General features: G+C 37.0%; 3 protein-coding genes and 2 non-coding genes across 5 annotated transcripts; 2 read left to right on the top strand and 3 right to left on the bottom strand.

Moving 5' to 3' along the window:
* Positions 1-6,619: 6,619 nt before the first annotated feature.
* On the bottom strand, positions 6,620-13,179 carry LOC133314724 (uncharacterized). Its single transcript, XM_061516237.1, has 9 exons — positions 12,931-13,179; positions 10,541-12,165; positions 10,226-10,452; positions 9,811-10,143; positions 8,962-9,208; positions 8,323-8,451; positions 8,010-8,225; positions 7,700-7,823; positions 6,620-7,323 (listed from the first exon to the last, which is right to left on the bottom strand). The coding sequence occupies exons 2-9, from the start codon at positions 12,071-12,073 to the stop codon at positions 7,085-7,087; spliced, it is 3,048 nt and encodes a 1,015-aa protein (XP_061372221.1). The 5' UTR covers positions 12,074-12,165; positions 12,931-13,179; the 3' UTR covers positions 6,620-7,084.
* A 1,822-nt stretch (positions 13,180-15,001) lies between these two features.
* On the bottom strand, positions 15,002-15,152 carry LOC133314768 (U4 spliceosomal RNA). The gene has a single exon (XR_009752000.1). It is a non-coding gene; the product is annotated as a U4 spliceosomal RNA (small nuclear RNA).
* A 7,139-nt stretch (positions 15,153-22,291) lies between these two features.
* LOC133314769 (U4 spliceosomal RNA) lies at positions 22,292-22,441 on the top strand. The gene has a single exon (XR_009752001.1). It is a non-coding gene; the product is annotated as a U4 spliceosomal RNA (small nuclear RNA).
* A 17,803-nt stretch (positions 22,442-40,244) lies between these two features.
* Positions 40,245-43,220, top strand: LOC133314732 (WUSCHEL-related homeobox 13-like). The gene is made up of 3 exons (XM_061516246.1): positions 40,245-40,557; positions 41,528-42,052; positions 42,469-43,220. The coding sequence occupies exons 1-3, from the start codon at positions 40,353-40,355 to the stop codon at positions 42,552-42,554; spliced, it is 816 nt and encodes a 271-aa protein (XP_061372230.1). The 5' UTR covers positions 40,245-40,352; the 3' UTR covers positions 42,555-43,220.
* An 8,296-nt stretch (positions 43,221-51,516) lies between these two features.
* LOC133314725 (WUSCHEL-related homeobox 13-like) lies at positions 51,517-52,767 on the bottom strand (the record flags this gene model as incomplete). The annotated part of the gene is made up of 2 exons (XM_061516238.1): positions 51,517-51,845; positions 52,517-52,767. Coding segments are annotated over 2 exons (580 nt in total), but the record flags the coding sequence as incomplete, so codon positions are not given.
* Positions 52,768-53,969: the final 1,202 nt, after the last annotated feature.

Raw genomic sequence — 53,969 nt, 5'->3', positions numbered from 1 at the left:
ATCCCATATATATATTGAAATTAGTATATTACAAAAGTACGGAAAAATTGGATTAGTGTAAGCGTGGCTTCTGATGCCAACGTTCCTTGTCTGGTGTTGTGTATCCTTGTTCCAAATTATTCTCATGAAAGAGGAGGGAATTGGATGTGGGTACAAGTTTTTCTTGTGTCCAAAGAATGACAGCTAAGGTTGATCAGAATTAGCAATATATATAGGGTTTTATAATTCTCATTCAACATGAGAATTGAAATTTTCCTACATATCTTTCGATTTCAGTGCTGACATGGATCTTACTTATAATTTTTTCTAACATATGGGTCTCACATAATTTTTGTCTCTACAACATAAGATTTTAATTTTCATTCAACATGAGAATTATAAAATTCATATATATATATATATATATGAGGAAGGTTATACTTACAACCCTTTTTTTTATAACCTTTTACAACCATATCTTAACACCGTTGATTTCCGCCAATCAACGGTGTTAAGATATGGTTGTAAGAGGTTGTAAAGAAAAAATGTTGTAAGTATAACATTTCTCTCTCTCTATATATATATAGAGGAAGGTTATAGTTACAATCTTTTTTTTTTACAACCTCTTACAACCATATATCATAACCGTTGATTTCCGTCAATCAACGGTTGTCATTTATTATGAATTAATAATTAATTAATGAGTTTAATTTGCGAAAATCATAACTGTTGATTGGCGGAAATCAACGGTTATGATATATGGTTGTAAAAAAAAGGTTGTAAGTATAACCTCTTCCATATATATATATATAGGCAAAATGATTTCTACAGCTGCTGTACCTACAACAAGCAAGGATACACGTCTGAATCCTAGGATACGGCAACGGATCCTAAGTTTTTTTTTTTAAAAGCCGTGGGGCCCACTTTTCTGTGTCAGCTGTAGATAACACTATCTACGGCTGCTGCAGAAATGTTAAGCCCATATATAATAGCCATATAAGGCCCACGACCCATTAGATAGAATAGGCCCATCAGCTCAAATGTCAACATGTATATATTAGTAGTCTATTGTAACAAGTCATATTACATTTTCAATATACAAAAGAATTATTCAGTTACATTTCTCTTCAAGATCTTTCATTCTCTCTCTTTGTTTCTCACATGGTATCACAGAGCTAAAAGATCCATGGACAAATCACGCGCTCAAACCTCTGTTCAATCTTTCTCCAACCCAGTCTCATTCAAACTCGATGAAGACAATTTCTTGCCCTGGAAACAACAGGCTCTTGCCGCCATCAGAGGCTACAATCTTGATCGCTTCATTGCTGGGGAACTTCCAATGAAACCTGCAGCAAAAGAAAGCTCATCAACAAGTTCAGAGAAAGAAAAAGAAAAGGAACCAATAGACAAAGACACTATTGCTGATCAAGAAACCTCAAGATCCATTGAAATTCAACAAGATCAACTGCTACTATCTTGGCTCCTATCTTCCATGTCCGAAACAGTCTACACAAGAATGGTGGGCTGCCAGACTTCCTTTCAAATCTGGACAAAACTAGAAGAATTCTTTACATCACACACTAGAGCCCGTGTCAAACAATTGAAAACTCAATTGAAAAACAACAGAAAAGAAGGACCAGCATCAACATACCTACTTCAGATCAAAAAGGTTATTGATTCTTTAGCAGCAACTGGATCACCTATCAGCACTGAAGATCACATTGAAGCTATCTTGGATGGCCTTAATGAAGACTATGACAATTTTGTCACCTCCATCACTTCAAGAACCGATGCCTACACAGTAGGAGAAATTGAGGCCCTCCTCATGGCTCAAGAACAACGTATTGAGCGACACAGAGTTCGTGAAACCACGACTCTACAAGCCAATATGGCCCAAATGCAATTTCGCAAACCTTACAACGCCTCTAATTTTAATAGAGGCAGCTTCCCTTCAAACAGAGGTGGAAGGTACACTAGAGGACGATTCTCAAGAGGAGCAGGAGGACGCACTCCCACCTATCGTCCCTCCTGTCAAGTCTGTGGCAAGCCAGGTCACCAAGCATGGGAATGCTTTCACCGGTACAATCAGAATTATCAAAATCCCTTCACTCAAACCAACAGTAACTCCAATCTTCAAGCCAACATGACTGTCACCAAATGCCCTGGCCCCGGACAACATGATGAAGACAACTCCTCTGATTTCTTCTCCACAACAGATTCCAATTGGTACCCAGATTCTGGTTCAACCAATCACTTTACTCCAGACTCCAACAATCTACTCAACAAGACTCCTTATTCTGGTCAAGATTCGGTGCAAGTTGGTAATGGTTCAAACCTGAAAATACAAAACACAGGTTATTCTTTTCTTCATTCAAATGTCAATTCATTAAGATTTACTCTTACTGACCTTCTTCATGTTCCTGGTTTGACAAAGAATCTATTAAGTGTGTCCCAATTTGCCAATGATCCTGATGTCTATTTTGAATTTCATGCTAATAATTGCTGCATCAAATCACAGGCTACTCAGGAGATCCTTCTCCAAGGCAGAATTGAAAATGGGCTCTATGTCTTTGATGGATCTAATCTGTCCAAGCAATCTAACATCTCCAATTTAGCTATTACACCTGCTCAATTAGATACACACAATACTATTACTTGTAATCACACTACCAGCACTATCAATTTAAATCTTTGGCACCAACGCTTAGCACATGCTGCCTTTCCTATTGTAAAATCTGTACTTAGAAAATGCAACATTCCTTTTATAAATAAAACAGAGTCCAATCTATGTTCAGCATGTTGCATGGCCAAAATGCATCAATTACATTTACCTGGTACTGCTACAATATATTCTTCTCCTTTAGAACTTGTTCTCTCAGATATATGGGGACCAGCTCCCATTGAAAGCACTTCAGGAGCACGCTACTACATTCTCTTTGTTGATGCATACTCCAACTACTCTTGGATCTATCCAATGACCAACAAATCACAGGCTTTCAACATCTTCTTACAATTTAAGACCATGGCAGAACTACAATTAAATACAAAAGTCAGAAACTTACAGACAGATAATGCCAAGGAATATCTCAAGTTTGGTCCTTACCTTAAAGAGCAAGGTATCATCCACAGACTGTCTTGCCCTTATACCCATCAACAAAATGGGAAACCTGAAAGGAAACACAGACATATAGTTGAAATAGGGTTAACTATTCTTGCTCACTCTCACCTTCCCACTAAATTTTGGGAGGATGCTTTTCTCACTGCTACTTTCACCATCAACCAACTACCTACCCCCACATTACAAAATCAATCACCCTATGAAACTCTCTTCCACAAATCACCTGACTACCATTTTCTCAAAACTTTTGGTTGTGTCTGCTACCCTTATCTACGACCATACAATAAAAATAAGATTGACTTCAGATCCACCAAATGTACTTTCATTGGCTACAGTACCAAACATAAAGGCTACAAATGCCTCTCCCCCACTAACCAACTCATCATAGCCAGACATGTCCTCTTTGATGAGGTTGACTTTCCTTACAGCAAAAATATCACATCTATCTCCACTAACCCACCTACTCAATCATCAACCCCTACTATACCCACTATTCCCATTCATATCACTCAACCTGCTAGTGCAACTCCTCCAACCTCCCCTCCTACTACACCAAACACTGCCCAACACAGATCCCCCAACACATCTTCTCCACAATCTAATCCCACCACTGTTTCAGTTTATCCCATGATTACAAGGGCCAAAGCAGGGATTTTCAAACATAAAGCCTACACAACTAACCTTGAACCCACCACTGCCACACAAGCCATGGCCCAACCCCATTGGCTCCAAGCTATGACAGATGAATATAATGCTCTTCTCAACAACAATACATGGAAACTTGTTCCCCTACCACCAGACAGAACTCTCATTGGCTGCAAATGGATTTTTCGCACCAAATACAATCCAGATGGTTCAATTCTTAAATACAAGGCTAGGTTAGTAGCCAAGGGGTTTCACCAACAAGAGGGTTTTGACTATCAGGAAACTTTCAGTCCTGTAGTCAAACCAGTTACCATTCGGATTATCATCTCTGTTGCCCTCTCCAAAGGATGGCCCATACACCAACTGGATGTCAACAACGCATTTCTCAATGGTGATTTACACGAAGAAGTCTTCATGCAACAACCACCAGGATTTGTTCACACGGACAAAACCCTGGTGTGTCACCTGACAAAGGCCCTATATGGACTCAAACAGGCACCAAGGACCTGGTTCCAGAAACTCAGTAACACCCTACACACTCTTGGCTTCACTACTGCCAAATGTGACTCTTCACTATTTATATCAATCACTAACACCAGTACTACTTTCATCTTGGTTTATGTCGATGACATACTTATAACAGGTTCATCCTCACAAGTGATTACAAATATCATTCAGTCTCTCCACACCACATTTGCCCTCAAAGACCTCGGTCAACTACACTACTTCCTCGGAATTGAGGCCACTAAAACCACTACAGGAGGATACCATCTTCATCAAACCAAATATATACAAGATCTTATACAGAGAGCAAAAATGGGAAACTGCAAACCTGTTCCTTCTCCCATGGCCTCCAGCATCAAACTCACCTCCACAGATGGATCCACACATCCTGACCCCACGGAGTATCACTCCATAGTAGGAGCCCTCCAATATGCCACCATAACCCGCCCCGATATCACCTTCAGCGTCAACAAGGTCTGTCAATACATGCACCACCCCCTGGACACTCACTGGAAGACTGTAAAACGTATTCTCCGATATCTCAACGGCACCACCTCGCATGGCCTCACCATTCATCCGTCAGAAAATTTTCACCTCACCGCATACTGTGACTCTGACTGGGCCTCCGATCTTGATGACAGACGATCAACAAGCGACATCTGTATTTTCTTCGGCTCCGATCTCGTCAACTGGTCCTCGAAAAAGCAAACGGTGGTCAGTCGATCCAGCACCGAAGCAGAATATCGCTCTCTAGCATCTACAATTGCAAAACTCTCATGGACAAAATCACTGCTTTCCGAAATTCAAGTTCCTCTTCCGCGATCCCCAACCATTTATTGCGATAATCTCTACACGGTTCAACTATCTGCCAACCCCGTGTTTCACTCACGCACGAAGCATTTTGACCTAGATCTACATTTCGTCCGTGAACAGGTGGTCAGCAAGGCAGTCTCGGTTCATCACATACCAGCGGTGGACCAAATAGCCGATGGGCTCACCAAGCCCTTGTCAAGGCCTAATTTTCTGGATTTCAAATTTAAGCTTCATGTGTTGGAGCCCCAATCCACACTTCAGCTTAAAGGGGGGGGGGGGTAATAGCCATATAAGGCCCACGACCCATTAGATAGAATAGGCCCATCAGCTCAAATGTCAACATATATATATATCAGTAGTCTATTGTAACAAGTCATATTACATTTTCAATATACAAAAGAATTATTCAGTTACATTTCTCTTCAAGATCTTTCATTCTCTCTCTTTGTTTCTCACAATATATATATAGAGACCAGGAAAAAACTCAACCCTGGGGTCATGTTGGGCTTTATTTATACATTAAAGCCCAAAGAATGTGTTACGTACAAGAGTATAATCTTATCAAAAAAACATCTTGTCTTATTATTATTTTTGATTAAAAATTACGTAAAATTGGAAAACAGATTCAACCTTTGTGTGTGTTATTTTTTTTCTTCTTAATTTTAAATAATCGTGTTCATGTTGTGCCTATGTTTTGGAGCAACAATAAAGGACAAGTTATTAATGTGTTGTGTTAGATGCGTACCAAAATGGTCCGTATTCCGTGCCTTACCGCGCGGAACAAATGAGAGGGAAGATTGTACTCTTTTTGTCTAGGGATTATATTTTCTTTTGCAATAGGAGATATGTTATCTATGTTGCATTCACAATTTTAGGTGAATCTCGTTGCACAGAAAAAGAAAAAAAGAAAATTAAAGTGAGACCCATTTGAGTGTGTTGGAGAGAGTTGATATCTCATATAACATGAGATTAATATTTTCCATTTGTTATGCGAACAAAATTCATATAACAACTCCGGTAAAGTCGAATGATCTTTCATGTCCAAACGTATAAAAGCCAGACCCGAGACACACATCATCAACATTTTAATTTTTAAATCAATGATTATATACAGCAGCAAAAACTTTGACTCTTTTTTCTTTATAATTATTAAGAAGTTAGACAATAATTAATATCATAAATTTGTGAAGCTCACAGGTTCTTTGGGTAACGAATAGTGACTTCAAATTAGTACAAGATGCCTCTCGCCCCTCAACCTGAAATACACAACCCTTTGATTAAGTAGCTGTTTGCATCATTGCACAAGTAATCTTTGATTACGAACTATTATCCGTTTTTACAATTTTGATATGTGAATTTAAAGATAAGATCATTTGACACCAGTGTTAAATTTAAAATTTAACACCTTATCTGAGAGCTGTTAGATTAAAAAAGATTAACGATTCTAATTTGTAATCATGTAACACTATTAATCTTTTTTTATCTAACAACTCTTAGATGAGATGTCAAACTTCAAATTTGATACTGATATCAAAAAATCCTATCGCGAATTTATTAGCTGTAAAGAAAGTCAATCCGAATCTTCACTTTATATTAGGGTCGTGACCAATTGAGTTTGCCTCAATTACAGCAAGTCTATTTAGTAGTTGCAGGTTTTTCATGTAGTAAATGCTAGCATAGGGAATGAATCATAATTTGTTGCCAGTTTGAATGAATTCTATACCTTGAGGTCTATATATTTCCTGCAATGTGTCCACTATCATGATGTCTGTTTTAAACTCTTCCCATCACCAACAGGCTTTGGGAAGAGGGAAGTATATATTTCCTAAGAGGTTCTAAGGTGTTCTATTTCTTACGGGTATTTATTGAATATGTACCCATTTAACTTATGTAAGTCATCAATATAACGGGGAAAAGCAAATATTATGAATCGTGTGAGCCAGAGCCACCCTCCAACAACTGCTCCATACGTGGATAAATCAAGTGCATCATCACTCTCAAAAGGAAGAATGTATATGGAAAGGCTCAATAAGGGAAGTTGATTGGTTCAGGTTGAATGGCTTTCTGAACAAGCTCAGCCTGCTCCTTTTGATGAACCTTGAGGAAACCAGTAGCTGTGGCTGCAGAGGGAGCACGACCAACATATTTGACATCTTCATAACCTCCCCTACCTAGAGCCTTCATGGAAGTTATAAGCCGGGGTAAAACATACGTGTATCCACCCATGTTCATTGGCTCTTCTTGACACCAAACAACCTCCGCATCTAGCACAAACACAACAGAGTAAAATGTAAAACAAATCAATACAACAGATTTCATATTATTAATACCTACCATTTTAAATTTATAATGCTTAACCCAAATTTCATCGAAGATAAAATCAAAATGTTTTACTAATTCGTTCACACACTGACAAACATCAAAGTTCAAACCATTCCTAGATTAAGAGAAACACATCAACTCCAGTTCAATAAGGATCTAATAAGTTGACTCATTTCGCTTCTAATCACATTTTTATGACAACTGGAAACCAATTAGCAGCAGCATTCAGTGTAATTCCAATCAGTACGTCTCATTCAAGTTTCAACATGCAATAAAATATCTGAATCCATTTCAAAATAGCATTTTGAAAATACATACTCGGATATCGTTTAAGCTCTCGTTGGACAAGGTCATAAGGAAAAGGACAAAGCTGTTCCACCCTACATATTGCAACATCCTTTGCATCTACCTTTGTTCGTTGCTCATCAAGTTCATAGTAAACCTGCAAGGAACATAAGATATTGGTAGTTATAAAAAGCATAGTTACAAAACAACGAAACTGAAACATATTATATGTAATCGAAACACCAGAAAAAATTCATAAATTTGGTTAATATAAAATACAAGAGATGAAAGAGCATAAAAACTAGACACATGAGAACATCTAGTTCCAATAAGTACCACAAACCTTTCCAGAGCAGAGTATTAGACGTCTGATACCCTCCTCAAGAATTGAGTGGTCATTTTGGTCTTTTATGATGCGCTTAAATCTGGTTCCCTGTTTGTCAAAACCTTGGTGTCCTTGGACATCATCAAACTCAGATAAATTTGATCTGCAAGCCTTACTACGAAGCAGGTTCTTAGGGGACATCACAATGAGAGGTTTACGAAATTCTCGATGTATCTGCAAGAAAATAAAAAGAAACAATGCGAGAAAATTAAGCAACACAACTCTGAGTGACAAAGCTAACATTAATCAAATCATTGTACCAACTACCAACCTGCCGCCGTAAAACATGGAAAAAATTTGCAGGAGTTGTAACATTCACAATCTGCCAATTGCACTCCTGAATTTGTTTCCGAAGAGTAGGATCCATCTCAGGAATAACATAAGGATTGTCATCAGCCATCTGCCAATAAATTAGTGAACACGTTATTTAAATACTACTATGAATAACATTGAATGATGAACACAACACATGCAAAAAGACTAAAAAGATAATCTAAAGCAGGCAGCAAGAGACAATTATTTAAATTAATTGTTTGTTTGCAGCAAAAACATGAGATCCCCCTTCTATTAACTAAAAAGTTTCCACACTTAAGGTGGCTAAATTCAAAGAGTCAGGTTTCATTTTCAGTGTTGTTCCATTAAACTATGCCCTTGGGGATCCCCAAATTACTCCAGTTATAATTAACCATTACTTACAACTGTCAAACAGTACTAGCAAGAAGCATATATTAAAAAAAAAAAAAGACACTCAACAACATTAACAAGTAAGTTGAATATAACAAAGCCCTTTAGTTTTAGGTGGCAAGTCAATCACAAAGTAGACCAAAGTTGACAAGCAGATTCATGCAGAAAGAATAAAAGCTTCAAAGTAGTTTCAAGGAAATTCGAACATAGATTCACAACAGAGCACCTGAAGAAAGCGTTCCAATCTTCCACTTGAATGCTCAGGGCCCTGACCATCATAACCATGAGGAAGTAACACAACAAGCCCAGTCTGACGGAGCCACTTAGACTCACCAGAACTCAAGAAATTGTCAAATATAACTTGAGCCCCATTAGCAAAATCGCCAAATTGAGCCTCCCAGATCACCAACGAATTAGGATTTTCCATTGAGTAACCCAATTCAAATCCAAGAACACCAAACTCAGAAAGTGAGCTGCATATTGTAGCAGATATTACTTAGGTAAGAGACTAAAAATATAAAATAATCTATCATTAGTATGACATAAGTGTCACGTTTTTTAAAGTATAAAGTGGATTACACTGAAATTTATAACATGAGAGATGAAATCCGGTAGTCTTCCAGATAAAGGCTCACAATATAGCAAGGAAGATGGGGTATAGGTCGAACAACAACCCTGATATTAGTACACTACTAAAGAGTAAAGATACAGGTTAGCTATTGATATTTAAATTGCACTTGATGCCTGGATGGTAATTATCTTATTTAAGAAAATAAAGATCCAATGAAACAGTCTAAATAACGATCTTTACGTAAGGGTTCAACTATAAATTTCATTAAGAAAATTGGCAAATACAATTCTGAATGGCCCATGCAGTTTTGACAAAGTATTACGAACACTGCAAATCATTACAAATCATGTGACAAATTTAAACTAAACTAGAAGAACAAATAAGCAAATATCGATGATCACTTGAGCAACATATGAATTCAAATTTCATAAGCTTAAGCAGCAAGAGTTAGTCATAATTAGAAAAATAACCCCGTGTGTGTGTGTCTATATATAAGCAGATTACCTATTGCTAACAGTAAACATCTCTTCATTTTGATTCAATTTCACATGATCAAGGGGGCAATATTTCTTCCCAGTTGTCTGATCATGAACTACAGCATGACGGTGACTAAAAGTTCCTCTTTCAACGTCTTGACCACTTAATCGAACATGGTTACCTTCAACTATCAATGTAGCAAAAGCTAGTGCCTCTGCAAATCCCCAATCAATATCTTCCCCTGTTTCAATCATTTGAGCACGCTGTTCATACATCCTCTTCACTGCTTTATGAGGAGTAAGATTTTCAGGTAAGACTGTGATTGCTTTCCCAACATTTTTCAAGATCTCTGGTTTCACACTGCACGGGATAGATCATACATTTCAGCTGTTACATAAACAACAGAAAATATTCAAGCAACATAAACATTAAATTATCATACCCAGTGTTCCGGATACGTGAAAGCTGTTCAGGTGACTTGAAACCAGACCAATATGCTGAAAGCCAATCTCTTCTTTTTGGAATATAATCTTTGCTAGCCAAAAATTCATCATTTAGAATTGATGTTACCTTCTTGTGTATCTTATCAATGTCTTCTTGTGTCACCTCCCCTAATTCCAAAAGTTTCTTCTGATAGATCTCAAGAGCTGATGGATGGTTTCGGATGACCTATACAAAATGTTGAAAACTTGATCAACTTGTAAAAAACCAATATGCATGTAAAAATAATAAGAGAATAATAACCAAAAGGACCAACCTTATACATTTTAGGCTGTGTGAAAGCAGGTTCATCAATCTCATTGTGGCCAAATCGACGGTAACACACTAAGTCAACAACCACATCAGAATGGAAAGTCTGGCGCCAGTCAGCTGCGAGTTCACATACATGAACAACTGCCTCCACGTCATCACCATTCACATGAAAGATGGGAGCATTTAAGGCTTTGGCAACATCAGTGCAATATTGTGAAGATCTTCCAGCCTTGGGATCAGTTGTAAAAGCAACTTGATTGTTCAAGACAATGTGTATAGTCCCACCAGTAGTGTAATTGGGAAGAGCACTAAGATGAAGGGTTTCATAGACCACACCTTGTCCAGCAAAACTACCATCTCCGTGAATCAATACACCCATGTTTTTCATCCTGTCCACATCATTTGTGTAATACTGCTTTGCTCGAGTTTTTCCAACAACAAGTGGGTTGACAGCTTCCAAGTGACTAGGATTAGCCACCAAAGACAGATGTATCCTCCTCCCACCCCTGGTTGGGCGATCATAAGATGTTCCCAAGTGATATTTAACATCACCAGTTCCTGTGTAGAGTCCAACTTCATCCTCAGGTTGACCACCACTAAACTCACAAAAAATCTGACGAAGTGGCTTCCTCACTACATTACCCAAAACATTCAATCTTCCCCTATGTGCCATTCCCATAACTATGCTCTCTACCCCGAGATCAGATGCTCGATCAAACATTTCTTTCATGCCAGGAATAAGAGTCTCTCCCCCTTCAAGCCCAAATCTCTTTGCTGATGTCCACTTGGTGGCCAAGAAGTTTTCAAAAAGTGTACTCCAAGCAAGCCTATCAAAGATAACCTCACGACGGTCTCGGTTAAATTGTGTAGGTGCAGGGGTTTCAATCTTGTCCCTAAGCCAATTACATTTGTCACGATCTGGTATGTGCATGTACTCATAACCAATGCTTCCACAGTAAGCTTGCTCAAGCCGTGTCAAAATGGATCTAAGGGTCTGCACTGGACGATTCTCAGACAAAAATCCAGACATTTTCCACACCCCCAAAAAGAATTCCCTGTCAAGATCAGCCTCAGAGAACCCATAAAGGGAAGGGTCTAACTCACCAGGGAGTTTTCTTTCTTCAAGACCCAAAGGATCTAGCTTGGCTTTCATGTGGCCATTAACCTGGTATGCTCTCACTAGCAACAGCAATCTCATACTCTCCTGTATTGTTTGACCAGAAATTCCTGGGGAAGTGGAAGCTTGACCCACAAAGTTCCTGAAGAAATTGTCCCAAGACTCATCCACACTGTTTGGATCAGCTTCCCAAGCTCTTTGAAGCTCCTCTAAATACACACTGCTTGTTCCATCTAAGAAGTTGTCAGTCAACCTAGAAAGTGGTACAGGGCGAGGCACAGGTGCAGTTTGTGCTTTGGATTTGAATACTGTGGTGTGAAAGTTTCTACTTCTTGTCGCATAAAATGATGATCCACCTCGATAGAGATTTCTCCTAATTGCATGTTTTGCTATGGTAGAACCAGCTCTAAACCATGCCATGGCTCTCACTCTGGACAACAAAAAATATCAACAATTTCTCAATGATCGTGTCTCCTCAAGGGCTTTCTTTATTCACTACACATCAGTCTTTCCTATCAATAACCAAACCAACAAAGAAAAAGAAGTTCAACAACAGATTGACAATAATTTCACTAGAGGGCTAAAACAAAACAGATATCCCTTAAATCTACTTGGAAAACAATCATGAAGACTGATAAACAGTGTTACAGAAGCTGGATTAAAAGACAGCGAGAGGAACAACCAAGATTAAATATAATGCACGTTCAAAGAATAGAGTTAAGTTATTGACACAACCATATAGCCATAAAACCAAATTTACCACTGAGAAATGAAAATATACATAGAATCAGCAGCCATATGCGATTTCAAATAAAAAGAGACACCACAGTAAAAAGAAATTCAACCTTTATAGCTTGATATCAAAATGCCACCAACAAACTTTGTTTAAGCATTCATCTGAGCGAATATTAAGGCACGAGTGAAATGTTCAAGTAGAATCAGCCACTAACAAAGGCATAAAACGAAGATTTAAACCCCAAACCCTACTAATAAAGGGTAAAGAGTTAAATGAATAAAGATAGATACAGCTTGAGTCATATTAATCTATCGAAATTTCGTTTGAGATCCTTAAACATGCATTTTATTAGTCATATTAGTATCGGAAAAATCCCTAACGTGAAAACTAATTTGATCAACAAAATATAAGTTCTGTAAGTGTCATCATTTAGAGAAGAATATAACCAACAATGTATGGTCTAATTTTAATATTTACTATAAAAGAAGAGATAGTCAAAGGTCAACTCAACTCCATCAAAGTATAAAAAAAAAATAGATACCAGAATTCATGGAAGCAACCAAGATGTTAGCTTGATCACGATACCAGCTCATAATTAGTATCCAAAGAGGGAGAAAGACATGGAAAACAGAGGGAGGTTGGTGGTGGAAAGAGGAACCTGAAAATGGGCCAGAAAATTGTGATGCGAGAGTTAAAAGCAAAGGCTAATGGTAGTGAACTGAAGAGAATGTGATAGAGTCGAAGCGTGTTTTCATGCGAATGGTTTCCAGAACATGCTGGTGTAAACCATAACCTATCCATGCAGTGTAGATTTTTTTCTCTGTTTTTCCCTTTTTCCCATTTTCGTGGGTCCCAAATCCAAAAAAACTAATTATTATACTATTATTTTTTATATTCTACCATCTTCTGGAGCTCGCTTCGAATGTAGCCACGTGGGGGCCGTAGTTGATAAGGTGATATTTTTTCTTTTTCTTCTTTTCAGTTTTTACAAAATATATATTTATATATATATATATATATAGCGCTTTGATTTTCTCAGGTTGCATTCATGTTATGACTCAACTTGTTCTGGGTCCCACACTTATTAAAAAAAAAAAAGCTTTGCTCATTAATCGAAAAGTCACGACATGAGAAAAACACTTCTCATGCAAACATGAAAAATGTTTTTCCCATATATATACGCTATGAAGTACCGACACTTCAAAATCTCTGACGTGTCAGTCTGACACTGACCGACATTCCGACACTCTCATTGCAAAGACTCAAAAAAAGTTCAAAAGTTACGTTGCGTTATATTTTGAGTTCTAACTATTAGATTCGTTGAATTACGATTAATATTTTATTGAGTTTAATATAAATATTTAGATATCTTATATTTCTTTGCAAAATTGATGTGTATTACAAGTTTAACTTTATTTTTTTGTTAAATTAATGAATATTAAATATAATATACACTACATAAATTAAAAATATTATATAATATCTAAACGTGTCAGAGTGTGGTATCGTGTCGTATTTCGTGTCCTGTGTCGGTGTCGGTGCAACATAGTATATAGGCTTTAACGTTTTTATGGTTAATGTAGATAGGTTATCAATATTCGCTTTCAAAACGACATCATTTTGGATTGAAAAATTTAAAATTTATAATGAAAAAAATTATTATAATCCTGAAATAAATTATAATCACAAAAATACCTTAATTTTTCTCTAAAACGATTTCATTTTGAGCTCAATGTAAATAAAATTGTAGAAAAAGAAAATTCACGTATATATTAATTAAAATTAAAATACCAAAGAAATATGTATAATCAATTTAAAATTATTGAAAATAATTTTTTTTGAAAAAGATATATTCTGAAAAATAAAAGTTTCTTATATTTTAATATATAAAAGTAAATTAAATAATTTATTTCAAAAAGTTACAAAAATTAAGATATAATTTCTTAATTATGTAAATGATTATTTTTCTGTAAAATGCAGTAACTGAAGAGTTAAAGTAATAATTGTACTAAAAAACTTTTCTTATATACAGCCAAACCTTTTATTTATGATTATTTTATGATGATTTTTAATTATCTACTTATGCATTAATTTAAAAGGTTAATAAAAAATGAAAAACTAATCATAATGAAGATTTGTGTTGCTGTGGCAAAACTCATTGTGTGAATTTAAGCATGTAGAGTTAACTTACCGCAGTAAAAAAGAGTGTTCTTGAATGTCCAGAAATTTAAAAATATCTACTTTTCGGACAATTTTTTTTCCATCTAGTATCCTTTTTTTTCAGACAAAAACTATTTCATGATGTTTTTTAATTATCTTGTTATGCATTAATTTGAAAAGTAAGAAAGATTAAAAAAAAAAACTATTTTTTGTTATGGCTATACATAGATAGCCATCAACGATATAACAAAAACATTCTAATCAATAATTAGAGCTGTAGAAACGATTCATTTTATTAAAAACGATAAAATTTCTAGCAATTAATATCAAATTTGACCCCAAAAAAAAACAAATAAATGACAAATAGAGTGGGTTTGCGCAGAATTAACCTCATCCTTGGTGGACAATAACTTCGCATTTTTAATTAACGAATTTGAAACTAAGAATTGCAGGGCTTTACCCCGAAGGGAGCCCTTCCAGAAATTCTCGAAGGCCTGGGCTTAACCCAGGCCTAAGAGGGGGTTTGGAAATAGTTTTCAACCAGCAATTGACGCGCCTCGGTTAGAACCTCACTAGCTGCGTCATTGCCCCAAGCGCAAAGATACTCTAAACTGTTGTCTGACACCTCGTTTAATAAGAGCTTGCACCAGTTTCATCTCTTACTTTAGCCAATGTGGGACTTTCCTCGAAACAAACGCTTCCAGCTATTCTTTTAAATCATGTTCCTATTATTCTTTTTCTATTTTTAATATGGGTTCATTAGAATCGCTTTGTAATGGAAAAAAGATTGTTTTGCGGGATAGTCTTCTATGTTGTTTCTAAATTTGAGTTTATATTAATCTCTGGTTTTTCTTAGATTGAATGCTATAATATGTTCAATCCTCTGAGGGAAGTCCCACTTGGTTTTTATGGAGTTTGATTTTAAACTGTAATAGGCCTTCTGTTTTTTTTTGGTTGGAGGTTGCTAAATTCTGGAGCTTGATTACTAGTTGTCCTTGGTTTGAGTTGGGATTAATATTATATGGGTTTAGTATAATTACTGACTATAGGAGCATTTCTCTAGTTTAGTTTTCTGTTGTCATAGTTGACAAGCGTAATGTCCTTTTACTTATCTGTTTTTCAATAACCTTCTGACTCAACTATTGTTGGTGTGGGGAAGAGTTGTCTGCTTTTCAGATTTTCTGATGATTCCTTCACATCCAGTTTTATCACCACTATTGGGTTAGTATCATTAGACTTTTTTAATCCCTTCTGAAAATGCTATAGCAGTTTTTGCCATGTGTTACTGTGGATATCAAGATGCTTACATCTATATTTCCTGTTTCTACTTAATATTGAGTATTGACTGTATTGTGTGCTAAGTAATCAATAAGGCTGCCTGAAATATTTTTCCTGTTTCTCTTTTTATATGCTTTCGAAACATACCAAGTTATGACTTAATACCTAGAGCTCATTTGGTATATAGTACTTAGTAAATCAAATATTTAATATAGATATTTCTCATTGTTTTGGGGTACCGGATTATCTGTATGTTTAGTTTCTGTGTACACATAAATAATTGTACACAACAAGACATATCTTTCTGTTGATGAAAATAAATCTTATTACAATAATGTATGGCAGCATTGATTTTAAGAAAATAAAACATTGAAATCGATGACACAGGCCTTAAAGTTACAAACTCTTGGATACTGCTGATCAGGAACGATTTCGAACTATTACTACACTCATCTGGGTGCTGAAGTTATTCTGATGAGTGATGACATTATAAGTGGGAGTATTTTTTCCTCTGTATTTGCACTCATCAGTCTAGCAATAACAATGCGTGATAATGTTGCACTATTTTCACCAACTGTGGAATGGTTTGATTCATAAGGTGGAACTGAAGTTTTTAAATTTGATAGTAAATAGGATGTGCAATGTGTAAAAATGTATTCTCCCCAATACTTTGGCCTGTCCAGTTTGGGGGGAAGAGGAAATTTTGCTCTATTGTCAAGGATGGATCTCTTTATAATCCTGAAATTGGGGACCGGCTTGAACACTTCCTCAAATGTTATTGGTTACTGATTTGAAAGTGCAGGCAAGAGTTTGAATTTTTCAATAGGGTGTTTTTGTATTCGAAGTCTGAGCGACCCTTAATCTGCCAAAACCTCAAGTTTTCCTCATGCTTTACTAGGGTAGTAGGCAGTGCTTGTTTTGAGAAATGTCCCACATTGGCTGAAGAAAGAGATGAAACTGGTGCAAGCTCCTATTAAAGTATGTGTCAGACAGAAGATTGCCTTCTTGGGTGAAGCCTTGTAATTTTTTGATTGAAACTTCAATCATTTACTTTATGGCAGTAGTGTCCTATTACAATTCTTATCTTGTCTGAGAGTAGTTCTCAAGGTTCGGTATCCAAATTATTATCGACTAACCAATTTTAAATTTTAATTATATATTTAACATACTATAAGTTATTGAGTAAAATGATTTTGATGATTGGTTGAAAAATACATAACCAAACAAAAAAAAAAGGCCTTTTGGCCGTAATTTAGATAAAAAAATTACGAATAAGTAGTCGATTTAAAATTAATAAAAAATTACGAATAAGTAGTCGATTTAAAATTAGTTACGAAAATACAGCAGTCAAACACCTTCCATAGGGACGTGACCGGTTGGAGAGAGATAGACACGCCCAATGTTGGGCGTGACCGAGGAGAGAGACACGCTCAATGTTGGGCGTGTTTCACCAGGTGCTGCCACGTGTCACAAAAGTCAATAATTTGACCGTAAAACTTTGGAAGTTCATAACTTTTGACTTGGGTATCCGAATTAGGTAATTTTTTTTTATTCCACATAACTTTTCGAGATCTACGTAATGGCACCTAATTTGACCTATTTTGTCTCTCACAAAAAAATTTGAATTTACAACAATGATACCATAATTATTAAAAATGACATGACTTTGTTACCTTATAATTATTACTAAAAATAATCTAACATTTGTATAATCATGAACAAAAACTTAAAAATCAAAATAAAACGAAAAGCACTCACTTAACTTTTTAATATAAATTATTCGATATTCTGTCACCGGCAGATGTTAACTTTTATTAATTATAAATTTCATAAAATTCTTCATTCAAAATTTTAATATATATCTCAATAACATACATAATTAACCTTATCATAACTTACCATAATCATAAAGATCTTTATTATGAATGTTTCTAATCATAACAGTGATTTTCTGTCCATTAATTTTTGGTTTAAACTTTCTTATGGTATCATTATTGTAAATTCAATTTTTTTTGTGAGAGACAAAATATGTCAAATGAGGTGTCATTACGTAGATCTCGAAAAGTTATGTGGATTCAAAAAAAAATTACCTAATTCGGATACCCGAGTCCAAAGTTATGAACTTCCAAAGTTTTACGGTCAAACTGTTGGCTTTTGTGCCACATGGCAGCACCTGGTGAAACACGCCCAACATTGGGTGTGTCTCTCTCCTCGGTCACGCCCTACGTTGGGCGTGTCTCTCCAATCGGTCACGCCCCTATGGGACGTGTTTAACTGCTATATTTTCGTAATTAATTTCAAAACGACTACTTATTCGTAATTTTTTATTAAAAAAGAAATATTAATTTTTTTCCAAAAAAAATATATTATCAAATTATAATGATTTCAAAATTAATTACAGAGTTATGATGTTCTGACAAGGCTATTTTTAGATAATAATTCATATTTAATAATTACATATAATATTAAAGTAATTATCATTCTTATTTTAAAAATTAAGAGTTTTTACAAAATTAAATTTATTGTACAAAATAAATATTTTTTTATTCAAGTTGGGTTAGAAATATAATATATAATTTATAATTGCTCATACGCTAGAATTAGTTAATAATTATGATATCTGGATATTAAGATTGCTTGATATAGAACATATGAAATGCCACTCAACATTTTCCATACACAAATATGATGAATTTTGATACACAAATGTGATTTCCCCGTGGCTAAAACAATTTTTGTGCTTGGGGCAATGACGCAACTAGTGAAGGCGTTGTTGAAAACTATTTCCAAGCACCTTGAATTTGGCCCAAGCCTTTGAGAATTTCTAGATGGGCTCCACTTGGGGCTAAAGCCCTACAATTCTTTATTTTATTTTTTTCGATACAAACCCTATTATGGCATTTGGTAGAGTAGAAATTTTTTTTTACCCAGAAACCTCAATTTTCAAAAATATGATTTTTACATTCAGTTTACGATAATATCCAAAAATTTAAAATTTAGAAAAATTCAGTTTCCCGGAAATCCTGCCAAATGTCGTCTATCAAACGCCCCTTAATAATTCATTGTTTCAATATTTACCTTATTGGTTGAAGGTTTTTTAAAAGTTAGTCATGCATCTCAATGTGTCATTTTTGGACTTACTTGTTTGGTCGAAGTTTTTAAAAAATTTATATTTTGCCTAGCCATCTACTTTTGTGTGAAAAAGTGGGGGAAAAAATACCGTTGAAAATACATCTTTCAAGATGGTATTTTCAAGTTGCCTAGGCTAATAGTATTTTCAAATTGTGTCGATGCCAAAAATACCGTCTTCTATTATATAATAGTATTTGCTACAAGGGTTATTTTATAATTTGAAGTTATTTCTTATTTATATTTTACCTCAAACCAAACATAGACTTTATAAATCTTATTTAATTTGCCCGATAAATTTTTTTAACCAAACAACATTTTTTACATTTTTCTATCAAACTCATTTTCTAACCATTTCCTTGTCAATTACATTTTCTTACTGTTCAAAAAATTTGTCGCAAAACAAAACGAAACGCATGATAGCATTTAAGCTACTGCTCTTACGGACTAGCTTTCATTTCAGTGCCCTGCTCCATTTCCTTTCTATATATCTATTCTCCTATGGCAAAGTACTGTTCTTTTTGTTAAATTTGAAATTAATTGCTACAAATTTCAATGTTTAATAGTATACATTATGTTTTTTTTATTTTATTTATTTATATTGGAGAGATTGGCACAAGTGTATTATTTTTAAAATTTTAGATTTGTGCGCCAAAAAATTATTTGTATTTAGAAATTTATACATAACTACCAAACATTTATTTGTAATTTTTTTTTTTATAAAAGATCAAACTATTTGTCTATATAAAAGATATAACAGTCATCACACATCGATCACAAAAAAGTTGTACAATTAATATTAAATTTCTAAAACAATATTTTTTTATATTTAAATCAATTTCATATCTTTAAAAAATATTATATGATTTGTATTAAAAATCGATGGAATGTAATATATAAATTGAGTTTTATGTTTATTATATTTTAAAGATAAAATTAAATTATACACTGAATTAAAAAATATTTTATAATTTCATTTTAAAAAATAAAATAAGATATAAAACAGAACTGAATTATTTCATTTTATTTGTCAACTAGATGCTGCCATAATGCTTGTTTGTTTTGCTGTGGGAATTGATAGTAATTAATAAGTTTAATTCCCAATAAATGATAACCGTTGATTGACAGAAATCAACGATAAAGATTTGGTGTCAAAAGATCCTGCCTCTATATATATATATATATATATATATATATATAATAATAATAATAATAATTTCAACGGTAAAATTATGTTTGGCTCTTTCCCACGGTCTTCAAAAGTGGAGTTGGATTGCGGGTGATTGATTTGTTAATATAAAATTTATAAATTTTTGAGGATATACTTAAATTCATATTTTAAAAAGAATTGTATTTTATTATTCAAATAAAATTAATTCTTTCAATTTTTTAAATAAAATTAATTCAAGGCGACTAACCATTTTCATTTGAGTATTTGAGGGGATCCTAGGTCAATATTGCGTTGTGGCTGTATTTTGCTGATGTTAGCTCATCATCCCATGTCATTTTATGTTTAAGAAAGCATGGTATAATGATAAAAAGAATTTATTACAGGGAACGAGAGAAAAGGGGATATTCCTAGGAATATGTGGAGAAGTAGAAGTATGAACACACAATGACACAGGACAAAACATGGACATCAGAACACACTAAATATGGACATATCATATATATATATATATATATATATATATATATATATATATTGAAATTAGTACATTACAAAAATAAGGAAAAATTGGATTAGTGGAAGCGTGGCTTGGGTTGCCAACGTTTCTTGTCTGGTGTTGTGTATCCTTGTACAACACCAGAGTCACTTGTAGCTGTATAGTTTCATTTCCTATGTAGACAAGTACGAACTTGCATTGAAATCCTTGACCGGTTTTGTGAATATAAACTTCATTTCTATAGTTTTCTATGGCTATCGTTCCATGCCTCTATTCTGAATCATCCTGCTAACAGTGTGGTGAATAGAATGACATAGACCAGAGAAGTTTTTACTTGGTAGTCAAATAGGATGTGCTATGTGAAAAACTGTCTTCTCTCCAATACTTTGGCCTGTCCAGTTTGTAGGGAAGAGGAAAATTTGGTCCGTGCTCTAGTGTCAATGATGTAAGTTCTAAACTTATTCTTGATGATCTAATCATGTTTATACACAATAGAAACAATTAGATCAAGTGCGGAAAAATTAAGATCATAAATACCTCCCGCCATTGCTTCTCTTGTTACTCAAAAGGTTGCTGTAAAACACTGATACAAAGTTCTTCAGTAAGACTTCCAAACTCTACTCATCCAACATAGATGGTGTGAAGCTCTTATGGAGAGTAAGCTCAGTAACTCAAGAAGCTGAAGATGCACCCTTTTTATAGACTTCTCCATCATAGAGTCTATTCAATAGTGCTCTGAAGATAAGCTCAATTGATAGCGGACAAGAACAGATGGTTGTAGACCAAATACAAAAGTTGGTTAACCACTACAATAAGTGAGCAATTAGTGGATCCATTATCATTAGCAGACAATGTAAGTGGACCAATAGACCACACCACCACTTTCATTATGGATGGTGGATAGCCACTATCACAGTGGATGGTGGACCACAAAAAGTTCTAACAAATGATGCATCTCTTTATATTCCTGAAATTGGGCACTGGCTTGAACACTTTATCAAATGTTATTGGTTACTACTGATTTGAAAGTGCAGGCAGAATTTGAATTTTTCAGTAGGGTGTTTTTGGATACTTGGGAAATACGGAATGAGTATATTTTCGAAAATCATCAAAGCCTCTGCACTATGCAATGGTTAAAAAAACGTATCCAGAGGGTGACTAAAAGCTGTTATGCACATCAACATAACTATCACTATCAGGAATAAGATGTGGGGGGCTTGGAATGCTCCTCCTGATCCACTATGTTAAGCTCAGAGGGTGACTTCGGGATCACCTGGGACGTTGGCTTCATGAGGTCTTATGCATTGTGCAGCACCAGGTTGCGCCAGTGAACATGCATGCTGAGTTATGGGCTGTGGGAGATGGGTTATGCCTAGCTTAGGATTGTGGTTTTTTGAAGTTTATGTGGAGATTGATTCCATGGAGGCTATCCACATAATTCATCTGATATGGACATATATCATTGTGGATATTCGTGTCATCCCTGTGTACCTTACAGTTTGATTCGATGTCTGAGTGAACTTAATCGGCCAAAAGCTCAACTTTTCCTCATTCTTTACAACGGTAGAAGGCAGCGTTTATTTTGAGAGAAGTCCCACATTGGCTAAAGAAAGAGCTGAAACTGGTGCAAGCTCTTATTAAACGAGGTGTCAGACAACAGGTTAGAGTATCTTTGCGCTTGGGGCAATGACGCAGCTAGTGAGGTTCTAACCGAGGCGCGTCAATTGCTGGTTGAAAACTATTTCCAAACCCCCTCTTAGGCCTGGGTTTGGCTCAGGCCTTCGAGAATTTCTGGAAGGGCTCCCTTCGGGTAAAGCCCTGCTATCCTCAGTTTTAAATTTTTTATTTTTTTGTGGGTTTGTGATGATGCTTGACAAACTTTGACCTGATTGCTGGAAAAATTACGGTTTAGATTTCACATTATATTAAATAGTGGATAATTAAGGTTTTGATTAGAATGATTCTGACGATTTGCAAGTTGTGTCACCAAACAAAAGAAATTCATCAAATTGGAAAAATGCCTTTAGCAGTAATTGAATTAAGAAAATATTATCACAGTATATTAATTTTAAAATTAATTATCTACTTAGGATGTTTTGACAAGGCTATTTTTAGATAATAATTAATATTTAATAATTGATGTTATTATTATTATTTTGTAAATTAATATTTAATTCATTGTGTTTTTACAAAATTAAATTTATTGTATAAAATAAATAATTTTTTTTCAAGTTAGGTTATAAATATCATATATAATTTATAGTAGCATACGCTTGAATTAGTGATAAATAATTATGATTTCTGGATATTAAGATTGTTTGAAATAGAACATATGAAATGACACCATTTTTCATACACAAAGATGATGATGATTTGTTATACCAACAATTTAAGTAAAAACATTCAGTTAAAAGGATAGAAAAATATTATAAAAATTGAATAATACAACTTTTAAAAAAAGATTTTAATTTAACAGAAAAAATAATTTTCTTTTTTAAAAGATGCTAAAGTGTGAAAATACTCTCCTAAAACGTTAAGACAGAGTCAACAATCCAGGTGCAGTCATCATATGCAATATTCAAATAATTATCTTCTCCGAGGATAAATATCTCGGCATCGGAGTTGGCAACCACCGCATGGTGCTTTTGTCTTCTTCTTTTTGAAATAATTTGATTCGGCTTTACAGTGCTGTTCTTCTCATCTTTCTGTAGGGTCCTGCAGTCCGTCTTCTTGTGACCGGGCTTCCCACAATAGAAACATTTCATCTCATATTTTGGCTTAGACCAGCCTTTGAACTTGTCACGACCCCGGCTCTTGCTACGACTCCGGGCGTCAGACCTTTCTTTATTCTCAGTCACGTTTGCCTTAGATGTGCTAGTTACACCTTGTTCCCTTCTCTTGGACTCTTCATTCAGGAGGCTGTCTGTCACGGCATCCATCTTCAAGTTTCCTTCTGTAGCCAAATTACTCAAGTCACCACCAGAGTATCCCAGCTTTCTAGTAGCGAGCTCAACAGCAGCAAAACCCGCATGTCGTCATTAATTTTCATCTCAGCTTTTGACAGCCGATTCACAATCCCTTTATAGGTGTTGAGGTGTTCAATCATACTCATGCCATCCTTGTATTCAAGCTTCACAAGTCGGTGAACCAGGTGTGCTTTGTTCCTGGGAGTCTTCTTCTGAATCATGGACTCCAATTTGTTCCATAATTCATACGCGTTCGTGAACTCAGACACGTGCTCAAAGAGGCTTTTGTGTAAGTATTTCCTAATTGTAGCTACCGTCTTACGTCTCAGGATCTCCCACTCCTTATCGGTTTTTTCTGCCGATCTCTTATCAAGGATAATGGGCTCATGTAAATCTTTGCAGTAGAGATGATCTTCCATCATCGATTTCCAATAAATGAAATTGTCTGCGATTAGCTTGAACATCACTCCATCATGAGTTATGCCATTGGTCTCCGTCTTGTCTCCTTTAAAACCCTTCGAACTCGGACTCTGATACCACTGTTGGGTTAAGTCAGACTCTCAAGTCAATTGCGGAAGCGAAATAGTAAAATGCAAGAGGAGAGAGATGGAGAAGAACACAGTCAATTTGTTTAACGTGGAAAAACCTTCTCCAATGTGAAGAAGTAAAAACCCACGGGACACTAGGTCAGAATCAAACTTCCACTATAAGAATAATGTGTTACAAGATTCAAATTTCCCTAGTCTCTCACTAGAGGTACAATCAAACTTCACCTACAATGATGATAATAAAGATCTCACTCAAACCTCTCTCTAGAGGTATTCAAATTCTTTTTCATATCTCTAAACCTCACACATTATAAGCTTATACAAGGGAGGGAGATGATTCTAGATATTGAACCACTCAAAGGATATGTCTCTTGAGTCTTGCACCAAAAATGAAGAGTTTCAACCTCTTTGGACTTAAGCCAAGCATTGAAGAATGAACAACTCCCAACAATTTTTTCATAGAAATTAATTCTTTTGGGCTAAAGATACATTTTTTGAAGGAATAATGATAAATCATTCAGTATTGTAACTCTTAAATCTATAGTACACACGGTCCTGTATTTTACTTTTATTGAAAGACACAGTTCTTTAGTCTAACAGGTTCGGTTCTTACTGTATTTTTTTTTATTTTATTTTTTGTATAAGTGTTCTTACTGTAATTTTAAATACTATAGATGGATCTCCAACTTTTATTGTAAGCTCCATTTCTTTTATGATAGGAAAACTTGTCTTACAATGTTTACATGTTGCAGCTTATTATGGTACCTTGCTAGTTTATGATGTTACTGATGAAGTATCTTTCAATAGTACTCTTCTTGCTGGTTTATGATGTTATTGATGAAGCATCTTTTAATAGTACTCTCCTTTCCCCCGGTCTTGATGGCGTTAATAGACATTTTAATGAATGACATTCTCTTGTAAATTTCATTTTAGCTTTGACTGACCAAGTTATTGTATTTCCTTTTTATTTTACCCATTTCTTGGATTCTATTTTTCTCTGATATACATTGAATTAGGTAGACAAAATTATCTATCTATTTGTGGTTAACATTCCTTTGTCTATTCTGCCCGCCTTTCTATTTTCTATGTAGCTTGTTTTTTTCTGTTCAGGTATTAGGAATTGGATTCGCAATATTGAACAATGGTGTTCCTTTTTCTCCTTTAGGCTTTGCCTACCTCCAAAGTCTTGCCGATGAGTATCGTATCAAGTTCTCATAAACTGAGTTAGAATATGCTGGACAATCACATTTTAATTAAACTCTCTGATTTTATTATATTTATATTTGTAAAGAAACTTGAGATACACTACTCCAAAAGCTAGCTCGAAGGGTGGGAGTGCCCAAGATCTTAGAAACTCCACATTAGTTGCACATACAACCAATATGGGACTATATATCTCAACACGCCCCCTCACACGAGAGCCCTTTGGGCTTGAAGCGTGGACAATGCAACAGGCTCAGCCTACCTGTGCTAAGAAACTCCACAAGAGAAAGTGGAGGACGACGAGGCTCTGATACCATGTAAAGAACCTTGAGATACACCACTCCAAAAGCTAGCTCTAAAAGCTAGCTCGAAGGGTGGGAGTGCCCAAGACCTTAGAAACTCCACATTAGTTGCACATACAACCAATATGGGACTATATATCTCAACAATATTAAAGCACACATGCAGAGTGCAAAGACAAATGTAAACTTGTCAGGACTTCATCCATCTCATAATTATTCAAAGTCAAACACACTTAAGTATGGAGTACTTAAAATATGAGTTATCGAACAGTAGATGTATTTTATTAGTATAGGTGGTACATATTATTTTCTTGAGAAAAGTTCACCAATGCCCCTGTGGTTTGCTTTCGAATCATTTATGCCCCTGTGGTTCTTTCCTATCACATATGCCTCTGTGCTTTGTAAAAAATAAGAAATCACAGGGGTATATGTGATAAAAAACATACCCTTTTACAAACCACAGGGGCATATGTGATAAGAAAAAAGTCACAAGGGCATAAGTGATTCTGAAGTAAACCACAGGGACATTGGTGAACTTTTCCCTATTTTCTTTAAGTTATCTTCAACTGTACAATCTCATACTTGCACAACCTCTGGATTCCTCTCGGTTAGTTGTTGATTCGATTCATTCATATACTCCTTAAACTGGAAGCAGTTAGATATCCAAAAAAAAAAACTTAAATATATATTTAATAGTGGATTTTGAAGGTATTGATTAAAATAATTCTGATGATTGGTTAAAACTTAAAAGTTATGTCACCAAACAAAAGAATACTAAAAAAGGCCTTTTGGCAGTAATTTAATTAAAAAATATTATCAAATTATATTAATTTTAAAATTAATTACCGACTTAGGATGTTCTGACAAGGCTATTTATAGATAATAATTAATATTTAATAAATAAATATATTATTAATGTAATTACTATTATTTATAAATTAATATTTAATTCGTTGCTTGTTTTTACAAAATTAAATTTATTGTATAAAATAAATAATTTTCGATTCAAGTTAGGTTATAAATATCATATATATTTTATAGTAGCATACGCTTGAATTAGTCATAAATAATTATGATTTATGGATATTAAGATTGTTTGATATTAATCTGATTCTTTGAAATAGAACATATGAAATGACACTCACCATTTTTCGTACACAAAGATGATGACGATTTTTTATACCAACAATTTAAATAAAAACATTCAGTTATACGGATGGAGAAATATTATAAAAATTGAATAATACATCTTTTAAAAAAAAGATTTTAATTTAACAGAAAAAAATAATTTTTTTTAAAAGATGCTAAAGTGTGAAAATTCATAATTATTTCCCCCTCCCCTAAAAGACTAAGACAGATCAAGGCATTTTTGTGCTTTGGTTGGGGCAATGACGCAGCTAGTGAGGGAGTCGGTTCAAAACTATTTCCAATGCCCTTGGATTTGGCCCAAACCTTCCAGAATTACTGGATGGGCTCCACTTGGGGGTAAAGCCCTACAGTTCTGTTTCAATATTTTACACTATTGCACTCTACGGACGAGCTTTCGTTTCAGTGCCCTGCTCCATTTCCTATCTATCTATCTCTTCTCTTGTGGCAAAGCACTGTTTTAATTTTGTTAAATTTGAAATTAATTGCTGCAAATTTCAATGTTTAATAGTATACATTGTGATTTTTTTATTTTTTTTATTTACATTGGAGAGATTGGCACAAGTGTATTATTTTTAAAATTTTAGATTTATGTATGCCAAAAAAAAATTATTATAAAAGATCAAACTATTTCTCTATATAAAAATAAGATAAGATAACAATCATCACACATCGATCACAAATAGTTGTACAATTAATACTAGATTTCTAAAACAATATTTTTTATATTTAAATCAATTTCATATCTTTAAAGAATATATTAAGATTTGTATTAATATATTTTTGCAGCTGCTATACGTGCAACAATTAAATACTTGCCATATATATACATAAAAGCATTAAATATGAAGAATTATAACCATACAAAAGATTAAAGCATTAAATATGAAGAATCGTAACCATACACCTGTCATTGCGGTACATAAAGCAGTTGAAGAAATGATTTTATCATATATATATATATATATATATATATATAGTTTTATGTTTAATATATAAAATTAAATTATACAATGAATTAAAAAATATTTTTTAATTTCATTTAAAAAAATATAATATAATATAAAACAGAATTATTTCATTTTATGTGTTCATTAAATGCTAGCACAATGCTTCTTTGATTTGATGCGGAAATCACGTTTCCTGTAAATAAAAAATAAATAAATAAATAAATAATAAATTCAACTAATGTAATTAAACTCGATTCGGACATTGATTTAGTCGGGGTACTGAGTTATTGTGTCATTGATTAGACCGGTTGACCCGGATATATAAAAATTTATATAAATATGAACATATAAGTTTAATTATTTTTTTCACATCTAAAATGAGTTAAACAAGGTTCACTAAATAGTTAAAAAAATTATCCAATCACACTTTTACAAGTTCATAAAGCATAAATAAATAAAAATGTACGTTATTACTATGTCAATTTAAATTGCAACTCTTTTTTTATCCAAAAAAAAAAATGCAACTCAGAATCCACATAGCATATCACATTCTCTTTCACAAATTGCTTTAGTATTTGAAGTTGAAATTTGAGGTCATTGGAGAAGAATATATAACTAGTAAATACAATTACAAAAAATTTTAACATGAGTTCTACATTTTTGTCTCATAAGATGAAATAATTTTGATTTTTTTTATTATTATAAAAGAGCATGACCTAATCGGGTCACAAGTTTTAGCCAGATTTTGACCCGATTTAACAGGATCAGATGCATAACTGATCCGATACTTAACTCAAATCGGTCTGATAATTGATATATCAAATTTCGGGTCGACCTAGCTAGATCGGGCCAAATTTCAGAATGCTGAGTTGAACAGTAAAAATAATGTTTGGCTTTTTCCCACGGTCTTCAAAAGTGGAGTTGGGTCGCGGGTGATAGATTTGTTTTCGAGGGAAACTAAATTTTTTGACTAGTATTAATTATGGGAAAAGTATTTGTCATTTTAAATGACATTAATGTTGGATCTATAGCTTTCTCTCTAGATACCTATGGATTAGGTATCTTGGGGATAATAAATCACTACACACAGTACAATGGCCTTAGCCTGAAGGGGTGTGTGTGTGCGCTGTCGTGTTTGAAAGAAATAGGGTTAGAGAGATAAGCCATACCTGTGGTCTTTAGCCCCTATTTATAGAGCTTACCTTTGAGCTTGTGTAGGTTGGGATTCTTGTTGTCGTGGGCCTTTCCCTGGTCCATAACAGTTGCCCCCCCAGCCCGGTAGACTGAGTCTTCAGGTTGCCGGGATGTCCAAGTCAAGCCGACTGTTGTGCTTTTAGCTCGGATGTTGGTCACCTGGCTGGTTTGTTATTTCGGCTTCCCCACTTGGCTTCGAGAGGGAAAGCTTTCCCTGGTTTTTACAAGCATATTTGCATCCGGGATGTTCTGCGAAAGTTTTCATCTGGGTTACGTTGCCGGGTTTTAGGGCATGCGACCCTCTTAGACTAGAAACTCGGTCACTCATTTCGGCAGCATAGAGAATGGTTGTATTTAACTACTACCTGATGATTGCTTTGAAGTGAGAAACGGTCTCCCTTCTCTCTAATGATTACTTTTCCACGTACTCCCTTCCAATAGGCTCAACGTGTGGCTTCGTGCGTTTCTTGCCGCCTTAGCATTTAATGCTTCTGCAAAAATGTCTCTCAACTGTCTTGTCCACCCTGCAATTACCGCAATGCCCCAGCCCTTTGACTTTCGCGGGTTTAACCTTTCAATTTTAGCCCCCGTATTATCACCCTCAGTTTTCATTTCAGACCATTTGTCTCACAAATCGTCCGTTTGCCTTTGTTACTATCTCGAATCGCTTGGCAGTACCCAGAACATTTTCCTTCAACGTTCACCATCTCCTGCGTTCGTCAATCTCCAGCTTCTTCAACGCCTTTCTCCACAGGTATTTTCCTTCAGCATGCCTTTCCTTTCTGACTTATTCTCCATTAATTTTTCAATATGACCATGGTTTTTGGTTTTGCAATGCTTTTCTTTATTCCAGACCTATTTACTTTCTTGTTCCTTTGCGTGTGTCAATCTGTATGTGTGACGCATCATACTGTTCTTGCCTGATTAAACCTTATGTACTAGTCTCGCATTGTCCACATAAGCTTATCTGCTGTTTGTTCACTTCCTGCACACCCCGCTTTGAATAGTTTCTGATATGGGTGAGAGAAATTATACCATTCGAGGAAGACCCTCTTGCCCCCACATCTTCGATCATGGTGATGAAATTGATGCTGAAGAGGAAGGACGATTTGAGGAAGAAGAGGAAAGGTTCATTCAGAGCCTACCTCCTGGTTCGAGGTACTGGTTCTATGGCAGGCCTCGATCCGAGGAAGAAACACAGGCTGCTTTGCTAGGCGGCTATCGAGGTGGTGGCCATAGGAGAGCCTCTTCATCTCGCTCTTTGGTCCGTGGTCGCAGGGGGGGTCTTCGAGGTAGAAGGGCTTCCTCTGGCCCTTCAGCCCGGGGTCGAAGCGTTGGTCCCCGTAGCCTAGGCAACCCGTCCAGGGCAACTTCCCCTCTTTCCTTAGGTTCTACCTCGGTTCACGCTATTACACATGTTCCCTTTCCGAACCAGAGTGTGAGAGTCCCTTCTCGCCCCAATATTACCAACCCTGAGCCTTGCTTCAGCTGTGTATACCTTGGTGCTCAATTTGTGGAGAGGGGGAATGACTTCATGGCCAACCTAGTTTTAGGTAGCTGCTCATATACCCCGGGTTCACCAACCCCTGCTCATGTTTTTGCATCTGACGATTCTAGTTCCTCTGACAGTAGTTTGTTTAATTCGGGTACGTATCCTCATTGCTACGTGCTATTCTTTCCTTTTAATCCTCAATTTTACTGTTCTAGGTATTTATGGAGTCCCATTCTACATAATCGAATGCGAATATTGCTTCCTCTAGCCAAGGTCCAGAGGCCGGGGTGAGTATGACCAAGAAGGGTTCTGCTCCAGTAACCGATAACCTTCGTACCCAATATCCAAGGGTTACGGAAGAGGTTCTGAGCTTTGCCTCCGAGATGTCAACCGAAGAAGTGTCTGGGCTTCCCATTGCCAACCCGGTTGATTTCGACACGTTCGTTCCTGCCGATGACGAACCTATTTGCTCAGGCCGGAACCCTGAGGAGCCACATTCTGTTTTCTTCTACCGGGATCTGGTGACGAAGATTGGGATTCGGTTTCCCTTTTCCCCATTCAAGATACAGCTCCTAAACCACCTGCTACTCGCACCCAACCAGATTCATCCCAATGGCTGGGCTTACGTTGTTGCTTTTGAACAGCTCTGCGACTCGCTGTCCCTTCCGTGTACTGTTCTCCTGTTTTTTTGCTTTTTTTACTACTTATACTTCACGTACCGGCTCGGAACCTGCTGAACTTAAGGGGTGGAGCAGCATTCGAGGCCGAGTTAGCAAACCCTCGCGAAAGCTGTTTTCTGTGTACAATGATTCCTTTAAAGGCTTCAAAGCCCACTTTTTTAAAGTGGTGGCCGAGGTGGGAAAGAGGCCATGGTTCATTGGTGATGATGGGGAACCGAAGTTTCCCATGTACTGGACTCAGGATCATCACCAGCGCAGGCTAGCCGACTTCAAGCTGAGATTGTCACAAGAGGATAAAGCTAATGCCAAGACCTTGCTGGCCCATGTAGGTTCCAAGGGTCATCTGAGCGCAGCTTCTCTAGTAGCCAGATCTCATTCCACCCCAGAGCCCACCAGTATGCTTTGTGCTATTTAAATCCTTGCTACTTGTGTTACTTTCATGTTACTGTTATAACTTGTTTTTGTTTGCAGATTCTGACATGAATTTTGACGAAGAAGATGAAGGGCCAGGTCCGGAATATATTTTATCGATAACAGGGCAAACTTCTGCTCCGCGTGCACCCCCGGCTAAGAGGCCAATGACAGTCAGCCCGGTTGCGGCCGCTTCCACCTTGGCTTTGAATTCTGGGGTCTCCATCCTGGATCTTACCGACGACGGTGAGAATACGGAGGCTGATGGAACTCCAGACCCTCCGGTCTCGGCTAGTGGAGGCGGAACACATGCCGTCATTACTCTTCCTCGGGGCACCCCTGCTCCCGCCGCTCTCCCAGCCGGACTGAGGAGGGGAGCGTTATGGGACTCAGGGGTAACAGCCGAGTTACGGGGTGTCATGAGTCCTCCTCCCGCATTCTCCGGTTCTGGGATCATTTCAAGAGCCGAGATGGAAGAGCTCCAGAAGGCCGAATTGTACACCTTCAAGACTGCTTCCATGGTGAAACCATATTCCTTGCTGCTGGAGAAGCTTTCCGAGACTATCGCCCAGCTAGACGAGCTCCGTCTGAGGTATAGTAAAGCTGTTCTTGTCAATGAAGAACTAACAAACAATTTTGCTGAATTAAAGGCTTCTTTGGAGACCTCCCAGTCAGACCTGAAGTCTATTGCTGATGCCGTCGGTGTGACCCCTGGTAAGGATAATATCGTGAAGCAATTCAAAGACCAATCCGACGCGCTGGCGGAAAGGGGGTGTAAAGGTTGCCGAGCTGACTGCGGAGATTAATAAGCTGAAGTCGAACCTCCAAAACTTGCAACAGGCTTATGATTTAACCAGTCGGCTTTGCAAAAAGCCGCCGTCAATGCCTTCAAAAATGGAGTCAGCCAGGTAAGGTGTTTTAATCCGAAATTTCCTCTCAGGCTCGACCCGCTTGACTGCTTTGGCTATATTCGTGGCGAGGTTTATTTCCCCCCTCCATCCATTCCAAGCCTGCCAGAGAGCAGCACCACACAGGTTGAGATTACGCCAAGGATTGAGGAGACTGGAGTCAATGCCGCTATAGAGGCAGCTGGTGCCGAGTTTGAGGCTGAGGTGAGGGGGATGATGTAAAACGACGGCGTGGAATGAAGAGCCGGAATGCCGGTTTAACTTTGTAATTTTCCTGTCTTTTCTTTTCTTTTTGACCATTTTGAGTACTCCGCCAGTTCAAAAACATGCTTAATTGTTATAGCAAATTTGACTTTATATCTTTGTTAATATGCGTGATTGATGTGCATCGATATTTGTTGTTCAACCGGCCTTCTTTTTGTAAGGATATTAGGGAAGTAAGGGCGTCCCCTTATATTCCCCCTACCTTGGTAGGTTGGCATGAATCTTTCCATCCAGTTGCGCGTAGGCAAGAGGTTCAAATACCTCGACGTTGTTGGCCGAGCTAGAACTCCAACCTTGCCCGTAGGCAAGAGGGTTCAAATACCTCGACGTTATTGGCCGAGCTAGAACTCCAACCTCGCCCGCAGGCAAGAGGGTTCAAATACCTCGACGTTATTGTCCGGGCTAGAACTCCAACCTTGCCCGTAGGCAAGAGGGTTCAAATACCTTGGATTCTTGGCCGGGCTAGAACTCCAACCTTGCCCGTAGGCAAGAGGGTTCAAATACCTTGGATTCTTGGCCGGGCTAGAACTTCAACCTTTCCCGTAGGCAAGAGGGTTCAAATACCTCGACGTTATTGGCTGGGCTGGAACTCCAACCTTGCCCGTAGGCAAGATGGTTCAAATACCTCGGATTATTTCTCGGAAATGAACTTCTCGAAAACTCTTATTTCTTCAAATACCTCATATTATTCCATTTATTGAGCTTGAATTTTAAACTACAAGTTATGAGTAAGAACTTTTCAACTAAAATATTTCTTCAACTTGTCCGCATTCCAAGTCCTTTTAACCTGCTTCCCCTGTGAGGTTTCCAACACATAGGCTCCTTTTGATAGTTTGGCTTTAATTTTGTATGGTCCTTCCCATCTTGGAGCCAACTTTCCTTCAGCCGCTTTTCGCCCTCCGATATCCGCCCTTCGAAGAACAAGGTCTCCCACGACAAATGACCGCGGCTTTACCTTTTTGTTGAATCGGTTTGGCACGAGTTGCTTTGCCGCAACATTCTTACAATGAGTAGTGACTCGAGCTTCATCAATCAAATCCAGCTCCACAACTATTTTGTTACTATTCTCTTTTTTAGTTTGTGATAAAGCTTGGACCCTTCGCCACGATGGTTCTCCAAGTTCCACCGGGATCATGGCCTCGGTACCATAGGTCAATCTGAACGGGCTTTCTCCAGTAGAAGTTTGCATTGTGGTTATGTACCCCCACAGTACATACCATAGTTCTTCTACCCATTTTCCCTTGGCACATTGCTCCATTCTTTTGCGCAGCCCGGCTATGATAACTTGATTTGCCGCCTCGGCTTGGCCATTGGATTGAGGGTGTTCCACAGACGCGAAAAGATGCCGGATGTGAAGATTTGCCATTAACTCTTGGAAAGTCTTACTTGTGAATTGGGTTCCATTGTCGGTAACTACCTCGGCTGGAATCCCAAATCTGCAAATCAAGTTCCTTTCAAAGAAGCGCTGCATTCGTGCCGTGGTAATTGTTGCCACTGGCTCCACTTCTATCCATTTAATAAAGTAATCGACAGCCACTATTAACCATTTTAACTGTCCTTCAGCCGCAGCAAACGGACCCGAAAGGTCCATCCCCCATTTAAAGAACGGCCATGGAGCCGTGATCATACTTAACTCTTCTGGTGGTGCCAACAGGTTCTTGCTGTGCTTCTGGCATTGATCACATTTTTGCACGTGCTCCTTCGCGTTATAAACCATAGAGGGCCAGAAATATCCTGCTCTGAGAGCTTTCCGGGCTAGTGCCTTACCTCCAATGTGCAGACCATTGATCCCCTCATGGATTTCAGACAGGGCATATCTCGCCCTTTCCGAGTTTAGACACTTTAGCAAAGGGGAATAAGCTTCTTTCTTGTAAAGTTGCCCTTCCATCATTGTGTATAATGCTGCGTCCTTGGCCAACTTTCGAGCTTCCTTCTTCTGGGGGTTAGGGTTTCGTTTTCTATGTAGTCAATGATGACACTACGCCAATCCTTGCCCTCGGCTATCTGCATGACACATGTGGGTTCTGGGATGTCCTGCTCAACCACTGTCCTGTGGTTTCCCCATCCTTTAGTGCTTGCCAGTTTTGACAGTATATCAGCCCTGCTATTTTCATTTCGCGGAATGTGGTGGACTTCTACCTTTTCGAACTCCGTTATTAATTATCTTGTGGAATCCAAGTATTTTGCTAACAACGGTCCTTTAGATTGGTAGCTTCCTCCGATTTGCGATGTGACCAGTTGCGAATCACTAAAGATTTGCAGTTTCCTTGCCTCGAGCTCCTTTGCCTGCTGAAGCCCGGCTATGAATGCTTCATACTCCGCCTGGTTGTTTGACGTTTCAAATTTCATTTGCAGGGAATATTCTACCGCCACTTCTTCCGAGTTTTCAATGATTACCCCGACCCCACTACCTTTGGAATTTGAAGATCCATCGACGTAGATCTTCCAGGTGTCTGGGTTTGGTGAGCTCTCCTTTTGGATTGAAGTCAGCTCTCTGACAAAATCTGCAGTGCTTGAGATTTGATTGCTTTTCGGTTTTCGAAAACTATGTCGAACTCAGACAATTCCACAGCCCAGGCCATCATCCTTCGTGCTAAGTCGGGCTTGTTTAGGATTTTCCAGATTGGTAAGTCTGATCTGACCACAATCTGGTGCCCTTGAAAATATGCTCTGAGCCTTCTAGCCGAGATCATCAAGGCGAAAGCCACCTTTTCTAGCTTCTGATAACGGAGCTCTGCTCCCTGGAGGAGCCGACTCACAAAGTAAATTGGTTGTTGCCCCTCCTCACTTTCTTAAACTAGGACCGAGCTGACAGCAACATCTTCTACGGAAAGGTAAATTATCAGCGGCTCCTCATTCCTTGGACTAGACAGGACCGACGGTGATGCTAGCTGTTTTTTAATTTCTTGGAAAGCGGCCTCACACTCCGAGGTCCACCCGTATTGCACCTCTTTTCGCAGAAGCTTGAAAAAGGGTAAAGTCGTTTCCGCAGACCGAGGTAAAAATCTGGTGAGCGAAGCTAGTCTTCCTATCAACTGTTGGATCTCTTTTTTGCTCGCTGGTGGCTTCATCTCCAGTACGGCTCTGCATTTGTCCGGGTTAGCTTCTATGCCCCTATGAGTCAACATAAATCCTAGAAACTTTCCTGCCAGTACTCCAAAAGCACATTTAGCCGGGTTTAAACGAATATTGTGCTGCCTTAGTTTTTGGAAGGTTTGCTCTAGATCCTCATTATGAACTGCTGAGTTAATTGATTTAACAATCATGTCATCTATGTATACCTCCACATTTTTACCAAGCTGATCTGCGAATACCTGATTCATCATTCTTTGGTAGGTGGCACCTGAGTTTTTCAGTCCAAAAGGCATCACATTATAACAGTAATTTGCCTTTTCTGCGATGAAAACAATTTTTTCTTGGTTTTCGGGGTGTAGTGGGATTTGATTATATCCTGAATACGCATCCATGGAGGACAGCATCTGGAACCCAGATGAGTTGTGAACGAGCTGATCTATATTAGGCATGGGGTACGCATCCTTGGGACATACTTTGTTCAGATCTGTATAGTCCGTGCACACCCTCCATTTACCATTTGGCTTTTTTACCATCACCACGTTGGACAACCAGGTTGTGTATTGTATTTCTCTGATAAACCCTGCTTCCAGCAACTCCTTTACATGATCTTCTAACACCTGCCGATGTTCTGCACTGAGCTTCCTTTTCTTTTGAGCTACCGATTCTGATGCTGGGTACACCGCGAGCTTATGACAACAAAAGTCAGGGTCCACGCCAAGGATCTCTGAGGATTTCCAAGCAAAGACGTCTGTGTTCCTCCTTAAGCAGTCAGTAAGTCGAACTTTGTCCTCTTCTACTAGCCCCTTTCTGATTTTGGTTGTTTGAGTTTTTTCTCCAATGACTACTTCCTCCAGCTCTCCATCGGGTTCCGACCTTGGGATCTGAGTTTCATCCCTCATGTCCAACTCCACCATGTTTACCGATGTTGTTCCCTTCTTCTTGGAGTTATCCTGCTTGTTACTGGGGTTCACCCCGACTGGTGTCTTAAGGTTACTGCCTATTGCTCTGACCGACTTAAAATAGCAATCCCGAGATTCTTTTTGATCCCCAGGAATGGTGATTACCGTGTTCTGCTTACCAATCATCTTGAGCTTCTGATGCTTGCTGGAGACCAGCATATCCCAATTGTGGATAGTTGGCCTTCCCAGAATTACGTTATACTCCGACGGGAAGTCAGCCACTATGAATCTTATCCTTTCCGACTTGTAAGCCTCCTTTGTTCCCAAGGTAAGCCTCAGGTCAATATATCCCTTAGGGATAGTATCGCGGCCGTTGAACGCAATCAAAGCCGTGTTGCAGGGTTTCAAATCTTCCACATCCAGGTTCATTTTCTGGAATGCCTGCCACAGAATTATGTCGGCACAGCTGCCGTTATCTACGAACAGTTTCTTAACTTTACAGTTGACTAATGTGCCGGTGATAACTAACCCTTCAACGTGTCCCGGCATGACATCCTCCAATTCTTTCTTTGTAAAAAACAGCAGTGGTGCTTCTGGTTTGGCTCCTTTAAACTTGGGTCGCTCTCGTATCGAAAGCACCTCTCTTAACTATTTTCTCCTGGCATTCATTGTATCACCTTCTCCACCAAAACCCCGCTAATAACATTGCATTCAAACTCAGGTTCTATGAATTCATCATCCTCTTCTTTGGCCGGTTTCTTACCTCGGCCCTCATCCCTGAACTTCTTTTCTCGGGGCGGGCTCATAAGCCGTCCTCCTCTCCTCTTCTTATTATTCTTCCATCCTTGAGTTCTTATCAAATACTGACGCAACTTTCCTTCTCTGATATATCTTTCAATTGCGTCTCTGAGATCCCAGCATTCATCGGTTGTGTGGCCAGGAACATCATGGAACGCGCAATATCGAGATTGGTCCAGGCTGGCCGGATTCAGTAATGGCCGTGGCCTATCCACCCTCTTCATTTGGGTGGATGTTACCTCTCTCCAGATTTGGGATCTGGACGAATTCAGAGGTGCATATCTATCAAATTTTACTTTAGTTGAAACTTTCTCTTCTGGCTTTTAACCCCAGAAATCACTTTGCCTTCGATTTCCAAGTTTCTCCACCTGACCATGGTGTTGCCTTGGGTCTGCATTTTCAATCTCCATCTGTTCGAGCTCCAAATATTTTTTGGACCGTGCAGTGAACTCAACTAGAGTTCGGACTGGGTTTTTGTATACGGATCTAGCTAACCTGGAGGATCCGTGGAGGCCGGCAATCACCAAATGTAAATGAACATTCTCAGACAACCCGGGAACTTGTAAGGCGGCCATTTTGAAGCGGTCCTAATACTTCTGCAGTGTTTCACCAGGTTGTTGTTTTATTTTTCCCAGCGCGAATTCGGACTTGGGCTGTTTTTTACTCGTAGCAAAATTCAGCAAGAATCTACCTCTGAACTCTTCAAACGATCTGATGGATCCCGCTGGTAGAGATGAGAACCATGATTGAGCCGCTCCCGTCAGTGTGGTCGCAAATAACCGGGTTATCAACGGCTCTTTAATTCCCTTAATGTACATCGCCGTATCAAAGGCATCCAAATGCACTTGGGGGTCTTACGCTCCATCGTATTTTGGAATTTCAGACAGGTTGAGGTTCTCTGGAAATGGTGCATCCACGATCTCGTCAACGAAGGGGCTGTCATTGTATTGCCCCCTGTGATACTTCCTCCTGTAGACCCCGGATACGTCGTTCGGGTTTGGGTTCCGGGATGGGCGTCTCCAATCTGAAGACTGGGGGTTCTCTTCCAGCCTTCCCGGTTGTCCTATGTCGCCGTTGCGAACTTCGGGTCCTTGATTATGAACCACATTGGGTGTGCTTCTCTAAGGCCGGCTTTCGATATTTCCAATTCCTCTCCCCTGAGCCCGGGTCCCATCAGGGTTCGCCTGGGTGCTAGTGATCCGCATATCATTCATGACCTGTGTTATGACTCGTTCCGGGTTCGGATTGGCGGCTCGACCTACTCGAGCCTCCAGCTCTCGCATCTGTCTGGCATCTGCCTCCCTTTCAAGCCCGTGTCTTTTCTCCATCTCTTCCATTCTCCGAAGTACTGCGGCAACAACCAGATCTGTTACCCGAGAATCACCAACTGCACCGTTTGGTGCCTGCACAGCATCTGCCATTTGTTCCTCCATCGGTTGTAACCCTTGCACGTATGGGGCGTCTGGATTTGTAACGCCTGGCAACTTGCAAGGATCAACGACTGTCCCCACACACTAACACGAGACTTTTCAGCGTGCTTTGTCCTCACTCGCACACTTCCCGGGAAAACTTCCCAGGAGGTCACCCATCCCAGAATTGCTCCAAGTCAAGCACGCTTAACTATGGAGTTCTTCCGTTCCGGGCTACCGAAAAGTAGATGCATCTTATTAGTATAGGTAGTACCAATTAATTCTTATAAGCCATTCCCAACTGTACCGTCCCATACCAGCACAGTCTCTGGAATCCCTCTCTTTCGGGTGTTGATTCGATTCATTCATGTACCCCCGTCCCTAGAAGCCTGCCATGAGCCGCTCCTTGTTTGTGCCCTTTCGCACCATGCTCTTTCACACCGGCGATCACTCCCCGCCCTCGTCAGCGCTCAGGATGTTACAGGATTGACGACTGGAGTTGATGCCGAATCGGAGTGCACATCACTCATGTGCACTGCATTGGTATCTATTTGCCGATGATCCGATGGATTCTCCCTGATTGGAGAAATAGGCTGGATCCTGGAATTCGATCTTGATGGTTGTCGAAATCCACTTCTTGTCGTTCTCACCATCGTGGCTTTCGATCACGTAGTAGTGGAAAAGTATTCCCCACAGACGGCGCCAATGTTCTGCCGTGGGCAGAGGTGTCCGATCGTAAGTTGGTTGTTTGATGTTGGATCTATAGCTTTCTCTCTAGATACCTATGGATTAGGTATCTTGGGGACAACAAATCACTACACACAGTACGATGGCCTTAGCCTGAAGGGGTGTGTGTGTGTGCGCTGTCGTGTTTGAAAGAAATAGGGTTAGAGAGATCAGCCTTACCTTTGGGCTTGTGTAGGTTGGGCTTCTTGCTGTCGTGGGTCTTTCCCTGGTCCATAACATTATGTCATTTAAAATGACAAACACCAAATTCATTAATTATAAATATAAAATTTATAAATTTTTAACGATATACTTATATTCATATTTTAAAAAGAATTGTATTTTATTATTCAAATAAAATTAATTCTTTCAATTTATTAAATAAAAATAATTTTTTCTTCGTCAATCTGTTTAAATGAACTTTATGTAATATCAAATCATTCAAAATCAATTTAAAAATAAACTAAACAAATGTACCCTCCTCTCGCTCTTGCAAAACAATTAAATATGGCTAATTTTGGTTGTCTAGTCTTTTTCTTTAAAAAAAATAATAATATTATTTAATAATGATGAAGTCACATGTAATATAACGGGGGATAAGAGAGAATCAAGTTTCTTGGTTATAATGTTTCTTGTGTCTTTTGTCTGTTTCTCGTACTTTCTGCTTTCCCAATTTTCTACTTTTCTGACAAACCTTTGCTGACTTTTCTCTCTCTCTCTTTCTCTCATCTGAGAGACAAACAGACAGCAGAGAACAGATGGTGAATGTAATGGAATGGCAGAAACAGATGCAGAGGTGGCAGCATAATAGGAATGTTGATGCCAACGGAGATATGATGTATGTGAAGGTGATGACTGATGAGCAATTGGAAACTCTCAGAAAACAAATTGCTGTTTATGCCACCATTTGTGAGCAACTCATTGAGATGCACAGAACACTCTCAGCTCATCAGGATCTTGCAGGTCTTTTTGTATTTTCCCCCTCTCCTTCTTCATTTTCTTTTTTTTTTCTTTTTTTTTTTGGTAAAAATGTTAAATTGTGAGCTTATCATAAATGCCCCATATTTATTACTTTAGGGCGGTCTTATTTTTATCTCCAAAATCATTTCTTTTTGAGAATTTCTATGTATATTGTCAGAAAAAATTACAAATCCTCCTTCAACTTTGGGCCTTTACGGGTAGGCGGGCCCTTCAATTTTCAATTTTAGCAATCAACGTGTAAGTTTGAAAAAAAACGTTTCAGTTTTAGATTCTGTGCATTTCTCTATATTTTCAGTTTCGAAGCAGATCCCTAATGGTAGATAATAAGTTTTGTTCTCATTACCATTTAAATTTCCTTTGATATCCTGTTACCTACCTTGTGTTGGTTGTTAAACCTGGGCCTTCACTGATGCTATTTGTGGACTACAATTGAGTTTGTCTTTATCATTTAGTTAGTTAGATTTGTCTACAACACTACATCATGTTTAAACGCACTCAAAGTACCAGCCTATTAATTTCCTTTTTTTTATCTTCAATTAGTTAAGCCAACCTGAATCTAGAAATCAGTAAATGACAGTGCAAAATATCAACTATACTTTGTTTCCCCGACATATAAGGCACATGGGATTTCAAGTTTCAATTTTGGACCTTTGTGTAAATACCAAATGCCATGCCAAGGTGGTCCATGTCCAGTAAATTTTCAACTAAATTGTTTTTTTTTTGTATGCCATATTTATCGTGGGGAAATATTCCTTGATTGAATAAACAAACATTTCTGAACCTCCCTGAATAAATGTATTGAGATTGTACAGATTATAGAACCTTACAATTCCCTCGTATAAAAAATGGGAGATATTGGTTTCCTTTACTTGGCAATTGGCATGGAAAAATTAACATTTGTTTACTAAGATCCAGCATTATCTAAAGAGAATATTGATGTTTTCTTCATCAGGGGTTAGGCTGGGAAACATATACTGTGACCCATTGATGACATCTACTGGCAAAATAACATCCAGACAAAGGTGGACTCCTACACCAGTGCAGCTTCAGATTCTTGAGCGTATGTTTGATCAAGGGAATGGAACACCAAACAAGGAAAAAATCAAGGAGATAACTGCTGAACTGAGTCAGCATGGCCACATTTCTGAAACAAATGTCTATAATTGGTTCCAGAATAGGCGTGCTCGATCAAAAAGAAAACTGCAAAATGTGACACCTGGTAACACTGAATCAGAAGTAGAGAATGAGGTTGATTCTAAGGATAAGAAGACAATACCAGAGGAATATCAGTCCCAACATAATGTAACTACTGGGGCTGAAAAGTTGTGCTTTCAGAACCCTGAAGTTTGCTCTGACTTGCAGTACTTGAATCCAGATTCTAACAAACCATATTCCATGTTCTCGTCAGATGGCAGTCTAAGATCCTCAAGAGATTTGAGTCCAGTGCCTGTTTTCGATGAGGTGCTATCAAACACAAGTATGTACCAACTTGTGCTCTCTTGCTTCACTTGTCTCTTCATTAGCAATCTTTTTTTGTGAGCTCATTTGGTATATGTACTGTACATAGTTAAACAGATTGTTATTGTGTTTGAATTTTACGAGACTACAGATTCTAATTAACGGGTCTTTAAATAGTTCCAGTTGAGATTATTTGGCAAATTCTTAAGCTAGTTCTACCAATAAGTGTGCAGGTATCTCGACGTGTTATTGTCAAATGAAAATAGGAAATCCTTGATTTTGATGTTATTTGGGTCCTTTGATATTGTGAAAATAACCTTGGATCACTAATTTGGGGGAGTCGGGAAGGGATTATATCTTCATAGAATAAGCCTCTATCTGTTATAGTAAATTGACCATCAAGACTTAAATAACAGCCCAAATTCATTTTTGCAGGAAGTGACTATCTAGCTGGAAAAATGGAAGTACCTGGGAGTTACAATTTATACCAGCAAGCTGGAGACTACAATTTGGAGGGTTGACATTTATTGTATCTTCTATCAATTGTGCCTAGCTGTATCTAAAGAGCCGGAAGTGTGGTGGTTGGTTTTGTGTTCATGAGAAATCAAATTAAACCAATCAAAACTTGGGAACTTAAATCTATTTATGTAGCCATCTTTTTTACTAGGTACTGAAAATTTGTCCACAGGATGGATGGCTTATAAATGTTACTTAGTATTGTGAAGTTAGTTTCTTGCATGCATACCAGCACTATTTTCTTCTTGAAAGTGATATATTTTCAGGCAGAGTTTCATTGATTTGCGTATATCTTAATAAAATCTCGATGAATGGCCTGCCGCAGTATATAAAAGTAATGACTGCCACAACTTTTCTACAACCAGCTTATAAAGGAAGTTGTTGGAAGTTGTTCCTTCCGGCTCAAGGGCACACCTTTGAGTGGCTCAAGGTTGTCCCCTTGTCTCCTCATGTTCCATGATTGCTTGTGGAATTTTACCTCTTCCCCTATATAAGCTTGTGGTGTGTGAGAGCGAGGGGTAGAGACTTCAAGAAAAGCTTAGAGCTTAAATTTGTTAGCACCTCTAGTGAGAAGCTTGAGTATTAGGTCTCTTTAGGGAAGTTTGAGTGTACTATCATTTTTTGGTAAAATTTGATTATTTGTAACCCATTATTAATAGTGGAAGTTTGATTTTGGACTGATGTCTCGTGAGCTTTTATTTCTTCACATTGAAAAAGGTTTTTCCACGTTAAATAACTTGATTGTGTTATTCTCTATCTCTCTTCTTTGCAAAATTTTATTTTTCCGTTGCGCAAGGCTGACCTCCTTTGATTATCGAGCTCCTAGCTCCGACTTGCAAACGCTTTCGCACAGAGTTGAGGGAATTGAGTTCCCAATAGTGGTATCAGAGCACGTGTTTAAAAGGTTCTAAAGGAGATGAGATGGAAACTAGTGGCATTGCCCATGACGGAGATATGTTCAAGCTAAATACTGACAACTTCACATACTAGAGACTTGTGATGGAAGACCATTTATACTGCAAAGACTTATATGAGCCCATTGTCCAAGAGGAGACGCCTAAAGGCAAGAACGTGAGGGAATGGGAAATCCTGAATTGAAAGACTGTGGCAATGATCATGAAGTATATTGACACAAACCTTTTTGAGCACATGTCTGAGTTCACTAATGCATACGAGTTGTGGAGGAAGCTAGAGTCCATGATTTAGAAGAGACTCCCAAAAACAAGGCACATATGGTTCGTCAACTTGTGAAGCTCGGATCCAAGGACGACATGAGTATGATTGAGCACCTCAACACCTACAAAGGTATTGTGAATCACCTTTCAAAAGCCGAGATGAAGATCGATGACGAGATGTAGGTTGTACTGCTGTTGAGTTCACTGCTAAAAAGTTGGGATACTCTGGTAGTGACGTAGAGCAACTCTGCTCCTGATGGAAAGTTGACTATGGACGCAGTGTCTGAAAGCCTCATGAATGAAGAAGCCAGGAGAAGAGAACGAGGTGTGAGCAATACCTCCGAGGCAAACGTTGTTGAGAATAGAGGAAAGTCCGACTCCCGGGGTCATGGCAAAAGACAGGGTCGTGACGGACGTGATAAGTCTATAGGCCGGTCTAGGCCAAAATACGAGTTACAATGCTTCTATTAAGGGAAGCTCGGTCCAAAGAAGACTGACTGCAGGACTCTGCAAAAGGACTAGAAGAACGGTACGATAAAGACAGATTAAATTGTTCCAAAGAAGAAAAAGGACAAAAGCACCATTGCAGTGGTTGCCAATGCTGATGGCGAGATATTTCTTCTCGGAGAAGATAATTTTTTGAATGTTTCATATAATGGCCGCGCCTGATTATTGATTCTAGTACCTCCTTTCATGTCACCCACACAGATTTTTTCTCTTCTTACAAAAGTGGTGACTTTGGAGTTGTGAAGATGGGAAATCAAGTGATGAGTAAGATCATCGGTGTTGGTGATGTAACCATGACCACAGATGTCGAGTGCCAACTTGTACCGAAAGATGTAAGGCATGTTCCTGACATATAACTAAACCTAATCTCAGTAGGCAAGCTTGATGATGTCAGGTTAGTGAATTACTTCAGAGGATGTAAATGAAAATTGGCCAAGGGAAACTTGGTCGCGGCCCGAGGTAAGAAAAAAGGATCCTCGTACGTGATACAAGGAAAGATCAATAGTGGAGAAGCAAATTTTGTTCGAGATGGACTTAGCATGGAGTTATAGCACAAGCGCCTCGGCCACATGAGCGAGAAATGACTCCAAATCCTGAACAAGAAATGGTTGAAAGGCCAAGTGCTAAGACTTGTATGCACTGCTTAGCTGGAAACAACATCGGGTTTCATTTGTGAGACCAAATCAATCCAGACAACGCAAGTATGTCCCTGATCTCGTCCATATTGATGTCTGCTCCATGTCAGAGAGATCCCTTGGAAGAGCTCAATATTTTGTCTTTTAATTATGACCACTCCCGCAAAGTGTGGGTTTATATGTTGAAATCTAAAGACCAGGTACTCTAAGCCTTCAAAGAATTCTATACAATGGTTGAAAGAAGAACTGGAAAAAAAACTTAAAATGGTTCGATCTGACAATAGTGGTGAGTATTGCAACCCTTTTGATGCATATTGTAAAGAGGCCGAGATCCGACTTGAGTAGACTCTTCCCCAAGACTCCACAGCTGAATAGAGTTGCTGAAAGGATGAACAAGACTATCGAAGAAAGGGTCCGAAGTATGTTATCTCATGTCGGGTTGCCGAAATCATTATGGGGTGAAGTAGTCCGAACTAGTGTTGACTTAATCAATCTCTCACCTTCACGGCCACTAGAAGGAGAAATTGCATATGAAGTCTAGACAAGTTGCAAAGCGGCCTATGATCATTTGAAAGTATTTGGATATCGAGCTTTTGTGCATATCCCTAAGGACGATAAGGCGAAGCTCGATGCATAGACTAAAGAATGAATTTACCTCGGTTCGTTGAGATGTGAATTTGATTTTCGACTTTAGGATCCAATCAATAAGAAGATAGTGAGAAGCTGAGATGTGATCTTCCATGAGAATGAGGCTATTGAAGACATCTTGAAGCCCAAAGTCCGAGCTGTTGTCTGGCGTGAGGAACTCGCCCCTCCTATTCGAGCTGAAACGGGGATAAACAAATGATGAAAATGTTGAAAATGACCAAGAAAGACAAACTGAAGCAGCTCACCCTGAGGACAGAGATGAAGAGGCCCGAGATACCGAGATCTGAGTTGAGCATGTTGAGCCGGATCATCAAATTGAAATTGAACCCAGACAATCTACAAGACTAAGACAACTTTCTATAAGGTACCCACCTGACGAATACATTTTCGTTGATAAAGATGGTGAACCACAAAGTTATAATGAAGCCATGACGAGCTCAAACAAGATTGAATGTGAGAAGGCAATGCAGGATAAGATGAAGTCCTTGGATGAAAATCAGACTTGTGAGTTGACCGAGCTACCTCAAGGAAGACGAGCTCTGAAGAACAGGTGCGTTTACAAAATTAAGCATGAGGAAAACAATCAGAAGTCGAGATACAAGGCCAGAATTGTGGTGAAAGGCTGCAATCAAAAGAAAGGAGTTGATTTTGAGGAGATTTTCTCTCCTGTTGTGAAAATGACTTCAGTCTGAACCGTGTTAGCCATGGTGGCATAAATGGACCTCGAAGTGGAACAGATAGATGTGAAGACGACATTCCTTCACGGCGACCTTGAAGAGGAAATTTATATGGAGCAACCTGAAGGGTTCCAAGCTCCAGGAAAAAAAATACTTGGTCTGTAACATCCCAGGCGCTGACGAGGGCGGGGAGTGATCGTCAGTGCAAAAGGGCATGGACAAGGAGCGGCTTCTGGCAGGCTTCTAGCGACGGGGGTACATGAATGAATCAAATCAACACTTTAAAAAGAGGGATTCCAGCGACTGTGCTGGTATGGGAACAAGATGCATCTACTTTTCGGTAGCCTGGAACAGAAGAACTCCATAGTTAAGCATGCTTGTCTTGGGGCAATTCTGGGATGGGTGACCTCCTGGGAAGTTTTCTCGGGAAGTGTGCGAGTAAGGACAAAGCATGCTAAAAAGTTTCGTGTTAGTGTGTGGGGACAATCGTTGATCCTTGTAAGTTGATAGGCATTACATGGTCTGTCGTTTGAAGAAGAGCCTATATGGCTTAAAACAAGCACCTTGGCAGTGGTACAAGAAATTTGAATCTTTTGTGACTGATCACAGGTTTGCGAAGACTGAAGCCGACCACTGTGTGTTTGTCAAGAGGTATGAAGTTGGAGATTTTTTTAATTTTGCTTTTATATGTTGACAATATACTTATTGTAGGGCAAAACAAAGAGAGGATAGCCACCTTGAAAAAGGCGTTGAGCTCATCCTTCACGTTGAAGGACCTTAGCCTTGCAAAGCAAATACTTGGAATCAAAATTGTTAGAGACCGACATAGAAAGCTATTGTGGCTAAGTCAATCAAAATACATAAAGAATATTCTGAAGAGAGTTAGCATGGACAAAGTCAAAATAGTGAGCACCCCCTTGTCCGGACACATAAAGCTGAGATAGAAGCAGTGTCCCAGATCTGATGAAGAAAAAGACGAGATGCTGAAGATCACATATCGATCCACCATCAGAAGCTTGATGTATGCAATGGTTTGTAAGAGACCCGACTTGGCGTATGTTGTAATATCCCAGAAAAATAGTAATAATAATAATAATAATATAATAATAATAATAATAATAATAGTGTGTACCTTATGTATAGTGTTATAGGCATTGATTGCTAATAGTGTGTCATAATATGACTATAAAATTGTAACCTTAATTAGTGGTGATTTTAGTTGTAACGTTTAGCAGTTATGGTTGGTTATCATTTAGTTAGTAAATGCCAACAATTATTTTTATTTAATTTTGTAACCATTGAGATATTATAATTAAAATAATTATGATGACCTTTCATTTTACCTGCAGTTTTTATAACTAAAATAATTATGATGACTTTTGATATTACTTGCAGTTTCAATAATTGAAATAAGTATATGACTTTTGATATTACTTGCAGTTTCAATAATTGAAATAAGTATATGACTTTTGATATTATCTGTAGTTAATGTCTCGGTTTCTAAACTACAGCTATAAATAGGAGTTTAACCTAATCAATCAAACCACTTCACAGTTCTCAACATTTCTCCATTTCTCTTCTCCTCTACTTTCTCTCTTCTTACTTCAAATTTTTTATTTATTTTATTTTACTATTATTTTCCTTTGGATACCAACCGCTTTTCTTCCCCCAATCACTTTTCTTCTAAAAGGTAGCCAACACGGAGACCAGGTAATCCTAATCCCTAGGTAGTTGTAGATTTGTTGTGTAGAAATTTGTTGGGTGTATCCTAAACCTTTAGAAGTAATAGATTATTCATATACGAATTTTGTTTGATATAATATTGACCTTTACGGAGTGATATATTTATTTTATGTGATTCTTATTTGATATAATCCCAATTTGTTATATGTAATCATAATCCCTAGGTATTTGTAGGTTATCTCTTTTATATAAAATTCGGGTATAATCCTTATATGTAATCCTAATCCCTAGAGAGTCAAGGGTTACCTTTATATGAATTTTTGATGTAATCTCGATGCTTAGGGCACTATAGTTATGTTTTCTATTAAATTTATTCGATGTGATTCTAATCTTCATGGAATAATCAATTAATTTATTTGAAATTTATGTAATACTAATTCTTAGGTATCCTGATCCCTATGTGCTTTCAGGTTAGTTTTATATGAAATTTGTTGGGTATAATCCTAATGCTTTAGAAATAATAGATTAACTTTTATAAGAAATTTTGTCTAATGTAATCCTGATCCTTAGGGCATCTTAAATTATTTTTAGATGAAATTTGGTATATGTAATCCTCTAGGTGATCGTAGGATAATTTTATATTAAATTTGTTAAATATAATCTTGATCTTTAGGGAATTTTAGGATGTTTTCATATATTATATGTAACCCTTAAGGTATTTAAATTAAATTATTTTAACCTCTAGAAATTAATTGGATTAATTATCAGATTTTGACTTTACTCTAATAGATGTGAATATTTGAATTATGATTTGAAAAATTATGATATGATGATTGGATTTGGGTTTCACTCTGTTAGATGTTGAATATGAAAATTATGATATTATTGGATAATGGATTTGAAAATTATGATATTATTGAAAGATTGAATTTGGAAACTATACTCTTAATTTGATGTGGAAATCATGAAAACTATTTGACAATTATGAGAATCGTGATAAGATTGAATTGTATTGATTGTGTGATTGTAATAAATAATAGTGGGAAGATAGCTTTTGGGATGGTACCTCCTGAAAGTGATGAACACAACCTTTGGGCTTTATGCCTTTGATATTTATTTGATGTGACAATGATGTTTCCGTTCTTTCCAAAGTGGTATCTGGCAACAGTGGTTATTTCTCGGGGTACTAGTAGCAACTTTGGGAAGAGGTGTGCACAGTAGGATTTGATATTTTGATGATGGCCAATTTTGATTATACGTGACTGGCAACAATGGTTATTTCCCGGGTCACGGGGTAGACTGGCAACAATGGTTATTTCTCGGGTCTACCATGGTTCTCTTCCCACTAAATACAATGAACTTAAACATTATTAATAATGAAATTTGTTATTTGATTTGATTATGATGAATGTCATTGAGTTGTGAATATTATCCTATTATGATTAAGGTTGTGCTGAATATGTTAGTTGATAATTACCCCTACTGCTACACTAAATAAACTTAATAAAGATTATGAATAATATTTGATTCTATGTGAATATATATTGAAGTTGATAATTTGATGTGATTGTGATGAGAATATATATAATGAATATTGAAGTTGATATTTGATCTTATTATGATGAGAATATTTTATATATATGATAAAGTTGATATTTGATTCAATTATTATGAAATTATATATTTAATTTGATTACTATATTTGAGTTATGTAATTTGTGTTTTTGATTAGTATTACCAGCTTCGCTGACTGTTTGTGTTTGTTTGACTGCAATGATCCTTTTGGGGGAGCAGATTTTCCGTGATACAGGTTGCAAAAGATGGGGCTAGCAGTGAGCAGTGAGGATAATGACTCAGAGAATTTCCAGCTAGTTCTAAATTTTATATATTAAAACAAAGTCTCTGATTTTATCTTAATATTTATGAATGCAATAGAGTTAGCCTTGCACTTGTCCATGTACAGGTGCGGTGGTAACATTCCCCCAAATTAGTTTTAGTTTGGCTTCCGCAAGATTTCTATGATCATAAAAATAAATAAAACGTAAATTTTGGCAATTTCTTTATTATAATAAGGTTTCATAAACTGTTAGAAATTTGAGAGTGTTACAAAATAGTATCAGAGCCCCTAGTTTGGCTTGGGTTTACTCTTGATGCTAACTCAAGGGATCAAAGATCCCAGAGTTAAATAAATAAGTACCAAAAAAAAAATAGGAAATAAAATAATAAGACATAAAATAAAATCGTGAGAGTTGGATAGTTAAAGGGGTTTCTTATTGACTTTTATATGTGCTTTAATTTTGGAGTTTTACTCTTGTTAATAATATGTTTACAATGCTTATATGTTCTCTTTTGCAATTCATTTTGCTGAAAAAGAATAAATAGATTTCTCTAAAGATTTGTAGAGTTGTCCTTGACTTGTTTAAATTTTTCAAGCAAATGAAGGTTTATATATGCAATAAATACCCTATTTATTTAAAGAAAGTATTTTGAGGTCGAAACCTTTCTTTTAGAGGGTTAGTTAGAGCTAATACTTTATATCTAGAAGTTATAATCTTGGTGATCACATGACTTTGGTTTGCTTGCTTACGTTTGTGTCGTTTGTGAGGGACTTAAACTTTTAAGTTCGAGGACGAAACTTATTTTAAGGAGGGTAAAATGTAATATCCCAGAAAAATAGTAATAGTAATAATAATATAATAATAATAATAATTATAGTGTGTAACCTTATGTATAGTGTTATAGGCATTGATTGCTAATAGTGTGTCATAATATGACTATAAAATTGTAACCTTAATTAGTGGTGATTTTAGTTGTAACGTTTAGCTGTTATGGTTGGTTATCATTTAGTTAGTAAATGCCAAAAACTATTTTTATTTAATTTTGTAACCATTGAGATATTATAATTAAAATAATTATGATGACCTTTCATTTTACCTGCAGTTTTTATAACTAAAATAATTATGATGACCTTAAAAAAGGAAAGAAAAAATTAATCATCAACTATAATTAATGGAAATAAATTTGACATTTTTGCCATGGATAATGTGCATGTGCAATTGTGCATAATCCTATATACACAATCAGTTTAGTATGATCCATGCAAGTTTCATTTGGCATGTCAATCTTATGAGACTGATTTTTTAATTTAATCACCCTATGCAAAAGACCAATAACAAATTTCAAATATTAAAAAATATGTTTTTTTTTAAATCGCACTAGTTACTATATATAATAACTAATACTAATTAAAGGTGCGAATTTTCATGAAAGGGATTCTTATGATATGTTCGGAATCTTTTATGATAATCATCCGCGTCTGAAACGTATTTTAATGCCAGAAAGTTGGATAGGATGGCCGTTGCGTAAAGATTATATTACCCCTAATTTTTATGAAATACAAGATGCTCATTAAATGTAAATGAGAAAAATAAAAATAAACGAGCCGGGGGACCGGGAGATTGGATCTAGCCATAAGAAGAATTGAATGTTTGGCTGATAAATAACTCACTTCTTGGTCTTCGACCCCCTCAGTCACTACGAACCCCGATCCATTTTATTGGACGGAATTTGTATGAATTAGATTCACAAGAACCGACTAACTAGCTTTTCAATACAAAAATAAGTCTTTAGTTCTTTTTATTTTTAGCCCATTGGTTGGGACTGATATTCCTCATTGTTTATTTCTGATTCAGTGTTACCCTTACCCTCTGTCACATTATGCCGTTTTCTTTTCCGTCGAGCTCGCTTGTTCTGAAACCAATTATAAACATTTCTTTCGGATATTTGGCCATACTGGCTCAGTTCAGCGGTTATCTCCTTGATTTTTTCCTTGTTTGTAGTTCCCTTCCCCTTCCCCTCCTCAAATATTCGCCCAAGAATCTGAAGCTGCTTGAGCGTTGGAGTCCACCTCTTGTGGGTCAATGGGTCACTGCTTATATCTCCCACTACACCACTACGTTTCTGCTTGGGAACTGAAAAAACATAGTAATAATAACCCAATGTATTAGTTAGCCAAAGCAAAATGCAAGGAAAAAATCAACCAGGTTTTATTTTTCTGGGTATGTGACCACCATGACATTTTGTATTTGACATCAATGGGTCACTGCATATATTTCCCACGACACTAGGTTTCTGCTCTGTAACTGAAAAAAAAAAAAAGCCAAAGGTATAAGTTAGCTAAAGCAAAATGAAAGAAAAAAAAAGCAAAATATTTTCAATGCTACTATGAGAATAGTGAGTATTCGGTACATACTTTACTAAATACTAAAAAAAAAGAGTAAATACATTTACATCATCTCTGTCTTTGTAATTATTTTTTGTCCTTTTTTGATAAGAGAATACCCATTACATACAAAATGTGCTCCTCAATTGGAATCCACAAACTTTATCAGTGGCTTACATTAAATCGTTTTTCAAACTTAAAAGTTGATGGCTAAAAGTAGAAAATTGAAGGAGGAATACAAATAAATACATTGTCAGACAAACTCAACGTATAAAAGTTTTCACAAAAGAAATGATTTTGGAGAGCAAAATGAGGTCGTTCTAGAGTAATAAATATTGGACAATTATGATAAGGTGGTAACTAATTAAGCATTTCCACAAAGAAGAAGAACAAGGTGCAAAATGAAAATGAAAGAAAGACCTGGAAGATTGCGCTGAACTGAGAGTGTTTTGTGCTTCTGAAGTAGTTGCTCTGAAATGTTGGCATAAGCTGCGATTTGTTTCCTCAGAGTTTCCAACTGCTCATCAGTCATGATAACCTTCCCATTGTTGGCAACAACATTCTCATTCTGAACCTGTTTCTGCCATTCCATCAGATTCGTTATCTGTCTCTGCTGCATGTCTGTCCTTGAGGAAGAGATAGAAAATTCAGCAATGTCTGAAAAATGAACACTGCAAAGGAAAGAAAAATGATGAAAACAAACAAACATTTATAGACCAACACAAATATATAGTATATGGAGTGGAGGCAGGGAGCTGTCTACTATACTCAGTAGTCAGCATATGACCCTTTTTTCAAAATTAGCATTAAATTCATTTTATAAAGTAATAATTAATATAGTTATGATAATTGATTTGTTTATATTTTTTGGAGAGATTTCAAATATTTCAAATTATATCTAATATTTGAATATTTTAAAAAAAGGAAAGAAAAACTAAATCGTCAACTATAATTAATGATGCTAAATTTACCATTTTTAAATTTAAAAAAATTCAAAATTCAAGTCTGAAATTTATTTAGTTTTTAACAAAGTAAATTTAATACTAACTTTTTAAACTAATAACAATATTATTTATTATTTTAATCATTATATAATAATAACTATTTATAACGCAAATTGATAATTTAACGAAATAAGAAAATAAAATATAAGAAAATAAAATTTGGGATGGATATCGTGCATGTCTATAATCCTATCCAACGTTCATCTCTTATACAAAATCAGTCTCAATTTCATCTTTACCATGTCAATCATATGAGATTGATTTCGGATATAGTCATAGTAAACATAAGGTCAATAACAAATTTCAAAAGTGACTAGCATTCGTGGTCAATATGATTGTTGTTGCTTATTACAGGACAACAACTTAATGGTCCTTGTTCGAATGCTGGTAAAGTCGGAAAAAAAAATTCAAAAGTGAATTAAACTAGTATTTTTTTTTAAAAAAATACACAGGTTACAATTGATTATTTGTTATTGATTTATTTGATTTGATTATTGATACTTTTTAAATTTATGATTTGATTATTGATTTATTTCTTTTTTTAAAGTAAGAATTTAAATATCTTAAATTTAAAAATTTAAACTTTTCTTAAAAAAGGAAAGAAAAATTTAATCATCAACTATAATTAATGGAAATAAATTTGACATGTTTGCCATGGATAATGTGCATGTGCAATTGTGCATAATCCTATATACACAATCAGTTTAGTATGATCCATGCAAGTTTCATGTGGCATGTCAATCTTATGAGACTGATTTTGTAATTTAATCACCCTATGCAAAAGACCAATAACAAATTTCAAAAATTAATTAAAATATGTTTTTTTTTTTAAATCGCACTAGTTACAATTGATTATTGATTGATTGATT

Source organism: Gastrolobium bilobum, unplaced genomic scaffold (assembly GCF_033153095.1).
Source record: "Gastrolobium bilobum isolate Gb01-03AN ecotype WA unplaced genomic scaffold, APGP_CSIRO_Gbil_v1 utg14977, whole genome shotgun sequence".
Classification (NCBI taxonomy): Eukaryota; Viridiplantae; Streptophyta; class Magnoliopsida; order Fabales; family Fabaceae; genus Gastrolobium; species Gastrolobium bilobum.
Note: the sequence above shows the minus strand (reverse complement) of the source record. Positions and strands in the feature narration are given on the sequence as shown.

What these genes read in the sequence shown, in the direction of transcription:
- LOC133314724 (XM_061516237.1), bottom strand. Translation starts at nt 12,073, where the DNA reads ATGGCATGGTTTAGAGCTGGTTCTACCATAGCAAAACATGCAATTAGG. An exon ending in CACAGCCTAAAATGTATAAG is followed by an intron (nt 10,453 to 10,540) that starts GTTGGTCCTTTT and finishes CATTTTGTATAG; the next exon opens with GTCATCCGAAACCATCCATC. An exon ending in GATTGGAACGCTTTCTTCAG is followed by an intron (nt 8,452 to 8,961) that starts GTGCTCTGTTGT and finishes ATTTATTGGCAG; the next exon opens with ATGGCTGATGACAATCCTTA.
- LOC133314732 (XM_061516246.1), top strand. Translation starts at nt 40,353, where the DNA reads ATGGTGAATGTAATGGAATGGCAGAAACAGATGCAGAGGTGGCAGCAT. An exon ending in AGCTCATCAGGATCTTGCAG is followed by an intron (nt 40,558 to 41,527) that starts GTCTTTTTGTAT and finishes TTTCTTCATCAG; the next exon opens with GGGTTAGGCTGGGAAACATA. An exon ending in TGAGGTGCTATCAAACACAA is followed by an intron (nt 42,053 to 42,468) that starts GTATGTACCAAC and finishes TCATTTTTGCAG; the next exon opens with GAAGTGACTATCTAGCTGGA.